This window comes from Pelobates fuscus, chromosome 5 (assembly GCF_036172605.1).
Source record: "Pelobates fuscus isolate aPelFus1 chromosome 5, aPelFus1.pri, whole genome shotgun sequence".
NCBI classification, from domain to species: Eukaryota; Metazoa; Chordata; class Amphibia; order Anura; family Pelobatidae; genus Pelobates; species Pelobates fuscus.
Window position 1 is genome coordinate 63,836,872 of NC_086321.1, and position 72,089 is coordinate 63,908,960.

The 72,089-nt window shown below is 41.1% G+C and overlaps 1 protein-coding gene across 2 annotated transcripts; it reads left to right on the forward strand.

Annotated features, from left to right (window-relative positions):
- Positions 1-2,288: 2,288 nt before the first annotated feature.
- On the forward strand, positions 2,289-45,474 carry ST8SIA3 (ST8 alpha-N-acetyl-neuraminide alpha-2,8-sialyltransferase 3). Of its 2 annotated transcripts, XM_063453933.1 has the most exons (5): positions 2,289-2,359; positions 2,675-2,902; positions 34,078-34,200; positions 35,512-36,069; positions 39,269-45,474. In XM_063453933.1, exons 2-5 carry the CDS (start codon positions 2,724-2,726, stop codon positions 39,549-39,551), a joined length of 1,143 nt encoding a protein of 380 aa, XP_063310003.1. In that variant the 5' UTR covers positions 2,289-2,359; positions 2,675-2,723; the 3' UTR covers positions 39,552-45,474. The 2 variants fall into 2 exon arrangements, with proteins under 2 accessions (XP_063310003.1, XP_063310004.1); XM_063453934.1 differs by lacking the exons at positions 2,289-2,359; positions 2,675-2,902 and adding an exon at positions 33,163-33,304.
- Positions 45,475-72,089: the final 26,615 nt, after the last annotated feature.

Below are 72,089 nucleotides of genomic sequence, written 5' to 3' on the forward strand. Positions count from 1 at the left end.
CACATGTTTGCGTTCCTGACACAATAGTGTTCCTTTAAATATTGGAGACACAAAGATGATTAGGTGACCAGAGGTTCAGTTTCATTCTATTGTCACGCAGAAACTGAAAGGTTCCAATGGTTTTATATGGTTCCACAATTCTTTGGAGACCCCTGCTGTGATGATTGAGTTTATTTCTAAATTCTGAACTGTAGTAAATTAAAGTCTGAATGGCCTTCCCAAATCCTGTGAGTTCCTTTAGTGTAGTGTAAAAAATGATAACGACCAAAACATCACGCTTTTTATGCAAAAAGTGTTGTTGTTTTTTTTTGCACCATTGTGAAGTGACAAATCTGGCAACATTTTGATCTTAAATTAAATTTCTCATTTTTTTTTATTCTTTATTTTTGTTGTCCTTGTTGATAACAGAGGTATCACAGTATACATTAGAGAGATTACAATGAGTTCACGTGACATGTCAGGATAAATGTAAAGATATTTCAGCACATTTTATATTTTATAACAGGCAGATAAGTTGTAGCATTGTGTAAACATGTTGTGTGCATGGGTTAAGTAAGGGAATTAAGTGTTCAGTAAAAAAAGTATAACAGCGCTTGTGACCATAACCAATTAATGCCCCCTGGTGAACTGCTGATCATAATGGAGCATCCAAGTACGCACGAGAGCAAGGTAAAACATAGAAACTTCCCACATTAATTATGACTGGAGGGTAATGGGCCTGGTCTTATGGCTCAGTCTATGGGTCCAACACAGCCTATGCCCTCCAAGGGTAGAGTACAGTCCCGAACCGGAGAGGTGTGCAGCAGGTCATGGAGCCCAGGTGTTAACTGGTGGGACAATTCGGTTCTTAGGACAAGGTATCCCCGCAGAACCTCCAAACTCACAAGTGGTCCAGCCCTTGACCGCATCTGCGTGCGCTTTGGTGCCACCCTGCGTTTAAACAAGGTGTGTTGCTTGCTCCGCCGCCATGATGGGGCCTTCATTTCCCTCAAAGTCGAAGATCCTTGATGGGGATCTTGAGGTGAGTGCTCACTCGGCTGTAATGGGGCAGGATTGTGCAGTCTATGTTCAAGCTGCCGCCAGAAATTATCAAAGTGCCTGCATTTTATTTTTAATTCTAAACAGACAAGAGGATGAAGATAGTAAGAGAGTACAAGGGGGGAGTATAAGACACAGAGAACTGATTGGCCAGGGCTGTGTTTAAATTGTGCTGGCTCTGCCCCTGATCTGCCTCCTTGTCAGTTTTAGCCAATCCTATGGGGAAGCAGGCCACCACTTCTGATAATGTCAGAGGTCAGAGGAAGTTCCCAGGCAGAGGCAGCAGCTTCAGACTTGAATACAAGTAAGATGTTACTATCTTTAGGGAGGAAAAGGGGGTCAAAGGGACTAGATAGTGGTTTTAACACAATAGGGTCAGGAATACATGTTTGTGTTCCTGACCCTATAGTGCTCCTTTAAGTAGTTGTGATGTATATCTAAGGTTGTATTAGTTAAATTGCTGCTTTTAAGTATTATTTTGTATGAATTTATTAAAATGGTGACATGCTATATATAAAGCTATTGTGGACTAATTTTTTTTTTAGCAGTCTCAGCCATCTACTGGATGATTGGGACTGTAATTATATTCTACATAAGTATGTCAGTACATCAGATGTATATTTTAACTCCCACCAATTTCAGCCAAATTCTAGTTCAGCAGGGGCAGGCAACTTCTTGCACAGCTGAGTAAATGTTTCTCTGTTACCATTCTTAGTAATGAGCTACTGCTGGCTGCTAGTTCAGTGTCTGGGGCTAGCATGCTTTGACTGCTGACAGTAAGCACAAAAGTTGTACAAACCTGATACTACCAAGCAGCAAGTGAGATTGACAGCCCAGAGAGGCGTATGTACACACAGAGGCGGAGTGTAACATTTTAAAAAATAAAGACTACAGGGAAAGCGTATTTCCACCATAACCACTGCACTAAGAGAAAGTGGTGATGGTGCTTAAACTGATCTATTTATGTTAATTTGGGGGGGTATTATGAAAATGAATAAATGAATAACCATTTTCACCCCCAAATAATTTTTTAGATTTAATAATTTGATAATGATTTGAACATGTTAATTAGATGGGGCTGCTGTAAAATACAGTTTAGGGTGGAGTTCCACAATGTTGCCTGCGTCTCACAAGCTGTGTTTTTTATGCTGAGAGGAGAGCCTATTCTGCTTCTTGTTTCCCAGAGGCTTTCCTTGCAGAGGAATCTCCTCTCTCTCTCTCTCCCTCTCCCCCTCTCTCTCTCTGAATCTGAGCTGCCTGATGCATATGGATAGTGTGAGCAGAGCTATTAGGCAATGAGGGAATCCTGGAGGATATTCAGGTATTGCTGAGCCCCCTTTTACCTGCAGATTAGAGTCACCTCACTAACACACTCTCCAACCCTGATCTTGTAGCATTATTCCAATAATCACACTTGCCTTGGAGAGAGTGGAAGGGCTGGGAGCTCTGTGTTAGCAATGAGTGGGCATTTCAGCACAGACGTATCACTAACGCAACCAGCTGCCATTTTCACTCTGCAGCACAGCCCTCCATTTTATTCTTAAATCTTCTTTTTGCTCTCCCTCTCCTTCTGTTTCTATGTGGATTATCGTTGATGCCAGCTTGCTCTCTTCCTCTCTCTGTGTCTCCCTGACAGCCTGCTGTGACCTAATTCCTATGTTGCATTGAACTGATTCTCCCCAGGGATGAGAATCTGCAAGATGGTCCGGGTGGCTAGTGTTCTGGGTCTGGTGATGCTCAGTGTGGCTCTCTTAATTTTGTCCCTCATCAGCTATGTGTCTTTGAAGAAAGAGAACATTTTCACCACCCCAAAATATGCCAGCGCCGGGGGCCCCAGAATGTATATGTTCCATGCAGGTTTTAGGTGAGTAATAACAATGTATCAATGTTTCAATGTATCAGAGTAGGAATGTCTGAACAGATCAAGGTATCAGTTTATGAATGTATAAATAGATCAAGGTATCAGTGTATGAATGTCTGAATAGATTAATGTATCAGTGGATGAACTGATCAATGTATCAGTATATGTGTGTGACTAGATCACTGTATCAGGTATCAGTGTATTAATATATCAGTATTTCAAATAATGAGTTAATGAATGTATCAGAGCGTTAATGTATCAGTGTGTGATTGTATCAATGTATTAGAGTATTATTAGTACCGGTGTATGAATGTATCAGAGTATTAATATATCAGTGTATCGATGTGTTTATCCCACTGCTGCTGTGTTCTGATTCTGGCTTGCCTTTCTTAAAGATCATGCTTTGTCATTTTCACTGGGGGAGGTGTGTGTAATTAATTATGCCTGTGCTTATACACTAAAAGTGGTTTTATTATATTTATGGGGTGGGATCAATTCCAGTGACAGGAAGTCTCAGCAAGGCTGAGATTGTACATCATGGTGGCTATCAATTAAATATTCTATAGCCATACAGCTTGCGCAGGCGCACTGCATGCCCAGGGATTACATCGTCCTTAGAGAGAGAGGGGTCTTGCTTTTTCATCTTGTAGTAAACATTTAACAAATATATACTCATGCAAGTTGTCACTTAGTATTGTAGGATTAGATGATGCTGACAGGAGATGGGCAAATACACACACATCTAATGGTTGTTAATTTAAGTAATCAGAAGTTGGGTTTAACCCTTTCTTTGTCAAAAGTGTAAGCTTTTTTTGTTTGTTTGTTTTAAATAAATGTTTCTTTTAATGTCTAAAACACACACACACACATATATATATATATATCCTAAAGATATTACAGTAGTGTAATACACAGCCATAACAAAGGAAGTGACTTTGCATAAACATTCATTAGAGGCTCTTTAACACTGCTTCATGTAAAAGTAAATATTAATATAAAACATGTAAAAAAAAAAAAAATGTAATAGTGCAATTAAATAAATATAAGCAAATCTTCTTTGTTTCTTTTGTTTTTGTTATTTAATTTAATGTATTGGACTTAAGGCAAAAGAAAGAATAAAAGAATTGTGGGTGGGACTTCCTGTCAGTGGAATTGATCCCACCACCAGCAAAGTTCAGTAGGATACAAAATACATAACTAATAACACACGTTATCTTTGAAACAAGGTGCTAATGAAAAAAAAATATTGTGTTAGAAGGAATAAACATAGAGACTGGAGTTGTCCATGGTGCTGAATTGTTTTAGAACATAGAGATAAGGAAACAAGTCTGACAGATGTAAAAAGTACATTTCAATTTTTATTTGAAAATCAGTGAACTGAAAAAGTGTTGGTTTTTTTTTCCAAATTCCAAAATGCTATTTTCTTCATGAATTCATAGGAAAATTTTCAAAAGTGAATAAACATGTTAGACCCCAAGTAAGGGTCACAATAAGTTGTGGTAAGTTTATAACAAAGTTGCTATTGTAAGTCTGAAATAGCCTATTTGGTGATTTTATCCTGCATTTTAGAAAACTGAGAGCTAATTGGTCAGATAAAGTCAAACCCAACATGACTGTTCAACCAGTTCTTGTTAAAAAAAAAAAAAAAAAAAAGTGAAATGTTCTAAAAAATGACATTATACATAACTTAAATTTAATTTGTGTATTAATAAATGTTTCATTAAAAAAACAAGAAGTAAAAATTTGATGACAGCTGTCCTTTAATGTTTTTCTTAAAGGACCACTATAGTGCCAGGAAAACAAACTCGTTCGGGGCTCTCCTCCCTCTTCTTCCGTCATCGGCTGAATGCGCATGCGCGGCAAGAGCCGCGTGCACATTCAACCAGTCCATAGGAAAGCATTCTCAATGCTTTCCTATAGACGCTGGTGTCTTCTCACTGTGAAAATCACAGTGAGAAGCGCGGAAGAGCCTCTAGCGGCTGTCAATGAGAAACTGCTATGTTTACAGCAAAAAGGGTTAAACCTAGCTGGACCTGGCACCCAGACCACTTAAGGTAAAAAAAAAAGCTAAGGTTTCTTTGTTTATGTTTGTTATGCTTTTTTGTTTTTGTGCTAAATAATGTGTTGCCTTCTGCAATTACAGCACAGCATCTCATCACAGCCATTTAACAATACATGCCCTCTAATTAAAACAGAATTTTAAACAGAATTTACAGTGTTTTTGTCAAGTATCTGGCAGACATTACACATTGAGATTTATTTACTAAACATAGGGGTTTAAGCACCAAACTGGGAAAAGTAGAGTAACTGTAAAGTGAAGTAGAAAGTTTAGGCCAGATCTAGCTGGGCCTAGAAATAATAGCTATATAATAGCTTGATTGTGTTGGCCTATAATTTGCAAGTTCCTTGTTACAATACATTTAAGGGGACACTATAGTCTACAGCTTAATTTAGTTGTTCTGGTGTCTATAGCATGTCCCTGCAGGCATTTACATGTAAACCCTGCCTTTTCAGGGAAAAGGGTTTACATTACTGCCTAGTAACACCTCTTGTGACAGTCACTCAGATGACCATTAGAGGTGCTTCCTGGGTCCATGCTGCACAATTTTCACCACTGACGGTCAGCATCTTAATGCTCGGCATGGCGGTGTTGAAGATTTGTCATAGAAATGCATTGACTCAATGCACCTCTACGAGGAGATGCTGATTGGCAAAGCAGTGTTTTGCCCCACATACACAATGGCCTCCCAATACTTTCCTATGGGAAAGCATACTATTGGCTGAGACCATCAAATTTGATGATCTCAGCCAAGGAGGAAAAACGTGAGCGGGGCCAGCCATAAGGTGACCTGCGCATCTCTGAAAAAAGCTAAATAAAATATCTTGTTACCTGGGGCAAGTGGGGGGCGACCACTTAAATGCCACTATTATACCTATAGTGTCAGGAATACATGTTTGTTAAAGTTTAGCCCAAGCTGTAAAAAAATAAATAAATATTCCAATCAGGATTGTCTCACTGTGGTCTTTGGGGATTATTCATATTGCATAACCCCTGTCCAGCTGAACATTATAAGATACATAGTTTATCCCTAAAAAACAGTTCCAATCATTACATAGGATGATTAGGACAGTTCAATAAACTGTATAGATGCTATCAGTAGAGATGTCGCGAACATAACATTTTCCGTTCGCAAACGGCGAACGCGAATTTTTCTGCAAATGTTCGCGAACGGGCGAACCGGGTGAACCGCCATAGACTTCAATAGGCACGCACACGTGTGAAGGAAACTGACGGCTATTATTTCACAGTCAAATTTCTAGTTTTTTTTTTTTTAATGTACACTACTGTTACACCAGATATGAGTTGCACTGGTGTGACACTGTGCCCTGGCAGGCCCTGAAACGCACACGTGTGAAGGAAACTGACTGCTATTGTATTACAGTCAAAGAAAGTTGTTGTTTTTTTTAAATGCAAGCTATTGTGACACCAGATATGAGTGGTGGCACTGGGCAAGTGGGCACAGTATACGCTGTGAGCCTGAAACACACGCTGGCAGGCAGGCAACTGCAATTAGATTACACAGGAAAAAAAAAAAGCAGACTGATGTTCTAGCCCTAAAAAGGGCTTTTTGGGGTGCTGTCCTTACTGCAGAGATCAGATGAGTCCTTCAGGACTGTAGTGGACACTGAATACACTAGCCTAGCTATCGATTTCCCTATTAAATCAGCAGCAGCTACACTGTACCTCCTCTCACTAAGAATGCAGCTTCCGGGGGGCGGGGCCTAGCTGTCATGGAGGAAAGACGCACTTCGTGTGAGCTCCCTCAATATCTCACTTTAAGCAGCTATCAAGAAACGAATTTCACCCCAGAAGGAGATGACCCAGCAATGTTGCTCCTACCTGACCGACCCGACATGCTTAATAGCGGTCAGCAACTCGACAGAGTCTTACTTACCTCCGCGTGGCAAGTGTGGCCTGGTGCTCACCGGGCGGGAGAGGCGGCCGATCTCCCGATCCTGAGATGCCCAGGGGCAGCTACTTCCCGGCAGGAGCTCCGTTACCCCCCCCCCTCGGAACGGTGGGGGTTATCCCGGTCCACCCCTGAGAGGCTGTCTGGAGCTAATGGACGCACAGAGCACAGCCGCCCAGGCTGACATACTCATCTGCGACCCTCCAAATATGGCGGCAGCCTTGTGTCCTCCTGATACCAGCAAAGCATGGCACGATATTGAGTCTAAGCTGGACAGACTCTTTAATCAATTTTGGAAGCAAATAACAAGCAGGAAGCCCCAACAAGCTCCACCACAGCCCCAACAAGCTCCACCACAGCTAAGCGAAGCAGTCCCCATTAAAATCCACCAACGCAAAAGGCGTTGAAGACGGGACCGGAGGCACAAACAAAAATGCAGAGCCTGCCCCACGTCAAGCACTCGCCTCCACCTTACATAGTTACATAGTTACATAGCTGAAAAGAGACTTGCGTCCATCAAGTTCAGCCTTCCTCACATATCCTTTTGCTGTCGATCCAAAAGAAGGCAAAAAACCCAGTCTGAAGCGCTTCCAATTTTGCAACAAACTAGGAAAAAATTCCTTCTTGACCCCAAAATAGCAGTCAGATGTCTCCTTGGATCAAGCAGCTATTACCCCACTAATTAGAAATTGTATCCCTGTATGTTATGTTTTTGCAAGTATTTATCCAATTGCAACTTAAACATCTGTATAGACTCTGACAAAACCACCTCTTCCGGCAATGAATTCCATATCCTTATTGCTCTTACTGTAAAAAAACATTTTCTTTGCCTTAGATGAAATCTCCTTTCTTCAAGCCACCACAATCTCGCACCGGACGTGAAGCACCACCGGGACAGATCCGACCACCCGAAAAAAACAAGCTTCCACCACCTCAAGCCGCGAACCCGGCACTCAGCCAGAGACTTGCCTTTGTTGTTCCAGGTATCAGGGACTCCCAGGGTCTGCACCTGGCGCCCAGAAGGGATTGGATGAGCACAAGAAGTAAACAGCAGCCTTCCAAGCATGTCCCACTATAGCCGATCCTCCACACCATGCCTTTGATCACATGAACTGCTCTCTGCACATTAACTAATCGTAAAGTAGCAAGCGTTTAAACATGTCATTATTTCACCTCCTAAAGAGTTTATTGTCGTAGTTCCTTACATGCCTTTACCTTAACCGTTCATGTATTATGTTATTCACTAGTCTCATCTCATGGGGTGACTCACACTTGATTTATAACTAGTGGTGGAGCTGTTGATATAAATACACATTTGATAACATGCAAGCTACACCCTAAACATGACAGCCATCTTTCACAACAATGTACTGCTATGTACTCATACCCTCAGTGCAACTAGCCATCATATACCACGTTCAGCCTAGCATGCTCAAATATAACACACTTCTGTCTAAAAAAAAAAAAAAGAATGCAGCTTCAGAATTAATCTAAATTGTATGCTGTCTAGGAGGTGGAAGGGTCTGGGAGGGAGGGTCTGCTGCTGATTGGCTGGAATGTGTCTGCTGACTGTGAGGTACAGGGTCAAAGTTTACTCAATGATGACGAATAGGGGGCAGACCGAACATCGCATCGAACGCGAACAAACTATGTTCGCCAGGAACTATTCGCCAGCGAACTGTTCGGGACATCACTAATCTTAATGCTAAATAAAAGCTGCTGTAAAGTATATCTCAGTTTGGGAATGTAGTACACATCCAAAATAAAAACACACATATAGTGCTAGTGCTGCTAATTAAAATGAGTAGTGTGGCTATTGACTGGATGTACCTTTTCAAACTACATTATACATTAACGAAAGGTCCAGCTGGGTCTGCATCCACAACAAACTGGGAGTTTGGTCATATACATATTAGGAGTATCCCATCATACAGCCCTATTGAAGGTTTGCACTCACTCACATTAGGTCCCTCTCTTGCAATCCTTCCTCATTCAAAATCTGCTTACTTTCTCCTAAACAACTGTCCATTATTAAATCTGTTTCAGCTTGCTTCCTTGCCCACTGTGGCCAGTGGTGTAATTTCTGCTTTATGGAAACTAGAATTATTGAAAATTGTCATAAAAGGGACACTATAGTCACCAAAACAAATTTAGCTTAATGAAGCAGTTTTGGTGTATAGACCACGCCCCTGCAGTCTCACTGCTCAATTCTCTGCCATTTAGGAGTTAAATCACTTTGTTTATAAAGCCCTGGCACACTTCCCTGCATGTGACTTACACAGCCTTCCCAAACACTTCTTGTAAAGAGTCATCTAATGTTAATGAACTCCCTTCATTGCAAATTCTGTTTAATTTATAATGTCTTATCGCCTGGTCTGTTAATAGCTCGTTAGACCCTGCAGCAGCCTCCTTTTACATAGTTACATTGGCTGAAAATAGAATGCGTCCATCAAGTACAGCCTTTCTCACATTTGTTTTTTGCTGTTGATCCAAAAGAAGGCAAAACAAAACAATTTGTTCCAAGTACTTCCAATTTTGCAACAAACTAGGAAAAAAAAAATCCTCTTGACCATAGAATGACAGTCAGATTTATCCTTGGATCAAGAAGCTATTACCCTACATTTAAAAAATTATATCATTGAATATTCTGTTTTTGCAAGTATGCATCTAGTTGCTGTTAAAACACCTGCACAGACTCTGATAAAACCATTTCTTCAGGCAGAGAATTCCACATCCTTATTGTTCTCATGGTAAAAAAAAAACCTGTCCTTTGCCTTTGACTAAATCTTCTTTCTTCCAGTCTAAACACATTTCCTCGTGTCCTATGCAAAGTCCTGTTTGTGAATAGATTTCCACACAATGGTTTGTATTGGCAACGGATATATTTGTATAATGTTATCATATCCTCTCTGAGGTGAAGTTTTTCTAAACTAAAGAGATTTAAATTTGTTAACCTTTCCTCATAACTAAAATGCTCCATTCCTTTTATCAATTTTGTAGCCCGCCTCTGCACTTTTTCTAGTGTCATAATATTCTTCTTTAGAACAGGTGCCCAAAATTGCACAGCATATTCAATATGTGGTCTTACCAGCTATTTATGAAGAGGCAAAATGATATTCTCATACCGAGAATTAATGCCCTTTTTCATGCCCTTTTTCTGAATGACATTGCACATTGTTGCATAGTTTGTTGTCTATAACAATTCCCAAGTCCTGTATGTTTATAAAGTTCAATACAAAGCCGGAGAAAAAAAAAATTTAAAGTAAGTTACATATGATTGAATATTAAACCATTTTGTTTTCATGCAAGCTGTGTACGTCACAGCCAGTAGAGGTGTGGCTATGGCTGCATAAGCAGAAACAAAAATTATTTAACTCCTACATTTTTAATTTGAGAATAAAGCTTTAAGTGGATCAGATTTAAAATTATTTGATGAAGGACTTATGTTTTCCCCAAATTCAGGACCCTATACACTTGAGCTGTTTATTGATGCTCATAAATTATAAAAGTTAACCACCAAAAGCCTTTTTTTTTTTTTTTTTTTTTTGAAGAAACACGTTGCCAATTTTTGATCTATAGTGAGGGGAAGAGCAAAGGGCCCTTTTTTATCACTTTTAGTGGATAGGCAGCGTCTTTTAGTCAGGTGATCACAATAGATGAATGGTGTGGTGATATTTTGGTGATCTAGGGGAGACTTAAGGGGAGATGCCCCTGAACCTTTTGAAAACAGTGATCTTGATGGATATATCTCAATTTCCACCCCCATTAAAAAAATTAAAATAAACATATTGAATTATGCAAAATGTTTCAACTTTTTTTTTTTAATTCTTTATTTAATATTGACATATGTAAAATACATGGTTTTGACAGTGAGGCAGATTGATAAAATCACATTGTGTGTGACATATTTGGCATTAATATATGACTGGTATAAAACCTTACCTTGACATGTTGTTTGACATAAAATATACTGTATAGCCATACTTTTTGCCTCGGGATCTTTGTTCAATATGCATAGTCAATAGAATGTTATATTTAACATGAAGAATACGAAAAGAAGAAACTAAACAACTAGAAATTGTGACATTGACATCTGTTGTTAGTATACACCTCTCAGACTTGAGCAAGTGTCTGTTTTGCTGTAGTAGCTGTATTTACCCGGGAGGGAGACAGGGAACGAGAGGCCCCACAAAGAGCTTCATGTGATGAGCTAGATATTGTGTTGTACTTAATTGGCCTGGACCTGATATTGAGAACAGATAACTGTGCTTTTTGTGCCATGCCTCTCACTCTGAGGGTGCCCTCACTCCCCCCAAGTGATCTCACAGGATCTCCAACCAAGGCTCCTTTATGGGCTTTGAGCCGTGACACTGACTGATTCAGAGAAAACATGGGCGGCGGAGCAGTGGCCAGTCCCCAACAGCTCCCAACCCGCCCCTTCATCAACTCCCCCAGCTTTTGAGTATGGGCAGCAAGGGTTAAGTACAAAAGAGTGTAGAAGAAAGAGAAAGTTAAAGAGAGAAATAATGTTTGTCACCACCACCCGCGGCACTGACTCAGAGACGTACGCACTGACTGACCGACGCACGCACTGACTGACCAACATATACACACTGACTGACACACACATTTACTGAAACACACACACTCACTGACACACACACACACTCACATTCACTGACACACACACACTCACTGACAGACACACACACTCACATTCACTGACACACACACTCACTGACAGACACACACACTCACATTCACTGACACACACACTCACTGACAGACACACACACTCACTCACATTCACTGACACACACATTCACTAACACACACTCACAATTATTATAATTTTTTTACAATTTAAATCCACCCAGCCTCCCTACTTTTGGGACAGCTGGGTGGATTTCTCACCTGGGGTCCAGTGGGGCTGCTTGGCAGTGAAGCGGACGTACAGGCAGGCAGGTGGGCGGGCGGCCAGCGAGGGAGCACTTTCCCCTGAGCTCGCTGGCGAGGGAGCTGAGCAGAGAGCTCAGGGGAAAGTGCTCCCTCGCCAGCCACCCGCCCGCATGACCACCTCCCTGCCTGCCTGCCTTGGGGGAGCCCAAAGGTAGCCAGCTCCCATAAATGAGGCAAACAAGGTATTTGCCTAGGCATTTAAGAACAGCGTTTTTATCCGCCCCCTGGAAATTGCCGCCCAAGGCAAATGCCTTGTTCGCCTCGCGGTAGACACACCCCTGTATATTATATTGGTGTAACAGGGGGATGAATAAGCACGATATACGTATTGACAGAGAAACATGTACAGTGGTATAATGTTGTATAACAATTAGACTAGTCTAGGAATCAAATAAGCAATAACACATACATCCATTCGGAGGCATACACCAACTCCCTACTGCATATAAATCTTGTCTGTAGTAGGTTAAACAAAGAGCATAATAAATGCCCTGCTACGGTTTAACACTGGTGGGTGGACTGCCAGGACATTACAATTAGGGCACATGGGATGGAGCATAATGGGGACCAGTGGCGGATCCAGGGGGGGGGCAATGGGGCAATTGCCCCCCCCCGAGATTCTCCCCTGCCGGCTAATGCAGGGCTGACATTGCCCAAGTGCCAGCCCTGCATTGTGCCTGCAGACCGGGAGGGAGATCAGTGATCAGTGATCTCCCTCCCCGGTGCGCAGGCACATTACTGACAGCCGACCGGCAGGGGAGGGAGAGAGGACCCGGGAGCTGTTACCAGCAGCTCCTCCGGGTCCTCCTCTCGCGAGATTTGGAGCGTTGCCGCGGTAACCACGGCAACGCTCCAAATCTCGCGAGAGTGAACTCTAGCCCTGGGACCACCAGGGAATCCCCACTGGGACCACCAGGGAAAGAAAGATGTCCCCCCTCCTCCCAGTAAAGGTAAGAAGGGAGGGGGGACATAAATTCTATATTAATTTTAATTATTAAATGTAAAAAAAAACCACACACACACATTAAACAAAAAAAGCCCCCCCCTCCCCCCTATCCTTCTTCTACACACACATTGCCCCTGCCCCCCATACACACACACACATTGCCCCTGCCCCCCATACACACACACACATTGCCCCTGCCCCCATACACACACACACACATTGCCTCTGCCCCCCATACACACACACACACATTGCCCCTGCCCCCATACACACACACACATTGCCCCTGCCCCCATACACACACACACATTACCTCTGCCCCCCATACACACACACACATTGCCCCTGCCCCCCATACACACACACATTACCCCTGCCCCCCATACACACACACACATTGCCCCTGCCCCCCATACACACACACATTGCCCCTGCCCCCATACACACACACACACACACACACATTGCCCCTGCCCCCCCATACACACACACACATTGCCCCTGCCCACCATAAACACATTGCCCCCACATACACACACTGCCCCCCATAAACACACTGCCCCCACACACATACATTGCCACACACACACACTGTAACTGTCACACACCCATACTGACCCACACACACACTGCACCCCTGACATATACTGCCGCCCTCACGTACACACTGCAACCTTCACACACACACACTGCTAATACACTGTCTCCCTCACACACACACACACTGCACCCCTCACACATTGCACCACTCACACATACCACTGCTCCTCTGCCCTACTACAGCCCCATTTCCCAGAGGACCTCAGGTAAGTTGTCAAACAGTTCTTAAACAGTTTGACTACTTACTCCGGGAGGGGGTCTTGGCATTATTGGCACTATAACCACTACACTGAGCTGTAGTGGTTATTGTGTCTGGATTATTTATTTAAATAATCTACAAGTGCCCCTCCCGAGATCAGGCTCTGGATCCGCCACTGATGGGGACAAAGTAGCTTTGTGTACCACAGGCATCCAGGCTTTGTTTCTGGGTTTACCCTACCCCAACGCTTGCCACGAGTGTCCCATATCTGGACTGAGTCCCAGAGGTCTGTGCTCGGCCCCTCTGTTGGCCACAGACCACTTGAAGAGCCCGTGTGCAGTTCCCACTGCCCCGATCACTCTTGGTACCGGGAGCAGGATCTCGGAAGGCCATGATCACAGGATAGCAGCGTTGAATCACCCTCCGAGGGTGTGGGATAGGCACTGGGATTATCTTCCTCGAGGCCCTCAGCCTGGGAATGCAGGAACTGATCTTGGACCATGCAGGACTCAGAATCGTGGAAGAAGGTAGGGATGTTTTTCCACATTTGTATCGATACGTAGTGACAAACACATTGCGCTTGGCTTTGGGTGGTAAGTGTTGTGGCAGGCTTGCTTCTCTTTGCCTCTCCTCAAGCTTGCACCAAAAAGTCATGAAGATGGCATCTATTCGTGCCAAAGTAGTCTCCATCAGGCCTTGTGGTGTGGTAGGCATTGTGGCATACACCATTTTGGCTCCAGTGAGGGGACAAGATTTACACTGCAGGATCGTGAGCTGGGTGGCAGGACCACCAGTGACAGGTGAGTAGACCCTGGGTGCTAGGGATGGGATAACCCACACTGGCAGAGGGGGGGAGGAATGGGAGCTCTGCTGACGTGCACATGTTTCAGCAGATAAGCCATCAGGGAGATCTACCCTGTCTCCCACACTCACTCCCACAGGTAGGCCGCAATAGTGTTTTAGGCTCAGGTTGCTGGTCAGGAAGCCAATAAGTGTCAGGGTGTAACAGGATTGTATGCTGATCGTCTCCCGCTTAGATATTGTGGAGGTTGTTGAGGTAAATTTAAGATTAAAGCCCTATATTGGGTATCTCTCACAGAGCACACTGTGTATGCGACCAGTCAGTTTGGCCGCCCACCGTTTTTCTTTGTTCTAATGTTGTTGTTGTTCAGTGAAGTATAGTTTGTTTTTTAAAATCTTTTTTTGTTAAAAGATTTACAGTATCGGTATACAGTAGAATACATATATTTTTTATTATTTCATTTTCACTGGTTGTCTTTTTATTGACTTTGCAAATTTAGAACACTTATTTAGAACACTTTGTCATTTAATATTTACTATAATTTATTGTAATTTATTTTGTTGTTATTAATATTATTATTATTGCCATTTATATAGCGCCAACAGATTCCGTAGCGCTTTACAATATTATGAGAGGGGGGATTTAACTATAAATAGGACAGTTACAAGAAAACTTACAGGAACGATAGGTTGAAGAGGACCCTGCTCAAACGAGCTTATAGTCTATAGGAGGTGGGGTATAAAACACATTAGGAGAGGAAATAGCAATCAAATAAGGTGGGAAAGAAGCAGAGCTGCAGGAGAGAGTAGAGTGCTGCCCCGTTAGGAGAGAGCAAGAGACAGGTATGTAAGGTAGAGGTTATTCTGGGAGACCATAAGCTTTGCTAAAGAGATGGGTCTTAAACAACTGAAGACTAGGGGAGAGTCTGATGGCGGTAGGCAGGCTATTGCATAGGAAGGGAGCCGCCCACAAAAAGTCCTGCAAGTGTGAGTTGTCCGTACGAGTGCGAGCAGCGGACAGGAGAAGGTCACGGGCAGAGCGGAGAGACCGAGAAGGGATATTAGAGGGGCTAGAATTGTTCAGTGCTTTTTAGGTATGGGTTAGCACTTTGAATTGACTCCTATAGGATACAGGAAGCCAATGTAAGCACTGACGGAGGGGTGAGGTGTGAGAGAACCGACTAGAGAGCAAAATCAGTCTGGCAGCAGCATTCATTACAGGCTGTAGCGGGGCAATATGGCTTTTCGAAAGACCAATTAGGAGAGGGTTACAATAGTCCATGTGGGAAATTACTAGAGCATGGACAAGTTCCTTGGTAGCATCTTGCGTAACAAAGGGGCGGATGGCGGCTATGTTTTTAAGATAGAATCTACAGGATTTGTCAACATACTGGATGTGAGGCTCAAATGTGAGGCCAGATTCAAGTATGACGCCAAGACATTGAAACATGTACAAGACAAGTATGACGCTTGCAAGGATGGACTTATGTGGATACCACTAACTTGAAGGGAGAGCGAAAGAGGAGGATCAGTATTAGGATGAGGAAAGACAAGTAGCTCAGTTTTAGAGAGATTACGTTTCAGAAAGTGGGGGGACATCCAGTCAGAGATGGAAAAAAGACCAGCAGTGACACGTTGCAGGATGGCAGGGGAGAGGTCTGGGTAGGAGAGATATATCTGGGTATCATCAGCGAACAGGGGCTAGTGGAATCCAAATGAGGTAATAAGTTTTCCAAGAAAGGCAGTATAAAGAAAAAATAGAAGGGGACCAAGGAAAGAGCTTTGGGGGATTCTAACCGAGACAGGACAAGGGGAGGAGGTAAGAGGAGATAAGAAGAAAACCACGAGAGGACACAGTCACAGAGACCGAGTGATTGAAGAGTTTGAAGAAGGAGAGCATGATCAACGGTGTCAAAGGAAGCAGAGATGTCAAGAAGAATTAGTATGGAGCAGTGGCCTTTGGAATTAGCTGTGATTAGGTCATTAGTAACTTTGATAAGAGCATTCTCAGCAGAGTGGAGAGGGTAGAAGCCAGATTGAAGAGGGTCAAGGAGAGAGTTGGAAGTGAGGAAGTGAGACATACGAGTAAAGACAAGTCTTTCCAGAAGCTTTGAGAAAAAAGGGAGCAGGGATATGGGACAATAGAGGGCAGAGGACGGGTCAAGAGATGTTTTTTTCAGGATAGGTACTACAGTGGCATGTTTATGGTCAGTAGGGACAATACCAAAAGAGAGAGCAGTTGAAGATGTGTGATAAAGAAGGCACAAGACAAGGAGAAAGAGATCTGATAAGGTGCGATGGAACAGGATCGAGTGGGCAAGTGGTGGGGCAAGAGGAAAGGGGAAGTGCAGCCACCTCGTGTTCATTAGCCATTGAGAAAGTCTGAAGAGAGTTAAAGGTGTCAAAGAGATGCCTGGGATTGCGGGAGCATGAACTAATGAGAGAGAAAAAGTATGACTGTTTGGCGAGGGCAAAGGCGGCGCTTTATGAACACAATATGAATCTATAATGGAGATAGTCTGCCTGGGTGCGAGACTTCCTCCAGGAGCGTTCAGCACAACGGGAGCATCTTTGCAGGTAGTGTGTTGATTTATTATGCCACGGTTGGGGGCATGTCCTCCTCAAGGTGCATGTTTGAAACTGGGCTGCAGCGTTCGAGGCAGAGGTGAGGGTAGTGTTATATGTGAAGTTGGCCAGTGGAAGGAGAGGGACGGGATGGATAGCAGTTGTGAATCAATATCAGCTGACTGCTGGAGGTCAATAGAATTAAGGTTCCTCCTGAGCTGAGGGGGGTTAGGCTGAGGTTATTGGATGGGGGGGGGGGGGTACTTGAGAGCAAATGATAAGAGGTGGTGATCAGAGAGAGGAAATGGAGTGTTGCAGATATTAGATACTGTACATGCATAAGAATAAGAGGGTATTGCCAGCTACATGGGTGGGAGAATTAGCCCACTGTGATAGCCCAAGAGAGAAAGTAATTGAAAGTAGTTTAGAGGTTGCTGAGGTCAAAGGTGGAATAATGGGAATATTGAAGTCCCCGAGAATTAGGGGTGGAATATTAAAAGAGAGGAAGTAGGGTAGTCAGGCAGCAAAGTGGTCAAGAAAGAGGAGCAGGGAACCAGGGGGGCAATAAATGATGGCAATGTTAGCAGAGAAGGGTTTGAAAAGGCAAATCGAATGAAAAGTGGGGGAGGGGGTAGGTAGAGGTTTGAAGGAGCAGTGAGTTGAGAGGAGAAACCCTACACAACCACCTTTACATTCAGAGTGTCTTGTGGGTAAGTTGAAGACCACCAAAGGATAAAGATGCAGGAGTAGCAGTGTCAGATGGGGAGAGCCATGTTTCTGTTAAGGCTAATAAATCTAGGGAATGAGAGACGAAGAGGTTGTGGACAGCAGTGGATTTTGTAATATTGCAAACAGAGCATTCCAGAGGGCAGTATTGAAGGAGGATTTAGAGGAAGAGTAACATGAGATAGGTATGAGATTGGTGTGGTTCCTTGAGTTAGTATGTGGAGGGTTTGCTGAGATGGGACCGGGGTTTGGAGAGACATCACCAGCTGCTAGGAGCCGAACGATAGAAAGAAAGTGGAGGTGGGAGCAGAATTTGAAAGTTTTGTAGGAGGGTATGTATATAGAGGATTTGGGAAGAGTTGCAGGAAATGGTCTGGAAAGGTATATGTAGAGTGCATGGGATGAATAGAGAGGGGAGGGGACTAAAGTGGAAGTAATGAAGATGGTGTTGCCAGGGATAGGTGTGCAGACGGATAGGGATATTTTAGTAATGAGAGAAGTTAGTGTAAAAGTGAAAAATAGAAGGGAGAACATTATTTAGAGAAAATGTGTACCTCTGCTTAGGCTTTTCTGCAGTGCTTGGTTGCTTGTGAGTACTGGGTGTTGCTAATCAATGCCCAGTCTGGGGCCCAGTCTGAAATATTAGGTCTGGGGTTAGAAAAAAAAAAACATTATGGGTAGGGAAACATGGAGATATTGAGGTAATTAGAGATGAAAAACCAGAGGAGATAACATTTGGGATAAAAAGATATGAAGGATTAGATAGGTGAAAGTCATAAACAGTTAAAGAAGTAACACTAGCTAAACAAACAATTATCAAAAAAGTTATAAAGAATTAACTTAAATAACAAGACTATAAACACACCAACTTAAAAAAAAACAGAAGCTCAGGATGGGAGATATATTAGTTATTAATTAAGTAGTGAGAATATAGGGAGGGAAGTGGAATAGAACACAATTTTAAATGAAGAAATAAAGGAAAACAATAAGTAGTACAGGTAGTAAAAATGTTTTATATATAAACTGTAATTTTAAAAAAAATTGCACCTTCTTACGTTTTTATATTTCATATATTGATGCTATGCTACATTGTCCATTGTTCTACAGAGATAAACCTCACAAAGTAAACAGTGAAAAGTTGGTTGTTGACTTTCTCTTACGTACAAGATAACCCTAGTCTTCACAATATTTGGTCTTCGCCCACGTACAATGGCCAAAGAAAATGATTCCTGACATTGTGTTTCACACGTAATAGGAATGTTGGACATGTTCTTTAATACTCTGATAGTTCTGATATTGATTTTAACAATGTACCACCATTGATTTCAGCAACAATTTAGATTTCTGTCTGTGAGGAGCCGTTTGTTTGACAGAGATAATACTTCTTACAAACTTAATAATGCTTTCCAATACTGATGGGAATTATTTTTTTATGAGAATGGGTAATCTTCATTTAGCCAAACACAGCATAATATACATTATTCCCATTCTAGAATATATTTGCTATATGGATTAAATTAGTGAGGGCCATTTTTGAATATGAGGATTTATAATCTTGTTTGGACGTGTCCATGCTAAGGCTACGGTAGCTCTAAATTATAACACCATATTTATAATATATATCAGAATGATATACTCTTCTGTATTTAGCCTTAATATATATCACACTCCCTAGCCTTACAGAAAATCACATTTTTCTTTTATTTTATTTAATCATAAAAAGGTGTATTCTCAATCCCTCAACAGCAAAACCCAAAGAGAGTTGTAGTATTTTCTAATCAACATGTAGCTAGTCAGCTCAGGAGGAACCTTAACTCTATTGACCTCCAGCAGCTGTCGGCTGACATTGATTCACATTTGCTATCCATCCCTTCCCTCTCCTGTCCCTCACTGGCCATCTCCACATATAACACTACCCTTACATCTGCCTTGAACACTGCAGCCCCACTCCAAACATGCACCACGAGGAGAACACGACCCCAACCTTGGCATAATAAATCAACACGCTATCTGCAGAGTTGCTCCCGCTGTGCTGAACGCTCCTGGAGGAAGTCCCGCACCCAGACAGACTATCTTCACTATAGATTCATGTTGCTTTCGTACAGCGCAGCCCTTGCCCTCGCCAAACAGTCCTACTTTTCCTCTCTCATTAGTTCATGCTCCCGCAATCCCAGACGTCTCTTTGACACTTTTAATTCCCTTCTCCGCCCTGCTGTGGCCACCCCCCAAACTAACCTTACAGCTGATAGCTTTGCATATTACTTTACTGACAAGATTGAACAGCTAAGGAAACAATTCTCCCCTCCTTGCCGTTCTCTTTCTCAACCACACATAAATCATGCTTTCCCTACCCTTCAGACTTTCTCCCCAGCTACTGAACAAGAGGTGGCTGCACTTCTCCATTCCTCTCGCCCCACCACTTGCCCACTTGATCCTGTCCCATCTCACCTCATCAGATCTCTCTCCCCTTGTCTTGTGCCTATCCTAACACACATCTTTAACTACTCTCTCTCTTCTGGCACTGTTCCTGCTGACCTTAAACATGCCACTGTAATACCCATCCTGAAAAAAACATCTCTTGACCCGTCCTCCCCCTCTAACTATCGTCCCATATCCCTGCTCCCTTACTCATCAAAGCTTTTGGAAAGACTTGTCTTTACCCGTGTATCTCATTTCCTTAATTCCAAATCTCTCCTTGACCCTCTTCAGTCTGGCTTCCGCCCTCTCCTCTCTACTGAGACCGCTCTTATCAAAGTGACTAATGACCTAAACTCCATATTAATTCTCCTTGACCTCTCTGCTGCCTTTGACACAGTTGATCATGCTCTCCTCCTTCAAACTCTTCAATCACTCGGTCTCTGTGACTCTGTCCTCTCTTGGTTTTCCTCCTATCTCTCCCAACGCTCATTTAATGTCTCCTTTTCCAAGGATACCTCCTCCCCTCGCCCTGTCTCGGTTGGAGTTCCCCAAGGCTCTGTCCTTGGTCCCCTTCTATTTTCTCTTTATACTGCCTCTCTTGGAAAACTTATTGCCTCTTTTGGATTCAACTACCACCTGTACGCTGATGACACTCAGATATACCTCTCCTCACCGGACCTCTCCCCGGCCGTCCTGCAACGTGTCACTGCTTGCCTCTCTTCCATCTCTGACTGGATGTCGTCACGCTTTCTCAAACTTAACCTCTCTAAAACTGAACTCCTTGTCTTTCCTCCTCCTAATACTGATCCTCCTCTCTCACTCTCCCTTCAAGTCAGTGATATCCACATAAGTCCATCCCTACAAGCTCGCTGTCTTGGCGTCATACTTGACTCTGGTCTCACCTTTGAGTCTCACATCCAGTTTGTTGCCAAGTCCTGTAGGTTCCAACTCAAAAACATAGCCCGCATCCGCCCCTTTCTTACGCAAGATGCTACCAAGGAGCTTGTCCATGCTCTAGTAATTTCCCGAAAAGTGATAACAAATAAACCGTGCTTTTGTAGGCGCTCAGATTTGTAATATAGTGAAGAACCTGGTTCCACTAAGCAGCTCAACACACGTAAAGGTACCTCTAAACTAAACACAGTAACATGCAGAATAGTGTGGTAATGAAAGTAGGAAGGTCACAACAGACAAGACCCAGTGGAGCGCTAATAAAATGAATAAACTCACCCTTTTGATAAGGGATATGTAATATGAGAGAATCTAGAGAAAAAAATATAATGGAAACAATGGTGTAGTATATATGGACTTGTTATTCATAGAGAGAAGAATTATGTTGTAACACACTCACATGGTACAGAGCCTGAAAGAGATAGGCTCAAATCATAAGCGCAGGGGTATTTTAAAGCAAACACCAAGCTTCTTCAGTGGCTTTATAGCAATCCTCAAAGAAAGGGAAAGAAAAGGGGACAATGGACCAAAGTCCTAGTGTATTATCCTCAACCCAGAATGGTACCAGAACAGATACAAATGCTTGCTCACCTTTAAGAGAGCCAATCCAAATTGGGCTCTCAGTGTGATAGATAGTGTGCCTTTAAGAGGGCACTGCTCTTCTTTATAGCAGGAAAGTAGATGCAGGTCATAGGCTCAAATATAAAAAAACGTATTTATTGTAAAACACTTACATAAAATATAAATAAAAAAGTTCCCATAAAATTATGGTGTGGAAATGAGTCCTCTTCCGAGACGCGTTTCGCCTTATGCAAAGGCTTTTTCAATCGGTATCCTGCTTGTGTCTTCCTGCTGTTTAAATACCCAGAGAGTCCTTTCTATTGGTTCCTACTGTCTTCCGGATGGCCAAATATGGTAAGGGGTATTCCGATCAGCTGTTGTGGATTCTCGTAATTCCGGAAGTGACGTATCGCCCTTGCCGCAACGTCACTTCCGTTTCGATCGTAGCCGCCATTTTGGTCATTGGCAAGCTTTAAGCTCGTTCTCATAGCATTAGAATATGAAATACAGTATGTACAAACATAGAAGAAAAGGGAAAAGGGGATCAGTTTAACATCTTGGTTTCATAAGTGTGTGAATAAGACAATAAGCCCAATAAGAATATGCCTAAAAGAAGATAAAATTAATCCATTATATTAAGCAACAGCCTATGTTCGGCTGTGTAAATAGATAGTCATTTCAATCTTATGTCTAGGGTGTTAAATACATAAGTAAATTTCCAGTGACATTGCTGTCTTAAGGGGATACAACAGCCTATGTTAAGCTGTGTAAATAAATTGTCATTTCGATCTTATATATGGGGTGTTGAATACATAAGTAAATTTTCAATGACAATGCTGTCTTAAAGGGATACACAGCCAATTGGGTGTTACTAAAATATAAATATAGATTGCAGGCATATATCATACGTATGGAGTAGCCTGTTCTATTAACTATATATATACATTGCTTAAATGTATACATAGATCTTTAGTAGTGTTATTGTCTTAAAGGGGTACAATATCAATGTAATTATTAGAAAAATGTGCCGATAAATTAAATTACAAGCTGTATATTTCATCATAGTGAGGACCATGTGAAGGCTGAGATGAAAAGGAAAAAGAAAAAACTTATAAAAAATGACAAAGTTCAAAATCATGATTAAGACCTCTAGGATGTAGAGTGTCCAATTCGAATATCCACTTCATCTCAGCCTTACCCATTTTCCTCACCAGATCATCACCTCTCCAGTCTGTGACTACCTTTTGGATGCCCTTAAATTGTATACCTTTTGGATCACTATTATGTGTATTTTTGAAATGAAGTGATACATTGTGTTTAACAAATCCATTTTTTACATTTCTGACATGCTCCTGTATTCTCACCTGCAGAGGGCGTATTGTCCGCCCAATGTATAGGAGGCCACATGGGCACGTCAGCATGTAAATTACTCTTTTGGTGTGACAGGTGATAATGTCCTTTATTTTATAGTTCTTATTGGGATCATTGGGATTTGCAAATTCCCTAATTGCTCTTTTAGGATTGTTGGTGTGCCTGCAGGCCCCCTCAAACCCCACAGCCATAAAACCCTTTGGATTCATTAAAGGGGTTTGAAACTTCTTTAGCTCTAGTGGAATTGTTATTGGAAAGACTATTTCTTAAATTAGATACTCCCCTATAAATAATTTTGGGTTGTTCCGGTAGGAGAGTATTTAGTATCTCGTCATTTTTAAGGATAGGCCAATGTTTATGGATTACTTTTCTAACTTGTTTACTCTGTATGTTGAAATCGCAAATAAAGGCCAATTCACTGTCCGCGGAGGTGGTAGGTTTCACTTTATATTTTAAAAGAGATTCTCTTTCTCTAAGACTTATCTCATCATAAGCGCTATCAAGTAGCTGTTTATCATAACCCTTATCTGAGAAGTCCGTCATAATTTTTTGTGCTTGTTTGTGAAACATAGCGATATCGGTACAGTTGCGTCTTATTCTGAGAAGTTGTGCCTTAGGTGCGTTGAGGAGCCAGGGTGAGTAATGGCAACTGTTGCCTTCGATGTAACTGTTTACATCGACCTTTTTAAAAAAGGTACTGGTCTTAATGGTGTTACTTTCAATAAAAATGTTGAGATCGAGGAATTCGACAGAGTTCTTACTGCTATTTCTGGTAAGCGTAATACCCCAATCATCTAGTAATTTCCCGCATGGATTACTGTAACCCTCTCCTGATTGGTCTCCCCAAAAGCCGTACTGCCCCGCTACAGTCTGTAATGAATGCTGCAGCTAGACTGATTTTCCTATCCAGTCGGTCCTCTCACACTTCGCCCCTCTGCCAGTCCTTACATTGGCTCCCTGTATCCTATAGGAGTCAATTCAAAGTGCTAACCCATACATTTAAAGCACTGAACAATTCCAGCCCCTCTTATATCTCTTCACTGATCCAGAGTTATGCCCCTCCTCGTACCCTCCGCTCTGCCCGCGACCACCTCCTGACCGCTGCTCGCACCCGTACGGCCAACTCACGCTTGCAGGACCTCTCACGGGCGGCTCCTCTCCTATGGAATAACTTGCCTACTGCCATCAGACTCTCCCCTAGTCTTCAATCATTTAAGAAGGGCCTTAAAACCCATCTCTTCAGGAAAGCGTATGGCCTCCCAGAGTAATCTCTCCCTTACATACCTGTCTCTTGCTCTCCTATGGGATAGTGCTTTGCTCTCTCCTCCAGCTCTGCTTCACTCCTACTTGATATTTCCTATCCTAAAGTTTCTAATACCCCACCTCCTATAGACTGTAAGCTCATTTGAGCAGGGTCCTCTTCAACCTATTATTCCTGTAAGTTTTCTTGTAATTGTCTTATTTATTGTTACATCCCCCCTCTCAAAATATTGTAAAGCGCTACGGAATCTGTTGACGCTATATAAATGGCAATAATAATAATATTAATAACAACAAAATAAATTACAATAAATTATAGTAATAATTATAATAATAATAATAACCCCTTGACGACCGATGACGGTTCAGGACCGTCATCAGAAACATCCCCTTGAGGACCGATGACGGTCCTGAACCGTCATAATGGTCTGGGGGTACTTACCTGATCGCCGTCGTTCCCCCGGCGGCGATCAACATTCCTCCCGGTCCAGGGAGACTGCCTGTCTGCCTAGACAGTCTCCCCGCGGCAGATCAGGACCCCCTCGGCCACGTGATCGCTCGATCACATGACCGCAATGGGTGCCTTTGTATCTGCCTGCAGGGGGACTGTCTGTGCTGACAGGCAGTCCCCCTGCATCTGTAAAAAATAAAAAAAGTTAAGTAAAATCAACCAGTGTAAAAAAAAAATATATATATGTGTATATATATATAAGATATATATACACATCTTAGGGCCACCCGATGGGCCCATCGGTGGCCCACACACTTAGGGCCACCCGATGGGCCCCCTCATTCAGGGGCCAGGTCAGCACTATGGGCGTGGTATAGCGCGAACGGGCCCCTTTAAAAAAAAAAAAGCAGCCGCAAGTGCTGCTGGGAGGAAGTGGTCACTTCCTCCCAGCTCACTCCGCTCGGGAGGAGCGCACGCACCAGTGAAGAGGGAGTCGCGCCGACTCCCATTGTCCCCAGCCACCCTCCTGCAAAGAAAAGGTAAGACAGGAGGGTGGCTTTAAAATGAGCTGTGTGTGTGTGTCTGTATGCATGTATGTGTATGTATGTCTGTGTGTGTGTCTGTTTGCATGTATGTGTGTGTATGTATGTCTATATGTATGTATGTGTATGTTTGTCTGTATGTATATGTATGTATGTATGTCTGTATGTATGCATGCATGTATGTCTGTCTGTATGTATGTCTGTATGTCTGTCTGTCTGTATGTCTATGTATGGCTGTCTGTCTGTATGTATGTATGTCTGTCTGTATGTCTATGCATGTATGTCTGTCTATCTGTCTGTATGTATGTGTATGTCTGTATGCATGTCTGTATGTATATCTGTCTGTATGTATGTATGTATGTATGTATGTCTGTATGTCTATGCATGTATGTCTGTCTATCTGTCTGTATGTATGTGTATGTCTGTATGCATGTCTGTATGTATATCTGTCTGTATGTATGTATGTCTGTATACATGTATGTGTATGTATGTCTGTATGTCTGTCTGTGTATGTATGTATGTCTGTGTGTCTGTATGTATGTCTTTCTCTGTATGCATGTATGTCTGTGTGTCTGTATGTCTGTCTGTCTGTCTATGTGTGTCTGTCTGTATGCATGCATGTATGTTTGTCTGTCTGTATGTATGTCTGTCTGTATGTATGTGTATGTCTGTATGTATGTCTGTCTGTATGCATATATGTCTATGTATGTATGTATGTATGTCTATGTATGTCTGTCTGGATGCATGCCTGTCTGCTTGTATGTCTGTATGTATGTATGTCTGTGTGTATGTCTGTATGTATGTATGTCTGTGTGTATGTCTATGTATGTCTGTCTCTCTGACTGCATGCATGCATGTATGTCTATGTATGTATGTCTGTCTGTATGTATGTCTGTGTGTGTATGTCTGTGTATGTCTGTATGTATGTATGTCTGAATGCATGTATGATAAAAACACACAAGTATTGTTATGGCGCTGAATTATAAAACAACAATAATTACTAGTAAGCAGCACTGTATACAATGAAAAAGCTCAATCACCTATACTAAGACGATACAAAAATTAAGTGGGGTGTGCCTTTAAGACCCAAAATATTTTTTAAACAGTGAAGACAATTAGTGCAATATTGTACAAATAAAGTGATTAAGTGCATCAGATGTGCAACACACTTACAAATATAATTATAAGTATACAAAATGTGCAAAAATCTTTTAGTGAAACAATTTTGTGCAATAGAAAACCAATACTTAAATTTCCCAATTATAGAATTTGCTTTAAAACTTCTGTCAGCAATCCAATATGTATCTCAAAAAGAGAAGGGAAAATGCACAATCATAGGATAATATGTTAAAATATAAATATTAAGAAAATATAAACCAAAACACTCACAAGGGTAGAGCAATCAAGTCTGCTCTAAACTATGATGGCTTCTCTTGCAATGATGCAGACTGGAAACTGTGGTGAAGTTGAAATCCTTTATTGACTCTTTTAAAAAAATCGCTATATCTGGCAGGTAAGTCCCTCTTTGGCTTTTTCCTCCTTATGGTAAGTGCTGTGCTATGCAGTCTCTCTTTCGGCGCCGGCTTTACAGAGTCTCTGTGTGCCGAAAAGACTTCCTGGTTCCGGAAGGCGAGGCTTAGCGGCCGTCTAGCGTAATGACGTCAGAGCGTGATGACGCGTTTCGCCGAGGGGTTTGGCTTCATCAGATCAGCTCATTTTAGATTATTATATTTTATATTATGTTTCTTCATCTTTTCAAATATATTATCTTAGCCATTTATATTATGGTTTAATTCATATTTTAATACAAATATTTTCTTGTTTATTATTCAATGTTCATATTTTACACTGGTGTGCATTTCTATGTATTAGGTTGCATAAAGTTGCAAAGGAATATATTGCAACCTTGAATTATGTTCAACATTTTAACAGTTTAGTGAATCTTTCTCTAGCCAGATATGTTGAGTGTCCAATAAATAAGTCATGTAGAACTGACTTATCAGCAAGCCGTTTTTCAGACTTATATGGGTGAATACGCCCCCTTTTTAGGACTTTAGGACTGTGGTGTGATAATGAGCTGATCTGATGAAGCTGAATGCATGTATGTCTGTCTGTATGTATGTCTATGTATGTATATATGTATGTCTGTATGTCATTATATATGTTTATATGTATGTCAGAATGAATGTATGTCTGCATATCATTATGAACATATGTCTGTGTGTATGGATGTCTGTATGCATGTATGTCTGTCAGTATGTCTGTATATATGCATGTATGTCAGTCTGTATGTATGTATGTATGTCTGTATGTCATTATGAATGTATGTCTGTGTATGTCTGTATGCCATTATGAATGTATGTGTGTATGGATGTCAATGTCTGTATGTCTGTCAGTATGTCTGTATGTATGTATGAATGTATGTGTGTATGTATGTATGTATGTCGGTGTCTGTATGTATGTATGTATGTATGTGTCTTTATGTCCTCATGCATGTGTGTCTGTATGTATTTTAGTATGTGTCTGTCTGTCACTATGCATGCCTGTGTGTATGTCTCAGTATGTGTGTGTCAGTATGTATGCCTGTATGCGTGTATATCTGTTTCAGTATGTGTGTCTGTTAGTATGTATCTGTGTCCTTTTGTATCAGTGTGTGTGTTTGTGTCTGTGTGTGTATTCCTGTGGGCGCTATTTGGAGGCGACCCAGTGGGCGGTATTTGGAGGCGGGCCCCAGGGGGCCCAGACCCTGAGCTGGGTTAGGGGCCCCAAAATTTCTGGTGGCGGCCCTCTATGCATGTATTATATCTATTATTATAATATATGTCATACTAAGTGTATTTTTATATTTATATATACATATATTTTTTTTTTTGTCAATCTTTATTTAGAATTTTTCAAATACAAACAAGACATAAAGAAAGGTTCAAGGGATTTGTTATACACATACATCAATGATATAGTCAAGGGTGCGCTCTTTTATCCCGTTAGGGTCTCTTCCAGTAGGTGGCACAATTGTGTGGGATAGCCCCACTCGCTACTTTATCATTTTTATATTTAGTGGTGTAAAACCTTAATTCACATGGCAAACATTTATCACGGGTAGAACAGTATAACCGTATGAACCAAACAGTAATGTCTAGCAGTAAAATCAACTCGGGACAGTGGACCACAGTATTGGCGGCTCTCTGTGTTACCCAATCGTTTGTGTTCCCATCCATCATCTCTAAACTACTCAGTTCGGTCTGTCGTTAATTTTTGATTTCTAATGCCAGAGAGGTAACGTTGCGTGAACACACTTAATGTAACATCATTGTAGTACAAGCTCAATGAGCAAGTGTTATCTTTTTAGCAGGCAATAGTCAGCTGTGCGGGGGGGGGAGTGGGGCTAACCGGTCAGATGGCTTGGTGGTGCAGTGCCGAGGCCGCTTTTGCAACCGCTATTCCTATCAGGGCATGCAATAGAGCTAGTCTCCCTTTGGCATGTCTGTCGAATGGTCAGTGTGGGCTTGTGTTCATACCTTGGGCAGTCTATCTCCACTCTTCGTCAGGGTCTTTGGCGATCTAGGGTTTACTGGGCCCTCATCCTGCCCCCAGGGTAGCATTAGTATGTTTGTTCTGTTTGGGTTCCCCGTCATCCTTCCCCCCGTCGTTGCCAGTGGTATGATCTGTAGGGTCTGGGCTTGCTAACCGTCTGTGGGTTGCGTCTAGCTTAGCGATGTGGGTTGTTGGTGGTGGTCGGCAGTCAGTCCGTCTCTTGTGAGGGTCTAGGGCCCATTATGCCTCCCTGCGGGCGCCAGTGGCCATCATGTCCCTTCAACGGTTAACCTCAGGTACCTATTGCCATCTACTGTTTGGTCTTCCCGAGTCATGGTGTTTGTCCATGGTTCGGAGCTTATCCGGAGAGCCTGGGTGCGGCCCTTCCCGAGCTTTTGCATGGTGACATATGAGAGGCGAGAGCCTCGACTCCGTATGCCTTAAGCCTGTATGTAGCACCTGGGAGCAGTGTGTTCAGGGAGTGTGGAGGAGGGAGGGGATGGGGTGAATAGGGTGGGTGATGGTGGTGTGACAGAAAAAAAAGGGGGGGGGAAGTAGGGAAGGCACAGTCGCCATCGAGGTCGCAGCCCCCCGTATACATATATTAATATAAAAATACATGTATAATTAAATTACACACGTATATATATATATAATTATAATAACTATATATTGTATATATATATATATATATATATTATAAAATATAACTAATAAGTAAATAAAAATAAATTAAAAAATGTAAAAATAATTTGTAATAGTTTAAAAAAATTATATATATATATGTAATTTTATTCTAACGTTAGTTTGATATTAATATATATATATTTATATCAAAATACACTTAGAATGAAATGATATATATGAAATTATATATATATATATGTATAAATAAATAAATACAAATAATACGAAATATACATGTCCATATACATAATTACATAAATAATTTCATAAATATACACGTAGACTTCAAATATATAAATATGTATATATATTTAAATTCTACGTGCATATTTATGTTGTATTTTTACATAATTAAGTAATTTTATTGATTGCAATTTGAGGGACATGTCTGACAACCCAGGCCGAAAGTCCAGAGAATTGAATTTGCTAGCACTGTGTTTAACCCTGTAACTTTCTATGACACCCTAAAACCTGTACATGGGGGGTACTGTTTTACTTGGGAGACTTTGCTGAACACAAATATTAGTCTTTCAAAACAGTAAAACATATCACAGCGATGATATTGTCAGTGAAAGTGACGTATTTTTGAATTTTTCACATACAAACAGCACTTTTACTGATGATATTATTGCTGTGATATGTTTTACTGTTCTGAAACACTAATATTTGTGTTCAGCGAATTCTCCCGAGTATAACAGTACCACACATGTAGAAGTTTTATAGTGTTTTTGAAAGTTACAGGGTCAAATATAAGGCTTGATTTTACTTTTTTTTATGTTTCATTGAAATTTGTCAGATTGGCTATGTTGTCTTTGAGAGCATATGGTAGACCAAGAATGAGAATTACCCCCATCATGGCATACCATTTGCCAAAGAAGACAACTCAAGGTATTGCAAATGGGGTATGTTCGGTCTTTTTTAGTAGCCACTTAGTCTCAAGCACTGGCCAAAGTTAGCGTTTCTTATAATATATAAATATAAATGCTAACTTTGGCCAGTGTTTGTGACTAAGTGGCTACTAAAAAAGACTGGACATACCTCATATTGAATACCCTGGGTTGTCTACTTTAAAAAAAATATGTACATGTGTGCAGTGATTCGGGTATTTATGACAGATAACAGTGTTACAATGTCACTATTGATACATTTAAAAAATATATATATTGAAACAGCAATTTCCTACTTGTACTTATAGCCCTATAACTTGCAAAAAGCTAAGAACATGTTAACACTGGGTGTTTTTAAACTCTGGACAAAATTTTGGAACTATTTAGAAGTTTTTTTTAATTAGTTTTCATAGATAAGTAAAAGATTTTTCAAGTAAAAGTCCAAAAACGTGTTTTTTTTTTAATTTTTCACCATATTTTATTATTATTTTTCAAGTAAAATATATGACATAATACAAATAATGGTATGTAAAGAAAGCCCTTCTTGTCCTGAAAAAAAAACAATATATAACTTGTATGGGAACCGTAAATAAGAGAGAGGAAAATTACAGCTAAACACAAACACCACAAAAGTGTTAAAACCGCTCTGGACCTTAACGTACAAACATCGCAAAAACAGGCCGGTCCTTAAGGGGTTAAAGAGAAATGTAATGTAATATAAAATGTTTTTGCGTGGTTCATGTTTACTGTTCTCTGTGAGGGTTGTCTGATACCAATCTTGTAAAGACTTCAGCAATTATCAGATGCTCAAGATCAGTCATGATTCCTCTGTACATGCATGATGTGGTGTAATCAAATTGTATTTTATATGCATTTCAAAACATTTTTTTACCATATACAGAAAGTGTAACGACTCCACAACTTTTTTGGCCCATCTTTTATTTTATCATGAGCATGTCAAAAAGAGGATAATTGCTAATTTCAATATCTGCGATTTAATTATTTTTTATTAATTTTATTATTTGGAGGGAAATGTTTAGTTGAAAATGAAGTGAGCTACCTAAATACTAGCCACCACTTATGCCAATCATTTTAAGTGGTACTGGGAGGACCTTTACTTTTATACCAATGGTTTCTTACCTGGTCTTAAAGGCATATCAACAGTTTAAGATTTAGGCTACAGAGAAAACTGTAATGTGGCTTGAGGCCTTGGAAGGAAACTACTGCCGAGGCCAGCCCAGAACTATTATTAGTCAATGTTACCATGAGCATAATTTATTTTTCAATTAACCTGGTACAGTCTTCACTAGCATTTATTTCCAGATATTGGGCACTCGTTCATAGAGCAAAAATGTGCATGAACTTTTTTGGATTATGTTATCAGTTAAAACCAAACGAATATGGACAACAGGATATGAGCACCAAGACATGTTTTAAAGGATGCAGTAATGGTGAACATTAGTAATGATGATCTCAGCCAGGAGACTGGCATGCTGGGTAATCAGGTAATTCATTATATTAAATTAGCTTTTTAAGGGTTGGCCCCAACAACAAAATATTTAGGGGAACAACCAAACATTCCTAACATTAGAGTGTTTCTTTCAATTGACTTCAAATTAGACTAGTAATCTTCCAACCTCAGCACATAGCAAAACAGTCACTATTGTTGGTGCAAACTGATACATTTTTAAAAATATTCGAATGGTTTATATGATCAATGATTGCTTCCAATCAGTTTTGCTTTAACACTGCTATTGTACCAAGTATTAGATTTGCATAATTGGTGCTGACAATTTAGACAATTTTACTCCTGTGGATGAAAGTATATAGAACTTATGATTAAATCCTGTGTATATTATTCCTCATATTTAAAGGGATACAAAGCAGTATTCCTGGCACTATCACTCCTGCTGCTTTTCCACTCCCTTGCGCCCCCCACTCTGATAAATAAAGGGTTATGGGTATTTACTTATCTGATCCCAGCACCAATGTCCCTCGGCGCTGGGTTGAAGCTCCGCCCCATCTGACGCCCCACTTTGATCGGGCTCTAGGCAAATGCCGCGCATGCATCGAATCAATGCTTTCCTATGGGGTAAAAACGTGAGGATGTCCAACATCAGATTCCGGAGCATAGGTCAATTTTGCAATGTAAATATTGCAGTTTTTCTTGATCTTCGAAGATCTGTAAAGCCAAGCTTCCGCTTATCAGCATTTACCCTATAAATAAACCTTTAATATTTTGGTATATTCTACCAACTGAAGTTGCACCCTTACTATTTAGTTAGTTTTTAAAGATATATTATATATATCATTTGAGAACACTTTATCTCATTGTGTCCGTCTTATGTTGGTTTTATTGTTTGTTTGTTTTTTTCTTTTATGCTTTCTTGAGTCATTTGCAGACGGATAACCTACTAACTCTAAAACTAAAAACATATTTTTCCTCATCCCATCCATTCCATTCCTATTTTTCAAACACTTCCATATTTTTTATTTTCTTGCTATTATACCAACAAGTCAAGAACAACATCTCAGATTACTTACAACTCTGTCCTCTTCCTCACCCCTCATATTTAATCACTCTATGTCCACCTCATATTTAATCACTCCACAGAATATTGATCAAACCTGTCCATATCCCATTAAACTACTTAAACTTCAATTCCTTTATCATCCTCCATCTTGACTCCTACAATCTACTTATCAGAATTCATGACTTCCGGGCTTATTCAGTTCCACTATATAAAAGCTGCTGTTGCTGGCTTATCTTCTCTACCTATCATTTGTCTTCTGTTGCTTCAGAGACTCATCAAGAGTACTCTTTACCATGACTTACAAAGTCCTCACATCCTTCAATACCCTCTTATATCTCAGCATTTTCTAAAGGTTGGCAATGGAGCATGGGATTTGTAGTTTTAAGACATCTGGGAAACTCACATTCATCAATCTTTTATAACATCCTCTCGTAATTCAAAGGTATTCCAGAATTGCCCCATAACCCTGAAATTTACTTTATTATAAATTATGACTGAGTCCCTATCAGTCATAATTTATGGGTTGTTTTTTTCTTTGCAAAATGACAGGAAGCACAACATTAATTGAGTAATACAATATTTAAATAGTACATTAAGAAAACCGATTAGAGTCATAGCTTGTTTTTAACTATAAGAATGTATGAAAAGTGCAGTGTTACTAAATCCCTACTTGTCTTTTTAGAGAGTTTTACATTAATTCTCCTAACTCAATCCTTATATAATTTGCCATAATATAGAATATTTATTCTTTTCTCATGTTCTTACTGGTATTAAAGGACCACTATAGGCACCCAGACCACTTCAGCTCAATGAAGTGGTCTGGGTGCCAGGTCCATCTAGGGTTAACGCTGCAGCTGCAGCTCTTGCCGCGCATGCGCATTCAGCCGATGACGTCAGAAGGAGGAGGAGAGTCCCCAGCGCCGAGGGAGCCCAGCACTGGAGAAAGGTAAGTGTTTAACCCCTTCCTCCCACTGCAGCCCGGCGGGAGGGGGTCTATGAGGGTGGGAGGGACCTAAAGACTCTATAGAGCCAGGAAAACGAGTTTGTTTTACGATATCGGTTTGTTTTCTTGTGTCACGTTTTGCTATGCCTGTTAGTGGCACTGTGGAATTGATAGTACTACATAACCGAATTCTTAATATAAGTCACATGTGCATTGGATTTTGTGTATATAGTTTATTACATAAATACTGACGTGTATATTTATTTTTTTAGATCTCAATTTGCAATGAAATTTCTGGATCCCTCATTTGTACCAATTACAAATTCATTAACACAGGAGTTACAAGAAAAACCTGCCAAGTGGGTGTTTAACAGGACAGCATTTTCACGACAAAGGTGAGTTTGATGTACATATTTATTTCTGTCATTGTATTCTATCATTTATGTGAAAATTGTAAATAGTGTTTAACCTTTATCCCTTACCTTGAATGTAATATTCAAAAGCATTTAGAAGAAAATGCTCATTTATTGTGACCACAATAAGATATTTCCATATTCAATCTTCTTACATGTTCTCTGCCTCAGTACAATCTCAAACATGTTCCTTCTCAACTGATGTGTTGTGTCCTTTTTACTTGAAATAAATATCATGAGTGTGCAAATCAGAATCATTAATTAACCCCCTAACAATAGTAGTTAACGGACAACTCTAGGCACCCAGACCACTTCAGCTTAATGAAGTGGTCTGGGTGCCTGGTCCAGCTAGGGTTAACCCTTTTTTTTTTTTATAAACATGTCAGTTTCAGAGAAACTGCTATGTTTATACTGAGGGTTAATCCAGCCTCCAGAGCCTCTAGTGGCATTGTAAATGCTTTCTTATGAGACCGGCTGAATGCGCGCGCGGCTCCTGCCGCGCATGCGCATTCAGTCGATGACGTCGCTAGGAAGAAGGAGAGGAGGAGGAAAGCTCCCCGCCGGGCGCTGGAGAAAGGTAAGATTTTAACCCCTTCCTCTCTCCAGAGCCCGGCAGGAGGGGAACCCTGAGGTTGGGGGCACCCTCAGGGCACTATAGTGCCAGGAAAACGAGTATGTTTTCCTGGCACTATGGTGGTCCTTTAACAGTGAGTAATGTTAGGAAGGGATAGGAGGGAAGCTGTTAGAGGTTTTCTGACAGCAAATAAGAATGACCAATATATGGCTGATATTAGGATTAGAAGTTTGGGTTTACAGATATAAAGTTACTGTAGCTATTAGTTTTTGAAAAATAGTTTTTATATCATTGCAATGTTGTTTAAAAGAAGACACACATTTGGTAGACACAGTGAAGGTAATAGAGACTAATTTAAAAATGTAATGGCTAGGCTAAAGTCACAAACTGTACTTTAAAGGAATTTTTGGGGTGTATTCACCAAAATCTATTGAATTGCTAACAGTGGCATGGTTTTTTCCACAGATATAATCAGTATAAACCACTGCTTGAATAAAAATAGATTGGCAGATATAATGAAAAATAAATATTAGCCTGGCTCCTTCGGCTCCTGTGCTGCGGGAATAGTTGGATGTATAGACTTTCTGGATATAGTTATAGATCATCCACCTGCAAGCACGACCTACCTGCATCAACCTTTTTTTAACCTAGGCTAGAGTCAGATTTCATGCAACTATTTTAAACTTTATACTTTATTGATTTATTTAATTTTTTTTCAGGCGAGAAATACTGCAGAATGTTGATGTAATCAGAAATTTCTCTTTGACCAAGAACAGTGTACGGACTGGGCAGCTAATGCACTATGATTATTCCAGCCACAAATATGTTTTTTCTATCAGCAATAACTTCAGATCACTGCTTCCAGAAACATCACCCATAGCGAATAAGCATTATAATATCTGTGCTGTTGTCGGAAACAGTGGCATTCTAACAGAAAGTCAATGTGGAAGTGAAATTGACAAGTCCGACTTTGTCTTTCGTTGTAACTTTGCTCCAACAGAGGCTTTCCAAAAAGACGTTGGAAAGAAAACAAACCTTACCACGTTTAACCCAAGTATCCTAGAAAAGTATTATAACAATCTGTTGACCATACAGGATCGGAACAATTTCTTCTTGAATTTAAAAAAGCTTGATGGGGCCATTTTGTGGATCCCAGCTTTCTTCTTTCATACATCTGCTACGGTTACACGAACATTAGTTGATTTTTTTGTGGAGCACAAAGAGCAGCTGAAGGTTCAGTTAGCTTGGCCTGGTAACATCATGCAACATGTCAACAGGTAAGAGTTACTTTATTTAAAATTTATATTTTTGTTTTCTTCCATTTATTGAATCCATGCCTTGAGTACTCAAGCCACTAGTTCCAAGTCAGATCTGATTTTTGGTGGTTTGCACTTATGTAATACACTCAATAAATATGTTATTGCATGTCTATTTCTAGAATAAAATAAAGAGCATAGGTCAATAATTGAAAGTGATGTCTAGAGATTGATGGAACACTTTTGTCTCCACCTATTCAGTGTATTTTTGCATTTTCAACTTAAAGGGACACTATAGTCACCCAGACCACTTCAGCTCAATGAAGTGGTCTGGGTGACAGGTCCCTCAGGTTTTAACCCTTCAGATGCAAACATAGCAGTTTCAGAGAAACTGCTATGTTTACATTGCAGGGTTAAGCCAACTTCTAGTGGCTGTCCACTAGAGGCGCATCTGCAATGATTGAGGCATATTATTATTGAGAAAAGCTTTCCTACAGACACTTTGAATGCGCGCGCGGCAGTGCCGTGCATGCGCATTCGGCTCCTGTGACGTGGGACGAGGATGCTTACGTTGGCGGGGGAGGAGAGGTAAGGGAGTCCGGCGCCACGGGAGGGGGACCCTAAGGGTGGGGGCACCCTCAGGGCACTATAGTGTCAGGAAAACCGATTTGTTTTCCTGACACTAGAGTGTCCCTTTAAAAAAAATCCACATTTTTTTCTCGTCAATCAATTTGTATTGAGGTTTCATAAATGAGAGATGACAAGGTAAATTGATTCAGTTACCAGGGATTACAGAGGTAGGTGAGTTAGTAATGATAATGAAGACACCATATAGAACCACAGTCAGAGTCCTGATTATCAGTGATTATCAGTGGTTGATTATCAGTGGAAATGCAGGGGAAAAAATATTTTCTACATTAAAGCATAAAAATTAGGTGAACTCAACTCTAGTATTGTCTGCTCATTAATTAACAGAGCAAGGGAACGGGGGTAGCGGTTGGAAAGGGTATTAGTGAGAAGACGCGTTGAGTGAAGAACACTGCACTGTGGGGAACAACTCTCTAACTACAGAGGGGAGTCAACTTGGGTTCGCTAGAATTGAAATTTGAACTCTTTGTCATGTTCCTCAAATCATTCCTGAACAGTTTTTTCAGTGTGGCAGGATACATTATCCTGCCGAAAGATGCCACTGAGTGAATTACAATAAGGACAACCAATAGAATCTGCTGCTTGATTTGGTAATTTAATTTAGGTGTAATAATTGGGGACTTAAATATTTTGGCTATAGGATAGTAACAGAATAAAACTCATAGATCAAGGCTATACAATGCCCAGGTCTTATTCCCTGCATTTCTCTGGTGTCTTTTAGTTCTAAACTATAATTTAAGTTAAGAAGCCAGTTGTCCATACGTGTAGTTTTAATCTGTATAAGAAATGATGTGAACATTTTTAATACCCCACCATCCAAAACAAAGTGACTAAATTGCTTCTGACACATTAATAATCTCAAATGATTTCCCCAGTTCCAAGTTAGCCACTGTCAGATTCTACCTTCACTGATTAAATACGATTTGGCATTTCATCATGATGTGTAACCCCATCCAATCTGATTTGCCAGTTTTTATTACAAGAAGCTATCCGTTATATGTGATAGTGTTCTCACACAGCAGGCCTAATTTCATTGTCCAGACTTTATTGAGTCTTGGTTGCCATGGCTGAATTAACCAGTAATAAAGATTGCCAAATATTTGTTGACAAGGTTGTGAAACATAATATCTTTTGTGTTAATGGCACAATATGAATAAAAAATATTCCTTGGTAAGATACTTCACCCCCCTGAAGCAAATGGTGGTGAGGAACAGCCAGTTTGGTTCAAGGGGGCAAAAATATTAATTGGATTATCCTTGGACACATTGAAGCAATATTGAAGTAATTTCCAATATTTCACAATAAACTCCTGTCCAGAGAACTGTTATAATCTGCTTTCCGAGCGTAAATCAGATGAAGCCCAGAGTTTCTGATTTTAAGCTGTGATAGATCTGTTTAAAGGGGTAATTTGAAGATGAAATGTCACAGTCTTCTCTAGATCCTTTATAGGTATTAAATAAGGTGGGGGGGGAGGGATATGTAGATCTCAGATCAGATTCATAGACATTCAGGATGTCCATGAAAAATTACAGAAGGCTTTCATTTTCAGAAACTACTAATGGAGCCAAATTAGGAACCAAATACTCGTTTCATCTTGTTACTGGGCTGATGACAAATATGGATCAGTTTAGCAACTTACAAAATCTAATTATAAATACATTGTTCAGAAGATGATGATCGAGAGTATTTTATACCTGGTATTTTTACGTTTTATGGGGCCATTTTATAATAATTCTATGTTGAAATAAACAGTGCTGTTTTTATCAATGATTTGCACATATATAATGCTTCTTTGTCATGAAATGTTCATGATCACTCAGTTCCGAAACCATTGGAAATATACATGTACATGGTCACTCCCTTTGATGCATCCTAACTAGTGTGATAGTGATACAGCCAGTCTCAGAACAATAATTCCGATCTAGTCTGACACTGGTTTGGCCAGTCTCTGGTTAATTTCCAACAGACAAAGCAACTCTTAAGGAGTCACTTTCTAGTCTTTTGTGATCAAGAATATCTGTTCACAAATCCTTAGCTATGCCCCTTCTCAGTCTCTCCGCTATGCCCATGACCTTCTCCTGTCCGCTGCACGCACGTGTGTGGTCAACTCACGCTTGCAGGCAGGGGTGGCGCTACCCCTAATGCCCCCCTAATGCTGCAGCCGCCCGAGCGCTATGCAGAGAGCCTCAGGCGGCTGCAGCTTTGCCCGGGTTGGTGCGTCCATGAGGGTGCACCGCCCGGGCGCAGCATGAGGAGAGGGGCTGACAGGAGGGACGCGCTCAGCGCTCCCTCCTGTCACTCCCTCACTGTAGCGTGGCCGAGCCCTGTATGGTCCACGGGTACAGGGAGCAACATTTAATTTAATTATTTACCACCTTGATTTTGCAGTTGGTGGTTATCGGTATTTAATTTAGTAACTCTTTAAATTGCTGCTGTTGGCAATTGAGAGTTCCTTACAATGAGCAAGACCCCTTTTAGAAGACACCAGGTGGAAAGTTGGAATGTTGTACCACAATTAACAATTTACCTGTAATGGATTCTACAATAACTAACATATTTTATGTCTTTGCAGATATTGGAAAAACAAGCACTTATCACCAAAAAGGTTGAGCACAGGTATTTTAATGTACACCCTTGCTTCCTCAGTGTGTGAAGAAATTCACTTGTATGGATTTTGGCCATTTGGATGGGATCCCAACACAGGGAAGGATTTACCGTACCATTATTATGACAAAAAAGGGACCAAATTCACCACCAAGTGGCAGGAGTCCCACCAGCTTCCTGCCGAGTTTAAACTGCTGTATAAAATGCACAGAGAAGGACTCACAAAGTTGACTTTGTCACACTGTGCCTAAGAACAAAAAAAAATGTGAAGTGCCAAGTGTTTTATCAAAGTGCCCAAAATGTAATGGAATATTCGTCAGACATGAACAAAATGTACTTCATGACCTAGAATGTAGATTTTTTTAAATTTATTTTTTGTCCATAGCTGGGTCACATTAGGGTAGATCTCCAGTTGGTGATCAGTAATCGGATCACTAGAAATTCAGTTAGCAGGCAGAGAATCATGGGAACTGTAGTTCATAAATCACACGAGGAAAGTAAGAAATGGAACTCTCTGGAGATAAACAACTTGGTTTATTGTAGCATATTTTGTTTACTTTTTTTGTAAAGAACAGAAAGATTACTAGTTACTCTGAACCTGATCTTGGATTGCAACTCCCATCATCCTCAGAGACAGGTTTAGCATAAGGCAGACTAATCCTAAAGAGTAACTCTTATAAGGATGGATACAGCAGGAGGTAAAGGGGGTGTCGATTAAATGAAGCATAGCCCTTCTGCCACTTGGTTAATTTCATCCACTTTGAGCCATATCTCACCCATTTCTATCGTATCCCATTTACATTCAATCCATACCAATCACACAAAGCATTATCATTCAATTCATATATTTGCTTTATTTAAAACATTTTAGTATGTCTGCCCTCTTTCTGCCAAGAATTACATAGGGTGCAGAGCTCATACTTAGCCAATTACAGGCCAACATTTTGTTTTTTGTTTTTTAGTTTAGTTTTTAGTGTTTCTGTGAGTTTTGTGTTTTTGTGTTTGTTTTAGGGACATGGTTGTCCTAAGAGTCTGTTTGCTAATGGCAATTTATTTACTAAATAGTGAATTGAGTTGAATGGAAAATGTATTTTGACAAATTTAAGCCCAAAAAGCTGTGTTTGCAAAATTCTTCAACTTATCTTTCTGACTAAAATCAATGTTGTAATTCTATTTTAATGGGTTTTATTTCCAGTTTTTGATGATTCACTGTTTAGCAAATAATTCCCCTTTTGGTGACCTAAGTGCCAATAAAATTCAGTTTGAAATACAAATGTTTGTCTATCTTAGCCATTTTGATGTAATATTTGGAACTTTGTGAACAGACCACAAAGATTATTCTCTTATGGCTGATGACAAATAAGATTATTACCATGGTACTTAGCATATTGCTTAGTGACTATAAAATATTTAGAATAAATCTTAATTTTGGACATTGAAACCCTTATGACTTTCATAGATTGATTCAGGGATCCTAATTTTTGTGGGCTAATTTTCAATTAATTATTATTATTATTTTTGCAAATTTCACATTATTATTTATATGTTACTAAGTGGATAATGAGAATGACAAAGTATTTTAGAAATAGATGTTTGGTTTATTGTCTTCTGTTAATATCTATATTTTCAAATGTTTTAGTGAACATTTCAGTCTGATTTTCAAACCTAATTATTGGTGATCTTACCAATAGACAAAGCACTTTTTTTGTAAGCAAGTTAATTTTTCTGGTGTTTTTTTTTTTTGTTGTTTTGTAATGTGGAAAAATATAAAGGGGTTTATTTACTAAGCAGTGAATTGTGGCAAATTGAAAAACAGATTTGCAAGATTTTAGCCAAAATAAAAAAAGATTAGAATGTAGCTGACCTGCAAAATAGTTAACATTTTGCTATTTGGCTTCTATTACTACAAATTCTGTTTTTAATTCACCACAATTCACTATTTAGCAAATACACCCACGTTTCATGATTTTATGCAATCCTTGAAATTGAATCATTGAAAAAAATGGATTTGTTCAATTATGTTAATTTTCAGCATTTGTTTGCATAATGAAAATGTGGTTTTATTTGCTGTAGGACAGACATTGTTGGATTTGGGAAGTATACAATAATGTCATACATACACATACCACAACTAACTAAACTCTGAGATTGTATCTAATGTATCAGAAACAAAGCTAGTTATATTCATAGACTCTATCAGCAAACTTATTTTACTTTATCAGATAACAAAAGGGCATTAGATTTGATACTGACAAATACAGATATTAATTATATTGAAGAGATAACGTATTTTAACACTACTGCAAATGTTATACATTTCGTGAGCAATGACCAGCAGTGTAACCGTTTTAAAAATAAGTATAAATAACACATTTTTGGGGGTGAAAACCTTGAAACTTTTACAAGCACATGGCATTAAAGACTGAAAGACTGTGAGATATGTATGTAACTCTACCAGAGTTATTTAACAAAATTTAAAAATTCAAGATGAATTCAAAATTAATTTTACATTTCAGGCCAAAATAGAAACATTTGAAAAATAGTCAGCTACATCCTCGAAATCTGAAATTCACTTTGGATTCTCATTTTAGTAAATAGCTCTGTTGGTCAGTAATACATCACCCTGGCACTGCACGTTAGGTAATTAACATGCCCCTTGATGTTTGCGAGGTTTTGGATTGCCAGAGCGTCACGGGAAAAGTAATTTGCATAGTATCTGCAGAGCCAAGGTTATCTATCGTTGGCCTAGGAGGTCTTTGGAGAGTTACCATTTGTAAAATGTCTGTTAAAACTGTTAATACTCTGACAGTATGGCTATCAATGTACATTTAATAACATTGTAAGATAAAATGGATTTAATATTTATTTTGTTGTACTAGGGAATGAAGCACTTGAAATGATCAATGAACATAAAATAAGCCCAAGACAGTTCTGGGGCTGTGCCAAATCTGTGTAAAATATTATGGAATGGCATGAATTGATGAGAAGGTTTAACTGTTAAAGCGGGCATAAAGCAGTGTTAGTTCCTGAAATCTATGGGCTAAATATTCCATTAATGGCAAAGCTTCATGTGTTAAAGAATTTACCCACTAAACAGATGTAAAGTGATGAAAAACGTCATGCCAAAATAGTATAACTTATTGGGACTTAAAGGGAATCTCCAGGTGAATGACCTCTTTTAAATGCATGATGGAAAGAAATGCAAACAAACGGCGTATTCACCTGTGAATGTCTTGTATAGTGGAAATGTGTGGCTTCTTAAAAGACCAACAGTGTAGTTTCGATTACCTGATACATTAACTGCATTCATGTTTTTTTATGGATGAACAAAGCAAGTCACAACATAACTCCCCATGTAAAGTTACCAATCAGGACTGGGTTTTTATCTGCAGGAGTTTTACTGAATTGTTATAAGCAGCAGAATGCATGGAGACATAGCAGATTATTCTATAGAATTGTAAAGAGCTGCAAGATATGTTGGTAAAATATGTGAAAAATGCTAATAATAATAATAATAATATTATCGATGTTATCCTATCTGATGGCCTTTGAATGTAAAGGAACATTCCAATCACCATATAGCACGTTGTAGTGTTTATAGCAGGGGTAGGCAACCTGCGGCACTCCAGGCGTTGTGGACTACATCCCCCATAATGCTCTTAAACTCGCAATGCTGGCAAAGCATCATGGGAGGTGTAGTCCACAACATCTGGAGTGCCGAAGGTGGCCTATGCCTGGTTTATAGTGTCAGGAGTGCCCTGGTCCCACCCCCAAAAAAAGTAGTCAAATTGTTTTAGAATCGTTTGACTTCTTTCCTGGTGTCCATTGGGTGCTACTTGTTACCTCTTCTGGAGCCAAAAAAACTCTCTGCCTGACCTAAGTCCACTAATGCAAGGCTTAGCTGATTGGCAAAGTGCAATCAGCTGACACACTTAAAAAATTTGCTTGCATTGCGCTGTTAACTTAGCTCAGGAGAGCTAATGAAAACTCCTAGTAATAGCTTCTAGAAACCCAGAATGACTTGTCAACTTACATAGGGGGTAGAGGAGTCAGGGCACTCCAGACACCATCACCACTAAAATGCATATAGGTGGTTATCTTGCGCTGAGTGTTCCTTTAATCCAGGAACTGCACAATTACAGTGACAAGGCTGTACTACAGATTGTAAGAAAGAATCCTGAATATGTTTAGACCTTATCAGTATCCCGAAAATCTGCTACTCAGTCTTATTTTTCACTGTAAGTAAAACATGAAGATAAAATGTCCAATATGGTGAAAAAGGGTAAATATAATGGGCTTGGCTTACTTTTACAAAATGTGAGCACTCATAGGGGCACTGGTGTTATTTTTAATGTAGTTCCATTGTAATTTAATGTAATGCAGAGCTTACTGGTCACAAGTCCTTATTGCATCATTAAACTGCGAACTGATACAATTTGTCATGTTTTCCTGTGACTTCCAGATTATCCTGGATGTCACAAACCCTTTGTATGACACGCATCTTTATGATGACTTAAACACTTTCCTTTTTGCCATTTTAACACTTATATCAGATATGATTGTAGCTAGATCTCAACTATAAGACGTTTTATTAAGAGTTTTCTAACTTTAGGGGAGGACACTATATGTAACGTACCTCTAGCAGACCAATTTAGCCATGCATTGTACGTGGAAGCTTAGAATAAAAGAAGGATGGGTCCAGGGTAATGACGCGTACTGGAACCAAAAGCTATGAGTTTCTGGTATGTAGTGTACAATATCTCATTCAATGTATCAAAGGTGTAATGTTCTGGCAAGCTGCATAAAATGAACTTTATATCTACTGGTTCCTCATTACAGATCTTCACACTCAAGCTTGCATTTGCAGTAATCCAATGTTTTAAAATTTGTTTAAGACCAATTGTATTCACCAAAGATGCGGTACAATTCAAACCACATGCTAAAGGCAAATGATATCAAAAATGGAAAGAAAAAAAACTAGATGCTTTTTTGATAAATTTTATCAGAAGTGAATTTGGGGCATCTAGGACATGTTGCCATCTCCCTTTCAGCCCGAGTAAGTCCTACACATGTTGTAACGCCAACCATGTTTTTGTCGTCAACAAAAAATATAGGAGACATGTATTACAGTTATGAACATATTTAGATTTATTTGTTTTTAAAAATCTTTGGTATGGAAAAGAAAGACCCATGGGAAAGCATTGGATTGGCAAAAAATCAGCAATTCTGATGATGTCACCAAGGGGGAGGAGCTAGCGCCAGCGGACCCGCGCGACGCCGGAATTAAGCTGAGTTTTATTCCTTTGAAGGGGGCTGAGGGGGGCAAGCCACCTAAATGGTGAGTTAAACACTATAGGGTCAGGAATAAATGTTTGTGTTTCTGACCCCATAGTGTTCCTTTAAGTGTATCTCGTGCCATAGAATTCCCTAGATTGCAACAGTAAATAATGCTGTTTAAAATAATGGTTTGTATAAAAAGAATTGCCTTTTTATTGTGGTGTAAAATATGATAACTTTTTCTTCTTGATGGCTTTTTTTCTTCATTCCTCTGATTACGCAGATGCCAATGGAAAGTGCGTTTTATGTTGTAAGATCTTTATGAGATACCTTGTGTACAAACGTTCAGCACAACAAAGCATCACAACAAAACTATTTTTTTCTGTTGATATTTCATCATCTTTGCGAGTCCACTTTTACAGTTATTCTATGTTTGACATGACAATGTTTTATATGCTAAATATACAATATCATCATTAAAATGTAAACGGCATTTAAAACACAAGTTTATTTGGTATTCATAAACATTTATATGTGTAAGGGCTTCCATAGCATCACATGGCTTTAGAGTATTTGCAGTTTCTCTTCTTGGGGAGGGGGTTGTTTATTTGTAATGCTGTAGGGTACAATTAACCTAAACTTTTCTGATTTCCTGATTGGAAAAACCTTCAGGAAATGCTGTAAAAGAAGTTTCAAAATTGTTTCCGATAGATGTATTTTCAAACATGTTAATTCTGAAAAGTTTTACAAATATATCAGCCAACAATCCAAAATTCTTATTCTTGTTACCAGTAGGACAAACTTGTATTTTAACTATTTTTCCTCTTTTAAAGGCCATATAAAAGTCTAATTTATTTTGAGCGAAAATGCTTGTGTAAATATCTTGTCCAGTCTGAAATATATTTCTTACTGTTTAGAAGTATTCTACATATTTATTGTAATGGCATTTTGTGAATAAAAATTGCAATGATTCAATTTTATTTATTTATTATTATTTTTTTATATATTTTTTTCAGTTTAGCAATCAGTTGATGTACTGTGCCTGCAAGCTTGAATTATGTGCCAAAACACATTAATGAATGCATTGTTTTAATTAAAAAATGTTCCAATGTACGAAAATATATTGTTTTAATACATGAATTAGGCAAATGCTGTTTTCTCTGTCAGACACTATTTTATCATAAATGTAAATTGTAATAATTCTATCTGAAATATAATTTAAATGATTTTACATATAGTACCTTAGGGGCTAGATTCTATTAGATGAGATACGCTTATCTCTGGTAATTATAGTATTTTCACAATGAACTTTAATGAGAGTTATGCTATTCAGTTACTAGAGAAAAGATTATCTCATAAGATTATCTCATCTAATCAATTCTAGCTCTAGCCCTTTTTTGTACCAATAGTCAATATTAAAACTGACCGCTGATTTTTTGTAAAACACGCGGTGGAGTTAGGAATATAAATGTTGTTACCGGTAACAGTTCATATGTAAATTTGAGCTCTGCTTTGTAATCAACGATAGTTGTGGTGTAGGTCTTTCCACGTGATGGCAACACCCCCTTACTATCCCTGCTGTATTTCAAGGCCTGTGATTGTGACTCTTGGACAATTGTGATGATTGCGTAAGCGACAATCACTCCAAATGTGACCCACTGCAGGCCAGAGTAACAGCGTATTCCTGCTCTCCAACCTGACAGGGTAGAAGACTTGGAGGGTGTGTTGAGGGTATTACAATGCTGGACTGCCAGTATTGTAAGATTGAAGGGTTTGTTTGAGGTGCAGAAGCAGGATAATCATTTTTCCTAGTATTAGTATCCAGCAATCTGGCAGCATCTCCAACTGTAAGAGGGTGGTGGTCCATAACCCAATATCTGACCTCTTGAGGGGGAGGCATGCTAATAGAGTGGCTCCAGCAGAAGCAATTGCAATTCCTGTTCTGTTATTGACACTTGATACCATCGCCACTAATTAGAGGTAGCCAGATGTAATTGGTATGCTCATTCCACATATGAGTCACTTTCCTTTATCTGCATGTCTCTATACTTTCTCCTGTAAGTCTCTGGGGTGATGACAACATTTCTAATTCATTCAGGAATCGTCTGGAACAGTTCTAAATGATTCTGTCCAGGTAGTTTGCTGGATAAAAAGGTAACCCAGTCGATTGGGTCCACACTGTGTAGAGAGCACTGCCTCTTGAAATCACTCAGGTCATCCACTGTCTCATTGAACGCCTTGCATGCCTAGAAGGGTAGTTGGCAAGGTCTGCTGGGTTCATATAGTGATTTATCTCCCGGACTTGGAAGAGTTCTCCTAGCCGGAATTGGAGCATAGGTACCCTGAGGTCACTAGAACCATGACAGATGTCTACATACAAGATCAGTGATGGCAGAGAAGATATTTGTGAACTACAGTTCCCAAGACACAACTAACCTTTAAAGTGAATGCATCTTTAATGTACAGAAAGAAACATGCACAGCAAGGAGCTTAGCCAAGTCAGCAGAAGTGCACTGGAATTTATATCTGTAAGCAGTAATTCCACAAAGAAGAATCTTATGTATTCCAGAACTTATTTTCCATTGGCCAGTGATCCAACTGGCAGCACAGCATAAATCTGAGTTTGTGCATAACAAATCAATTTCTATAGATGGGTGATCCAAACTTAAAGACCGATTATCCATTACCCAATACTTCACTAGCAAATCAATAAAAAAAAAAGATTTTGTTTGGTGTGATTGATCTTTGATTTATCATTGCCATTCTAAGTGGTAGACTATCATTGCTTTTCTTCATATCCTAATGATTCGAGGTGTGTGGGCACACGCAATCATTCCGAATTATATGATTAGCATAGATGAGATACAGAGAGACAATGAAGCTGCTGTAACAGCATTGAATTAGTCCAATAACCAAGCAATGCTTATAGGAAAATTAAAGCATATAAAGGGTTTTAGTGATTAACCAAGAGAGCAAGGACTACAGGGTGAGTCAAAAGTCAGACATCACTTAAACCTGTAATCAAAGCCACCCACCATCGGTACAGCTGGTAATTTGTGAAAAGGTCTGGTCATACACACAAGGGTCTTTATAATGCTATGTGGTTGGATTTGGAACTGGGCCACTTTGTGGATCTGTGACAGTAAATGTTGCTTACGAAATGATACAGCCACCCTTATGCCCGGCCACCCTGGGAGAAACTGATGTCCTATCCACTGCACTATCCATCCCCCCATTGTAATTAACACCTACCCACCCAGTGTGATGTGGGGGCAGAAAAAGGCATATCCGCCCGTTCTTTATTCTTAAATAGCCCCAACCCACAACCTACGGTTGGGACTGGGGGGGAGGGGGTACTGGAGTGACACAATTCATTTAAAACCAAATGTCCAAATCTAATAGATTTCTAAATCCACACTTTACAGAGATGTTCCCTAGAAATATTACATTTAAAACGGAACTTTACTGTTAAAATATACAGTATATGTGTCAAATCTTTGACCATCAAAGCAAGGCTGGCGCTACCATAAGGCCAGTGCTCCCCATACTGCCAGTCACTACATGTAACATGGCTGAGTGGCAGCACCTCTAGCCTCTAGCCATGCCTCCCTGTATACCACACACAGCGTGGCTGGTGCCTTAGTGATGAGGTTGGGCTTCATGAATGGGTCACCACCGAGTCAGACAGCATGCTCCCCAAGCACCTGATTGCACAGAGTATGGTAAGTATATAAATGTGACTATATGTATAACTGTATGCCTGCATCTGTATGTCTCTGAATGCTGTATCTCTGTGTTTGTATGACATTGTACCTCTATGTGTAGGTTGGATGACAGTGTGCCTGTATGACTGTTTGTTTGAGCGTGTGTCTCTTATTATTAGTGTGTGCCTGTATATATATATGTATATTGTAACGAACTCTGAAGTGGTAGCTAGGGGTTCGTCAGTTTTTAACCGCATGGCAGAGAGAAAGAGTGATTTTAGCTCGCCGTTCGGTTCTCCGTTTGTCTATTAATCCCAAGTAAGCGAAGCGCTCAGGCGGAAATTCTCCAAAGCAGCAATAGGTTACCCAAACACCAGCCGAAACATGATGAAGGGTACAACAGGAATAATGTTTTATTGATGCCACACTGCAAAAGGACCTCCCACAGTACACAAACATGACAACCAATCACCTTGCTTGATTATAGTTAAACACTCCCTCTCTCCGCCTTTGAGATAATTAGGTAAGCTAAGGGATAACCCAATTATCTCCAGGCAAAGGGAACACCTTTTCCCCAAAACTTAGAACACCCATTTAAGTACATGGTATCCCCACAAATAGCATATACCCTGATAGTCCCGATCTGGGTGACCAACATATTCAAATTTCACCTAGATCTGTTCAGGGGTTTTTGAAAAGTGTGGAAGTCTTAGTTCACTGACCGCACACGAGGCTCCTGCCCAAAACAGTTTCACGAATTCAGTGTGTGCGGTCGGTCAATTTTGAAAATGCATAAAAAAACAAATAAAACCACGAACGGAGCCTCCTGGCTCATAGGAGCGATTGTTCCTCTTGTTCGTGGAAACCTAACTACCGAATGGCACTCTCCTGGCTGTTCGGCAATAAAAGGAAGCAGGCATCCGTATGTTTTCAGCGGTGTTCGGGAAGTTGAGTGTCTGATTTTAGTTCCAGACACTCGACGACCAAGTCCCGCTGCCTCCTTTTGTGCGAACAAGATGGCCGCCGTTTTCTCTGCCACGTGGCATTCGACTATACGAACGGCGGCCACACAGATAGAGCGCTCAATTGACGGTTCCCTTTGTAGTTAATGAGCCAGGAGGGTGGTCGGTGTTCGGTAGTTTAATCTACCGAAGAAATAAAACTTAAAAATAGACCAATGGTGAAAGAAAACCCAGAAAACAAAGTAGGTTTTCTCACACACATATATATATATATATATATATATGTGATTGTGTACCTGAATAACTATATCTGTGTGTGTGTATATGGTTTTCTGTCTGTATGTCTGTGCCTGTGTTGTTGTGCATGTGTCACTTTTTGACTCTATGTATGTGTTCTAATGGCTGAGGAGGAAAGAGACATACAAAGGGACTGGTGGAGGGGGAGGGGTGAAGAATGGGATATACCATGGAGCTAGGAGGAAGAAGTAATGCAGAAAATGGGTAGAAAAGGACCCACAAAGTCCCTGGGGGGGGGAGGGGGTAAGAGACCTACAGGAAGCTTGGGGGGACAGAGACACAGAAAAGTGGCTAGTGGGGAGAAAGATACTGGAACAAATGTATTGGGGTGAAAAAATGTACAAAGGACCTGGGGGAGAAAGAGACAGACACACAAGGGGGCTGAGGGAAGAAAGAGACACACAAAGAGACTGGGGGAGAAAGAGACACTTGTTCAGTGCTTCTCTATGAGGAGATGCTGATTGGCGCAGTGCGGTGTTTTGCTGCACATACGCAATAGCCTCTGCAAGATCAGCAAGACAGATTATCTCAGCCATGGAGGCGGAGCCAGCCACAATGCGGCCACCGTGTAAAGGGAGAAAAGTTACACATCTTTTAACTTCACAGAGAGGGGAGTTAAACAGCTATTTTAACACGATACTGTTGGGAACACGTTTGTATTCCTGACACTATAGTGTTGCTTTAATGACAGCCCTGGGACATCTCAACTTTTTTTTTCCTTCTGAGGTCAATTAAATGAATACAATAGAGTTAGGTAATAATTATTTAAATATAGAGAAAAATGAATGTATCTTCCTGGCTACTTCTTTCAATGTTATCTGTGCATTACAAAGTTCCCTAGAATATATTCTTCGTTACTATGTCCAGTCAGTTCCTTTTGTTTTCTCTCTCCCTACACCCCATTCCAATTCTTTTTTTTATCCTTGTTTTATATAATGGTGCAGTAAAGCAATAACATTTAAAATGCCCAGATGCTCTGTGTAGGTCTGTAACAAACATCACTATTGTTAGGATGAGAACTTAACCTATTTTCCCAAGAACTGATTGGCAGTTTTATTTCTAAAACAATTAGCTAATTTAAAGTATTGTTCATTGATAGTAGATGCTTCTAAACAAGGCTAGAAACATTTAGTCATCACAATATAATCCATTGCTCTTTCAGTCTCCCCACTTCGGCATGACTTTAAATCTCTCATCAGGCACACTTTTAAAGTGCCCATTGATTTTAAAATCCTTATTTAATTCTTCTTAGTTTTTATATTCCTTATATTCTTAATGCTATTAAATCCATGCTCTCCCTAAGACCTCATACCCTTTGTTAATCTGTAGCTGCGTTGTAACACTTGAAAAGTGCGCATAGTAGAGTCACAGGAGCTCCCTTAAAAAATCGTAAGTTTCTGCCTCTAGACATTTTTCATGTAGAAATTGGGAACGTTGGCGATCAAAGTTGAATATGAAAATCAGAGGGCTCTTAGCAGATATGAAGTCTGCCTCGATTCTTATTTATTTCAAGCTTAGATTTTATTTTTTTATTTCCCAAATAAAACATGACTTATTGTTTGTTCTTCAAATCTCTATATGAATATATTGTTTGTATTTTTTTTTCTAAGAAGTCTGATTAAATTACAAAATAAAAAAAATACTTGAGATGATTAAATGTGGTTTACATTATAAAAACAATTCTGCTGTAAGTTCCAAAAGCAAAGCAGGAAAGCTCTGTTGGTCACCATGGTGATTACTCCACTAGTATAAAATCTCAATGACCATGAGTTGTAATTAGAATGTGATACGTTTTCTGCGCATGGATGGAAGCATACATTTGGCACCAACATGGCATTTTCAATGTCTGGGTTTGTTCACTACCCAAGTTTAAATGTAGACCTTTCTTTAGCTTTGAATAAGTCACAGCAGTGCACTTGGCTGCCCAGTCTTTTCTCCTTGATCACTCTCAGCCAATGAACTAAGCCCTGTTTGGAGAGTTAACAGAAGTTCCATCTGAGGAACGTCCGGCTTTTTCTTGTTAATAGTGACGGCAGGAACAGCTTGACTCCTTGAGGGAATAGCTGGCCACTCCTGGCACCATAGCAACTGCAGCAAGCCATAGTGGTTATGGTGCTTGGAGTATTCCTTTAATATTTTCATGTAATGTTCATATCTTTTGGAAAGAGATTAATGTTTTGTCTTTTGTTCATTTTAAGCACGCCATTTACATTCTCAGTCGGTATGCTTTCATTTTTTGAGCCACCGGATTCCTTACTGCATGAATGGTGAAACCCACTGAGTTATTCCCAATTTTCAGCAGGTAATAATGGACAGAACACCTCCCTAAAGTCTGCATACCTCATTTGGGCAAAACTGGGATGTACATGTAGGACTTACACTTCTGAGCTGTATCTGCCACCATTTTAATGACAGCTGCTGAAATAGCTAGGACTATACGGTGGGACTGTTAATCCCACTAATCTAAGTCAGCTCCTATGCATATTCCAGTGCTGCCCTTATAGTAAACCCTTTCCTCTTACCCTAACGCACTATCATCGCACACACACTACACTGCACTAACACTAAACATAACACCACTTACCCTTGCAAAAACGATTAACTCACACACTAACTGAACACTTACATTGATCCTAAAGTGAAAATATCATGGTTTATTATGATGCTTCCAAAACACGTCAGTGGTATTTTCTCATAACACACAGTTCACCATTATGCATCGTGGACCTACAAGCACATATTAGAATGTATTCCACCATTTATTCATATGTGCTATGATTAGAATGGCATGGCTTTAAGAGATCTAGGACCTAGAGACAGCCCTGAAAGACACTGCAAAGAGGCAATCACAAAATGCTAAAAAAAAATAATAATTTAAACAATTATATGGATGTATTTTTTTTACAGTGTGTGTATCTGTTTGTTTTGTTTTTGTAAAAAAAGAATCCTATTCATTAATTCGGTAGAGGTGATAGAGAAGAATCTATTTGTTCATTTTACACAATTAAAAAAAAAAAATTAACTTTCAATAAATATTTCCATCAAGGCACTTCTGTGCTGACACTTTTGTTCCTGTTTTTAGACGAGGTGTTCTCGATTGTGTCCTATTGTCTCTTTTAAGTAAGCCTCTGCTGTGTATACGTTCCATTCTGTTTGGTAGATGAACCATCTGGCTCACTCACAGATGGTTAAAGCACAGTTTATAATTGTACTTTGCAAAACACCTGCCCCAGGATTTAACTCCACATGTTGGCAGGGGAAAAAAATTGCTGACATTGGAATTAATGACACTATCCCAAATTAGTGACACCCACTAGTGGGTGTAAACAGGGTTAAAAGATACACTATGGAACAGGGAATGGTCAGTTATATGCCTTATGCTCGCTTAATGTCATTAACCCGTTAAGGACTAAACTTCTGGAATAAAAGGGAATCATGACATGTCACACATGGCATGTGTCCTTAAGGGGTTAAACACAGTCACCCTAACAGCTAAACATTCTATTATAAACTTTATAAAGGAAAAAAAAAACACCTGTTATGGAGTTTATAGATCTCTTACCCTTCACTCCGAAAGTCTATTCTCACTAACTTGCTAAATCTTTGCATTTTCAGTGCTGGAGATGAGAAAATACAACTCTCTGCAGAAGCAGTGAAAGGAACCGCGTGGAAATCTTTTAAACACATGCAGGGCAATACACTAAAGTGCGAACTGTCGGGAATTCAACGAGAATTCAGAGCAAATTTCTAATTTAAGGTTAAAGTAGCCAAACCATAAAAATTATCCTAGTCAGCTATGCTTCGAGTTTGGCTACTCTGGCCTTAAAAGTGAAATTCACTTTAAATTCATGGCAATTCTCATAAATAACCCCGATATCATTTTGAAAAGAATGGGTTAATTTCTATACTGGTCAATGAAAAAAAAGCCATAGGCGACGGTAATACCAATATCCAATTTATCATTTGATACGAAAAAAACACTCATGCTTTTAATGTCTGCATGAGACGGCAGATAAGAACCATTCGGCCCATACAGTCTACCCAAATCAGCTTGGTATATTAAATTTTTAAGTGCAGACATATGTGGTAGGAAAGGTGTACATTTGAACAGAAAGACAAGATGCATGTCATGACATTATTCCTGCCCATCTTTTTATAATCTGGAAAAAATTGCACATTATGGTGCGGATTATGGAGGGTCAGCAGGTTAACTCGCATTAAGTGGGAGGGAATGAGAGTCCAGAGAGAGAGTGTAGTATATCCTGCAAAAATGAGCACTATGAAGTAATGCGGTGAAGAAGAAAATTAGAATATAACAGTTCTCAGCATGCAGTAAAATAGGGTGTGGGTGGTCTTAGGGCCATCCTAAATATTAGCGTTAAAAGTGGATAGGTGAACTTTCCTGCAGGCTTACGTTTGCTAGCGTCCAGTGTCCTTAAGTGGTCCTGGTGTCGTGGCTCGCTTCTGTCTGGGGTAAAACGGCTGGATGTTGGCAACGTCCCAAGGTGGGGGGTTATGTTTCATGGAGGTAGTTGGGGTATGTCCCTGTACATTCTCTATTGCTGGCAGGTTCAGAGCTTTGAGAAAGCGTCCCGCTTCTGAAGCTTGTGCGAGGTAAAATCTCTTTGCGCCGTGCTGCACCGACAGCTTTCGTCCTGGTCCCCAGCGGTATCTGACTCCATTTTCCCGCAATAACTTCGTGACTGCTTGTACAGATTGTCTCCAGATCATGGTGGGTCTGGAGATATAGTTGAAAAAGGAGAGGTTTGCGCCTTCGAAGTGGAAGGTAGGTGACTCTCGGCTGCTCGACTGTAGGAGCTGTTTGCTCTGGAGTAGCTGGAAGCTCAGGAGCAGGTCTCGTGGTGCTTCGGCTAGGGCTTTAGGAGACTTGGGAATCCTGTAGTAGTGGTCGAGTTGTATAGCTTTTGCCCTGGATTGTGAGAGCATTGCGCTTAAGAGCCTTCTGAGGTAATGTGGGACCTCAGTGTCTAAGATGTCTTCAGGAACTCCGCGGAACCTTAGGTTGCGCTGCCGCTTAGAGTCCTCCAGCCCGGCTATTTTTTCTTCCATGGTAAGGGTAACCTGTTTTAGTCTGTCTATATCAGCAGACTTATTGCTTTGTAGGTCTCTGGTGATGCACCCCTCGTCCTCTAGGGACTGCAATCTGGTGGTTATAGCCCCCATATCTTGGCGGACAAGCGCAATGTCGGTCGAGAAGTAGGCCTTCATTTCAGCCAGCATGTTCTTAATGTCAGCTTTGCTGGCTGGCATGTTCTCCATTTGCTGTATAAGGCAGGTACCTCTGTTTGCTGGGGTCAACTCTGTGTTGGCTGATCTCTGGCCGAGTATGCCACTTTCAGAGTATATCGATTCTATATATAGGATATAGGTATAAGTTCTCCTCCGAGCCAGATTCCGAGTCTCCCCTTGCAGGCGCCATTTTGGCGGTCCGCAGCATTGGCGTGCAACGGAGCAGGGCTCCGATATCTTTGTGGGGGACGCCGTTTCGCTTTTACGGAGTTTAGTTTTCTTCCCCATCGCTTCAGGATTGATTTGGGAGGTTTTGGGGGTGTTGTAAGAGATTTTTATCTGTACTTATTTTCAATTTTAATTTCATTAAAATATTATGTTTTACAATCCACACTGCCTGAGTGGATCGTTTGAAACAGATAGAGGACGGAACAACAGCCACCACACTTGTAGGGAGTGGGATCCCTCACAATTATCCCAGAGGCATTAATATTGAGCCATATCCACCTGGCTCTCTCCTTGTGAGTACCTAATCACGAAACTGCTATTCAGTTACCAATGTACTTTATGATGTTGCACTTGGTGCTTGTCACTACTTTTTTCACAGTGCATTCTACTGTACCCTTGTACATCATTTTATATTCTTTAACCAACAACCAACGATACTCCACCTACTATGTATGTATATGTTATTTGCTTTTTTGTGGGTAGAGAGGTTACCACACAGGTGGTTTGAGTAACTTGGTAATTATTTGGGTTGCACACTTAGACTCTGTATTTAGATTATTCCTATAGGATAGCCTTATGCATATCCCACGCATGCTTAAACTCCTTTACTGTGTTAACCTCTACCACTTCAGCTGGAAGACTATTCCATGCATCCACTACCCTCTCAGTAAAGTAATACTTCCTGATATTATTTGTAAACCTTTGCCACTCTAATTTAAGACTATGTCCTCTTGTTGTGGTAGTTTTTCTTCTTTTAAATATAGTCTCCTCCTTTACTGTGTTGATTCCCTTTATGTATTTAAATGTTTCTATCATATCCCCCTTGTCTCGTCTTTCCTCCGAGCTATACATGTTAAGTTCCTTTAACCTTTGCTGGTAAGTTTTATCCTGCAATCCATGAACCAGTTTAGTAGCCCTTCTCTGAACTCTCTCTAGAGTATCAATATCCTTCTGAAGATACGGTCTCCAGTACTGCGTACAGTACTCCAATTGAGGTCTCACCAGTGTTCTATACAATGGCATGAGCACTTCCCTCTTTCTACTGCTAATACCCAGGGCTCGAGTCCTGCAGGAACGCGTGGGAACGGCGTTCCTGCACTTTTTTTAGTGCAGGAACGCCGTTCCCGTTTATGGTCCTGCAGGTCCTCGCATTTGCCGCCCCCAAATGTCCCCCCTGTCATGGGGGGCCCAAGAGGTGGCCTAATGGCCACCTGATGGACCTCCCCGGCCGGCTCTTGTCTCTCTCTGTCAGACGCGGCGAGGGAGCTGTGTCCTCTCTGCTCCCTCTCGCCGCGCCATTTGCTGATGCAGGGAGCCGGAATATGACGTCATTTCCGGCTCCCGGCATCAGCAGACAGCCCGCGCGGCGAGAGGGAGCAGAGAGGACACAGCTCCCTCGCTGCGTCTGAGAGAGAGAGACAAGAGCCGGCCGCACTGAAGCCCCACTGGACCCCAGGGACAGGTCCACGCCAGCTCTCCAGGTAGGGAGGCTGGGTGGACATTTTAAAATTTTAAAAAAAAAAATACAAATAATTTTTGTGTATGTGTGTGTGTCTGTGAGTGTGTGTGTCTGTGAGTGTGTGTTTGTGTCTGTGAGTGTATGTGTGTCTGGGAGTGTGTATGTGTGTGTGTCTGTGAGTGTATGTGTGTCTGGGAGTGTGTGTGTATGTGTGTGTGTCTGTGAGTGTATGTGTGTGTGTCTGGGAGTGTGTATGTGTGTGTGTCTGGGAGTGTGTGTGTCTGTGAGTGTGTGTGTCTGTGAGTGTGTATGTGTCTGGGAGTGTGTATGTGTCTGTGAGTGTGTGTGTGTATGTGTCTGGGAGTGTATGAGAGTGTGTGTGTGTGTGTGTGTGAGTGTGTATGTGTGTGTGAGTGTGTATGTGTCTGTGAGTGTGTGTGTGTGTGTCTGGGAGTGTGTGTGTGTGTGTATGTCTGGGAGTGTGTATGTGTCTGTGTGTATGTGTCTGTGAGTGTATGTGTGTATGTTTGTGTGTGTGTGTCTGTGAGTGTGTGTGTGCCTGGGAGTGTGTGTGTGTGTGTATGTCTGGGAGTGTGTATGTGTCTGTGAGTGTATGTGTGTATGTTTGTGTGTGTGTGTCTGGGAGTGTGTGTGTGTCTGTGAGTGTGTGTGTGTGTATGTCTGGGAGTGTGTCTGTGTGTATGTGTGTGTGTCTGTGAGTGTATGTATGTGTGTATGTTTGTGTGTGTGTATGTGTCTGGGAGTGTGTGTGTGTCTGTGAGTGGGTGTGTGTATGTGTCTGTGAGTGTATGTGTGTGTGTCTGGGAGTGTATGTGTCTGTGAGTGTATGTGTCTGTGAGTGTATGTGTCTGTGAGTGTATGTGTCTGGGAGTGTGTGTGTCTGGGAGTTTGTGTGTCTGGGAGTGTGTGTGTGTGTGTATGTGTCTGGGAGTGTGTGTGTATGTGTCTGGGAGTGTATGTGTCTGGGAGTGTGTGTGTGTATGTGTCTGGGAGTGTGTATGTGTCTGGGAGTGTGTGTGTGTATGGGAGTGTGTGTGTATGGGAGTGTGTGTGTCTGGGAGTGTGTGTGTCTGGGAGTGTGTGTGTCTGGGAGTGTGTGTGTCTGGGAGTGTGTGTGTCTGGGAGTTTGTGTGTCTGGGAGTGTGTGTGTGTGTGTGTATGTGTCTGGGAGTGTGTATGTGTCTGGGAGTGTGTGTGTGTATGTGTCTGTGAGTGTATGTGTCTGGGAGTGTGTGTGTCTGGGAGTGTGTGTGTCTGGGAGTTTGTGTGTCTGGGAGTGTGTGTGTATGTGTCTGGGAGTGTGTGTGTGTATGTGTCTGGGAGTGTGTGCGTGTGTGTCTGTGAGTGCGTGTGTGTGTGTACCTGTTTGTCTGTGAGTCTGTGTGTGTGTCTGAGTGTATGTGTGTGTGTGTACCTGTGTGTCTGTGAGTCTGTGTGTGTGTCTGTGAGTGTGTGTGTTCGTGTTTATATATGCATGCAAGTTTTGTTTTTTTCTGGTGGTGGGGTGAGGGTGGAACTCGTGTGAGTTCCCACACTTTATTCCCCAGGACTTGACCCCTGCTAATACCTCTCCCTATACAACCAAGCATTCTGCTAGCATTTCCTGCTGCTCTATTACATTGTCTGCCTACCTTTAGAACTCCCATTTGCTCTCACTGACACTGAACCCCAGTTAATGATAGCTATTTTGAAAACTTGTCAAAAAGGTGAATTTTTCAAAAAATGATTGTGATTATAACTGCACCAGGACAATATAAAAGGGTCATTCACTAATGTGTGGATACAAATTGAATTCACTTCAATTCCAGTTTAAGGCCAAAGTAGCCACGCTGGAAGCATTTCAGATTTCGAGAATATTTCCAGTTTGAATTTTACCTTGAATTTAAATTTCACTTTGATATTACCTTGAATTTTCACTAGTGAGTAACCCCGTAAAAGATACACTTAGACTGAATGCATGTGCACTGCCTCTGCAATCGACTGAACAAATTTCCCCAATGGATATATATATATATATATATATATATATATATATATATATTAAAAACACGCTTTTAAAGTAACACTATAACATCAGGAATACAAACATGTATTCCTGACACCATAGTGCTGGATTACCTCATTAGGTCCACAGCCACTCTCTGGGAAGATTAAAGGTATTTTACTTACTTTATCTCCACTGCCACGCCAGTTTCGCCATGGCTGGCCCTGCCTCCATGGCTGAGATTATCAATTTTGATGATATCAGCCAATCCGATGCTTTCTCATAGGAAAGCTTTGGCAGGATATTGCACATGCGCAGCAAACCACTGCGACAATATCCTCATAGAGATATATTGAATCAATTATTAGTGTCCCTTTAAAAATTAAAAACCTAATTGCAAATTTTAGGATAGAATTAACCCAATTACTGCTTGGCTATTAGCTTACATTTTGTTTTTCAATTCACTCCTATAAACTTTCAAGATAAAATATTTATTTGGCATAACAGCCTGATAATAAGTAGTGAGAAATGCTAGTGGGAGTTTATTCTTTCTTTAACCCCTTAAGGACACATGACGTGTGACATGTCATGATTCCATTTTATTCCAGAAGTTTGGTCCTTAAGGGGTTAAGCACAATCATTGTGAGTACCCATTGACTTGGGGATTTCTGTTTTTAACTGTCTCTTTGAAATGAATTATACTGCACTATGGAGCCTCTTTTGCCCTTTTTTTTAGGTTTATCTACTAAAAGTATATATTTTTTTTACTGTAGGATGTATTGAGAGTTTGCTATTTCTACCAAGTCTTTTACATTTTACAATAAGTGGTGATCATTTGTTAAAGCGAAAGAGATATGTTCAGTAAAACAGAGTGTTCAATCTTCTCTGAGTATTCACACACTAAGGAAATCACACAAGCTTTCATTCAAATAACATTGAATTTGGGAGGTGGGGACTTTTATCTGGACTGAAAAAGGTCCAATAGTTAGTTTTAAAGAAAACCTGTCAAAAAAAAAAAAAAATTTTATGATAATATTCCTTTCAGCACATTTTGAAAGGAAATATATTTTTTTAAACTAAGTTCAAAAATTAAGTAAAAAACTATCTTTAGATGTTGTGGACTACATTACCCATAATGCCCTTACAGCCATGACGCTGGCAAAGCAACAGGGGAGATGTAGTCCATAACATCAGTGCTGAAGGGGGGCTTCCCATGTTATAAACTCATATACTACAGGTAGGGATGAGTGATTCTAATTTTTCTACGTATACTTAAAGGGACACTATAGACACCCAGACCACTTCAGTTCATTGCCTGTCTGTTTAATCCTGCAATGGTATTTATTGCAGTTATTGAGAAACTGCAATAATTACCTTGCAGAGTTAACTCCACCTCTAGTGGCTGTCTACTAGCCCCTGTCACCTCACCACAGCCCCTGTCAACCCACCACAGTCCCTGTCAACCCACCACAGCACCTGTCACCTCACCACATCCCCTGTCAACCAACCACAACACCTGTCACCTCACCACAGCCCCTGTCATTGCACCACAGCCCCTGTCAACCCACCACAGCCCCTGTCACCTCGCCACAGCCCCTGTCACTCCACCACAGCCCTGGTCACTCCACCACAGCCCCTGTCAACCAACCACAACCCGTGTCACCTCACCACAGCCCCTGTCACTTCACCACAGCCCCTGTCAACCCACCACAGCCCCTGTTACTCCACCATAGCCCCTGTCACTCCACCACAGCCTCGGTCACTCCACCACAGCCCCTGTCAACCCACTACAGCCCCTGTCAATCCACCACAGCCCCTGTCACCCCACCACAGAAACTGTCAACCCAGTATAGCCCCTGTCACCTCACTGCAGCTGTAGTTACATTGCAACAATGCTTGGTAAGTAAATGAAAATTTAAAATGCATGGTGGTAGTTTGCATTACTAAAAAAAACAGAAAGTACAATTTAGCTCATAGAAAAACAGCTCCAGTGCTTCATGAGCTAAATGATTATTGACATTTCAGCTTACACCAACTGTGGCCTACCACAACCCTCTAAACTGACAACTGTAAATTTACACTTTGCATCTGTGTTCTATTACAATGTCTCCCAACCCAGTTCTCAAGGCGTGCCAAAAGTTCAGGATATAAGCATTTATATCCTCAGTTCTGCTTCATTGTGGATATTAAAATAACCCAGACTATTAGTGTGCGTTAAAGGACCACTCTAGGCAGCCAGACCACTTCAGCTGAATGAAGTGGTCTGGATACCAGGTCCCTCTAGCATCAACCCTTTTTTTTTTTATATAAACATAGCAGTTTCAGAGAAACTGCTATGTTTATAATAGGGTTAATCCAGCCTCCAAATCCTCTAGTGGCTGTCTCACTGACAGCCGCTAGAGGCGCTTGCGTGATTCTCACTGTGAAAATCACAGTGAGAGCACGCAAGCGTCCATAGGAAAGCATTGTAAATGCTTTCCTATGAGACCGGCTGAATTTGCGCGCAGCTCTTGCTGCGCATGCGCATTCAGACAAAAGGGAGGATCGGAGGCGGAGAGGAGGAGGAGAGCTCCCCGCCCGGCGCTGGAATAAAGGTAAGTTTGTACCCTTTACTCTCCCCAGAGCCCGGCGGGAGGGGGTCCCTGAGTGTGGGGGCACCCTCAGGGCACTATAGTGCCAGGAAAACGAGTATGTTTTCCTGGCACTATAGTGGTCCTTTAAGTCCTGGAAGGCAACCACTGGTCTAGTGAGAGGTGATTGCCTGTCCTCTTTCCTCTACTCTTCAAATGAAAACACAGGATCTGTGTTTTATAATACTTGCCAAAGACATTAGATGGTTTACCTGATATTGATTTGTGCCACATGAGATGTGCCTCCACCAGCTCATAAGAAAGTACTGGCATATACTATCTACCCATTATTATTGCCTGTAGAGGTCCTTTAATGTTGTAACTGAAATATAGCCATGCACATTAAATTCTTCCTGGAAAACGATTTCATGAATGTGAAATAAAAGAACAACCATTAAATGTAAAATATGTGAAAAATAGGAAAACCTTCTGAAAAGTGATCCCTCAAAAACACCAACAAATTAGATGCAATAAACAAACAAGTGGAAGAATCACAAACATTTAAAGGGACACTATAGTCACAAAAACAACTTTAGCTTAATTAAGCATTTTGGTGTGTAGATCATGCCTCTGCATTCTCACTGTTCAATTCAATAGATGTTAAATCACTTTGTTTATGCAGCCTTAGGAACACCTCCCTGCATGTGACTCACGCAGCCTTCCTAAACACTTCATGTAAAGAGTCATCTAATGTTTACACTTCATTTCTTGCAAATTCTGTTTAGTTTAGAATGTCTTATCTCCTGTAGGTTAATAGCTTGCTGGAACCTGCAGGAGCCTGATATGTGTGATTAAAGTTCAATTTGCAGAGCAGGAGATAAAAACTTTTATAGTACATGCCATGATTGAAAATGAAGCCATTTTGTTTTCATGCAGGCTGTGTCAGTTACAGCCAATGGAGATGTGGCTATGGTTGCATAAACAGAAACAGAAGTGATTTAACTCGTAAGTGGCAGATGATTAATCAGTGATACTTCAGAGGTATGATCTGTAAACCAAAACTGCTTCCTTAAACTAAAGTTGCTTTGGTGTCTATAGTGCCTTTTTAAAACAACCCCAAAAAAGTGAACTACTAAGTGTAAATAAAATATAAAAAATATACATAAACAATACAACCTGTGATAGGGGGGCGGGGGTGCCTGAACCACATGGCATACGGACGTGTCATGGGCGAGCTCCTGCTTCAGCTTGCATAAAACTCTCTCATAGCCCACTCACGGCACGCCAAAATGCCCTTTCCTGAATCTCACAGACCCGGGCAGCAGAGCAGAGTCCGACGGGGTGCCCCACGATGGGGACAGCCCTGGGATGCCAGTGAGGCCTTGTACGCTCGGAAATCAGGGGAGGCAGCCGATCTCCCGAACCACGAGCTGTGACTTCAAGTCTGTGGGCTAAAGCTTCCCCATCACCCCCCGTTTGGACCGGCGCGGGTCATCCCGGTCCCCACCAGCCTATACTCACCCAGGCAACACAATGCAGCCGCACTCAGCCTGCTCCTCAAACTCAGCGACTCTGACCAAAATGGCAGACGCGCCATGTTCCAGGAAGCCTCCCATGCAGCTTGTACAGCCACGCCATGGTGCTGTAGAGCAGTCCTTGAAGAAACTGGATAAAATCTTCCAAAGATTCTAGGACACCCTTGCTGCAAGACAAGCTCTAAACCTGTCAAACGAAGCAGTATGTAGAGGTGGCAGACAAGGGGAGCCCAAGGCCACTCCGGGCACAGCTACTCCTCAAGCACCGTTTGCTCCTAACAAGTGCCCACCTGGGCCTAGGGTTCAACCCCAAAGCATCTCCCAAACAAGTGGAAGACCACCCGCCACCGGCGGCGATTACCCACCAAGGTCGTCTGCACTCCCCACAATGGGGTGTACTTGTACTCAGTGAGCCCCCATGTCCATGGCTTTGTGATGCAGGCCTCAGCACTGGCCTGGAGCAGGCTTTGGCTCACCACACACAAGACGCCATCCTCAACATATGGAGTGTCAACCAGCGGGAACCCACACATGGCATCGGATGAATGCCTGATTCTCTCCAGGGGGCACCAATGTCTATATAGCAGGGACACTGGACTGTGGGCACAACATCTTGGGGTCTGGGGCCTGGTGGCATTACAGCTAATTCATTCAAATCACACAGTTTAGCACGTTGTACACCTCACATTCTTCCTGTTGCTTTTACATGTATAGCTAGCCTATCACCTTACCTACTTGTTCACTTGCCTAGAGCTAGGTCATGAACATCCGACAAGTTATTAATTATAAAAATTGTGCAAGTATTCTCTTGTGCCCTAATGTTATCTATATGTGTTGTTTAGCTTGCGGAATGCTGTTGGGGCACCTCAAGCATGTTGTACACTTTTGCACTGCAAAAAATATAAAATAAAGAATAAAAAATACAACCTGTGATACCGGTAATGGTAGATGGGATAATAGGTAATATCTAAACTAAAAATAGATATCTGGAAAAAGAATACAAACTCTGCATGTAAAGTAAGAACAGATAAGAGAAAGGGGAGGGGGTGAGAGAGCACTCATAAGAGGCTTGTCTGTCCCACTGGGGTATTCCTGCAAACATGTTCCTTCACTCTTAATCTGTACTCCTCTTGATGTATTCCTCTTGAATAGAAAGAACAAAAATAGTGCAATATTGTATGGTTGAAAAATTTAATTACAAAAGATTGCACTTACGAGAGCATCAAATCAGTGAGCATTTCCCCACTCCAGGAGGAATATAGGCAGAAGAAGGGTATCAGCTGCAAGTGGATATTTCTTTCATACATCACATAGATAAAAACAAATAAAATATAATAATACAAATGCAAGTCACAAATTTAGTCATCCAATGCACCTCGTCCACTTGTGACTCTTCAGGAACAACCATGAATGTACTTTAAACAGTAAGTTCTTCAATTTGTTTTTCATTTTAAACCACTTGATGTGAACATAATATAATTAATGAAATTAATAAATGCAAAAAACATAATGAATAAGAAAACGAGATACGCAGAAGACCAATTTTTTCACAATCATTTATTTGACATTATATTTCACATTAATTTCATATTAACCATTTCCTTCACACGTCAAAGAGAAAGTATCATCAAAATTATATACCCTAAAGTGATGGCTGCCATTTTCTATAGATTATTTTACAATGTTCTATTATTGTGTTTTTTCAATGACACACATCTTGGAAATGTCCTGTGCATGACTCTATTTTTTCTATTTTCTATTTTTCTATTGTTTCATAACAGAATACTGAAGAAGAAACTACAGGGATATTGTTTCATCCACTTCAGGGTATATCGATTTCCTCACCTCTCTTTAGTTCTTTGATACATTGATATTACAATACAAACACCAGCAACTAAATTCTACAGTACTCATTATTTTTTAAACTATTAAAATAAGGGTATGCAGACTTGCAGGAGATCTAGCAGAAAAATATGATGTTTAATGTGTCTTTACTCTGCCACCAAGGGGTGACGTGGCAATATTTTGACGGAACGAGTTTCTAAAAAGTGTTGACGAACATTTTGACTCTCATTTAGAGGGTAAATCTTGCCCGGACACCCATTGGTCGCTGAATATAAGCTCAATGAACACTGTTTGTTCTCCTGCAGGTATATAAACATTCAATATAAAAGTAGGTCTTGTAAATGTTTATAAAATAATAGGAGTTTTAAATGTAAACGCTGTTCTCGCAGATCACAACAATATGTAAACAAAACTTAATTATAAAAGCTATGGAATCAAAAGTAAAAAACAAACTGTGCACTGTCTATTATGGATTATGATACCTGTGGTCCTAGTATTAAAAAGCCCCCACTTAATTTCCTCTCTCATCACAAAGACTTGTTCTGTGGCCTGTTGAGTGGAAAACACGTTGGGTTTCTTCCCTGGCCGGCAGAGTGAGAAAGGAAATCTTTGCTACACACTCTACAGATAGAAAATCAATAATGGCTCAGACAATGCAAAACCAAGTAAAAGCCTCTTTAAGAGTGCACAAGGTCAGACCACTATTAGCGATTTATTTACTAAACCCTAGGTTCGGTGCACCTAACTTTGGCGTGAGATAGTATGTTGGGGCAGAGTCACTTAGCCCCACACTTGACCTAAAAATGCTCTGTGCACATTTAAGTCATGATATAGGTGGTATTTTGATGTTCATTGGATATTTTTAAATAACCGCTTTTTGCTCAGAAACTATGTTTTGCTGATGTTGGTGGCATCCTAGTACTGTATATTAAATATCAAAATAGTACTATTGCCCAACAAATATCGGACTTATTTTATTATTGTCAGAAACATAAAGGACTATGTGGACATGCTAAGACCAGTGGCCATCAGATTTCTACGGAACGAGCATCAGCCTGTTTGAGAAAAACAGATATTTCCTAGCAAATCTAGCAGAACTGTGATTATTTCTCACATGTATTTCAATTCAATTAATATCGGGCAGTGCATGAAACATGTCCCCTACCAGTATGTAAGATCAGCAGGCTGCCATGGTTAACATAAGCTAAAATATGGTAGCTGTGGTTAATTAATTGGTTTCTACATTTAAAGCCTGCTTCCTGCCTGGGAGATCTTTTTCATGCATTGCCGTACAGTTTGTAGAATTATTCTGTATGTCTGAGAAAACATGGCAAATCGTGTTACTGGAATATAGCCATGTAAATTCAATTCTCCAGGACTATACATTTATAGGTGTTGGTTTGAAACCTTACAATGGCCTTGACTTAATATTTTTGGATAAGCTTTTCAAATTATCTAATACTTTAGGATAAACTTTTAAAATTGTTTAATATTTTGTAGAAAAATTTTTTTTTTAATATTTTGCTATTTTTTGATATAGTGGTTTGATATATTTTGATATTTTAAATATAATTTTCAGTTTATCCAAAAATATTAAATCATTTAAAAAGGTTTATCCAAAAATATTAAATTTTGGCCAATGATAGAAGACACTCCCAAAGGACTGTGGTACTCACACATTTGTTGACAATTTGTAAAAAAAACAACAACTTACCAATAATTTATTTGCATGTGTATAAGGGAGACACATGTATTATCGTAGCTCTTTATTAGTATATAGTACTTAATGTGAAATGTAAATACGTTTAATATAGATCTATATGTCAAAACCAAAAACTGACAGAAAAATTGATTAAACCACTTTTGCTCTGCAGATTATATTTAATTATAATTGTACAATGAACAAAATTGACTTGTTTGAATGAAAATGATTCAGTGTTTAGTTTGGTCTAGTTTAGCTCTGTACTGGTTTAAACTTGTCTTATAATATTCTTACAATCATTCAGCCCATCTTGGCTATCACTGCTTGTCAACTGCTTAAACAGAAGGCTAGATTTTTTTTTTTTTTTTTACCTGCCAGGGTGAATTTGGCAATCCATTCATCAAATTATTTCATTATGTCCTAATACTTCTCACCCCTTGGAAAAGATAACAAATGGAAGCAATCTAATTTTGGAGATCCGGAGATACATACAGGAAGAAAAGCTATACTATACAACAATCCCATACAATAAAGTATACTTTTCTATTAAAGTGGTTCTGTCACTTGACATTTTATTTACATAAATCAATTAAAGCAATACAGTCAACAGATAAATAATATATTAAAATGTAACCATATTACAGTAGGTTTAGCCACCATTACCACTTTAAGATCTGACTTTTTTTTCTTTGTGGAGTTGACTGACTGAAGATTGCAGGATTACCTTAAATGGGAATTCCCTACACCTCCATTTTTTGGCTAGGACTCTTTTGACTACCTGTGAGCATGCTTTTATTTTTAGATAGACTATTGAATGGTCCGAACAGCAGGAAAGCCAAAGGACTACCGTTGAGTGTAAAAACCAGGAGAATAGATCCTTGATGGTGTACCAGTAAGGGAAGGCAGTTCTATTGCATATGTATGTAATCTGTAAATATGTATGTAATACTCTATGGCTAAACATACATAGATTGGTTTTAACCTTACAGTTTTTCTTTATTGATTAGATTTAGGGTCAGACCCTAAAAGGAACCTGTCATGGGCAAAACTTTAGCAGTTTTGCTAGCAAATACTTAATTATTATTATTATTTAATAATAGGTTTTTCTCCCATCTGTCTCTCAATTCCTCGGCAGACACTCAATGCAGGGGAGCTAAGAGACAGTGAGTGCATAAGGGAACTTCCACAGGAGGTCCCTCTCCTCTACACCTATTGCAACCACATAGCATGCTGTGTACAGGAACGGAGTCATGTGACGTTACTCCATTCAGACGCCGGCATGCTGGCAAAGAAGGCAGCGTGTTGGCATTATGAAGGAGGTTTGTCCTGTTTGGGGAAGTGTCATTGAGTAGGGCAACTCAAAGAGAAGAGGAGATTGCAGCAGGCAGGTGGAGGATCAAGTAAGTGGTGACAGTTTAGCTTTTAAAAGCCCTTTAACTTACCAGTAATCCAGTGCCAGGACAGTCTCCTCTCAGCCGCCACTTTGCCTCTTCAGAGATCATCATCTTTGATGGTCTTGCTCTAATCCAATACTTTGTATAAATAAGCATTGTGGATTATGAGTGCTTAAGCAGACATTGTAGCTTTCTACCAACCCAATGCTTCTCAAAGAAAAAGCACTTAATCTATTGGATGCTTTCAGGAGCATTATGCTGTGTACATAATGATGCCAAATGTGAAGATCTTCCAGAGAAGAGTCTACAGTGGATGTCAAACTGATAGTCACTTGTCCACAGTGGAATGCACAGCCATGATGGACTGGCCAAACATGAAGTCACCACTGAGACACATAGAAGCGTGTATTGGAACGCACTCCCGCCAAGAATTAATGTTAGATTAAACACTGAAAGACAGGTGTGCATGCTCACTGGAGGACCAACTGGGGAGAAGGAAACGAGGATGGCAACCAGGGCACCGATGATGTATTTTGGACCAGCGCTGTTTAAAGGGACTCTTAGGAGGGAGGTATTTCAAGTTGTATTATCTGTACACTGTTTATTTGGGTACATCTGTATTATTGCTCTTAACTTGCGGTTCCTGATGCAGTTCCTTCAAAGGAACTAAATGCGTAGGACTTGTTGCTTTGATTACCACTATTTGGTTTAATTATCGTGTCCACATGACAGGCGCACAGTCGGATTTGCCGGCATTTGCGCTCACCTTACCCAACCCCCATAAAGACACGGACCCAGGTTATATTGTTGGAAGTATTAGTCCACAGCTTTATTAAATTATAAATCAAATAATTAAGGAATAACAAATGGGGTCATTGCCAACAGACCTTATTAAAGTTAACATCCCCCATGTACATAACATTCCACTGGCAATGACCCCCCAATAATAACAATAGATAACAATCCAAATAACATGTTAATACAGAAACTGGCCGCCCAATATGGTCACGTTTCCACCCGGTTAAATTGTAGGGGTGTACCGAGACACCGCTACCCAACATATCGATTGTAGGGGTGTACCAAGACACCGCTACCCACCATATCACTTGTAGGGGTGTACCAAGACACCGCTACCCACCATATCAATTGTAGGGGTGTACCAAGACACCGCTACCCACCATATCCATTGTAGGGGTGTAAACAGATCGCCCCTTACAACCGGAACGTACCCCATCCACCTTGGAGTACCCAGGGAGCTTGTTTCCTCATCCGATGTGTCTCCCCGTTACACCGCCCCCCACTTCCAATAAATACCGCCATCAATTGTTACGGATCCGTCTGCGACAACGAGCCACCACGACCAGGACCCTAGTATGTCTCCAATGTACCGAAGAACCATCTCGGGCCATACTACCACCACATCTGTGGCCAGCTTCCGTAGCCGGTCCACCACCCCCTGCCTCCACCTTACCAATTCCTCGTCGGGACCATGCCCTTATCCGTCCCGCCCTCGCGGAATACCCGAATGCCATGCACCGTGCCCTACATCCCTTTCCCAAGATTTCTTCAACTAATGTCATCCCACTCACAAACCCCCAAGACAAACCCACCACTCCAGCCCCAGAGGGTAGCCCCGTTGCCTCCTGACCTGTGCCACAGCTTTCTTCAGCGCCCTTCAGATGAGCGAGTGGTACATCTACCATGCCACCAGAACTAAAGTAATTAGCTATCAAACTTAGCACACAACCTCTTGTGTCCCAACCTTTAACCACATAGACCGGCCGTAAACAGGACTTAACCGCACTGACTCCCACCTGCCTGAACGATTCCCTTGATCCTCCCTTAAAAAACCCAGGTGGGACGCCTCTGTCACCGCCATCATCCGATAGAAATGGGCCCCAAAGTGCCCGGGATTCAAAACCCAACGTCGCCAGACCCCTTCGCACAAAACCCCTGCCGGAATCGGACTCATGATGCGTTTGCAAAAAACGGGCATACCCGTGCCCCGGCAAAGAACATAGCTGCCCCAAACCTCCTTTGCCAGTACATCCGTTCCTGTACAACCCACCGAATGCATACCTTAACCGACTGAAGTTCGACAACCGAGTGTAGAACCCCCCAACACCAACCCAAAGGGCCCACACCAGCTCCCTGACCCAAATTGCCCCAAGCCCAGGAGAAGGCCCCCAAAACAAACTTCAACTCGAAAGTAGACAAACACACTATCTTCCGCACGCTCACCCAGCGTTATGTTCCCACGGAAACCAGTCGCCCGGCACGACCCAGGCACAACCCTTCACATGCCCAGCTATCCCTGACGTACGTGACAACTGTCCCACACTACTTCCTAATCGTTCCGTTCAAACCTCGATGCCAAACCGCCTTGTTCCTGTCCGTTGCCGATGTGGCTAACGTTGAACGTACCAGCGGCTCTGGAACCACCGCAAGGTAACCCTTCTCCCCACCTTTGACTGGGACCCACCAGTGACAACCAACCGCCACGTCTCATAGACCAAGCCTTCCCAAGGCAATCCCCGTACCCGGTGCCATAGGATACAGTACCGACCCTCCGAGCCTGGCTTCCCAAGCTGCCACATTGCCTCCCAACCGGCCTGCCCTTCCTCCCGTGCCCCCGGAGGCCGCCCTTCGCAGCTATTCACTTGTACACAAACCCAGGAGTCAGACCCTACCTTCCGCCAACCAGGCACGTGGTGTGCCCGCAACCGATAGCAAAACGGCCTGCACAGTGATATAAAGTGCCGCAATCATTGTACCTCCAGACCCAAGGACTTGGCTCGATGGTGCACCGCATGACCTCCTGTATTGTCTGTGCAGTACGACTTTCCACTCTTCACACTTTCCTCAATGACTCAAAAATTGCCAGCTTCAAATGGTATGACTTACCTTCCCTGCATCCCGCTAACACACCTCGCACCATCTGTCGTCCAGGTATGCCCCGGAACCCATGTTCCCCAGTGATAACCATGACCAACTCAATGCCTCCCGTAAAGGCTCCACAAGTAGCCGTCCCCTTGCGACAGCGAAAAAATCCACCGCCGTGACTAACCCACATGTGGATTTGAGCCTGCCTTATGCGCCTCCACAATTCCTCAGCGTGACCTCCTGGAACCTGTGAACCTTCGCCTTGCCTCTCGTAGCGCCTCCAACCGCCCTTAGGCAATCAACACTCCCTTACCACCAAAACAGTTACTCACCCCGCAAGGATGTGCAGTAGGATTCCCGTGACCGTAACGTAAGTCCACCATGGCCCGGCCCAGCCGGGCCCCACAGCAAGCCAGCTCCCGGCCACTGTACTAATGAACCCTCTCCGGAATCCTCTTTTACCCCCCCATGCCCAACGGAAACCACTTCCAACCTAGGAACCTGACATGGAACATCCCCTTGGCAAGTAGACTTCACCAATAGGCACCTGTACATATGCAACCCAAAAGATGGAAGGGTCGCCAATACCAAAACGCGTCCCGCTCCTCCGAACCAACTCGACAGCAAGGCCGAATGATGCTTGAGGTACAGAACTGGTCCGTGTCCATGCCTGCTTCCCCCATGCCCCTTTCGGGTGCGATAAGATGTGTAGCAACAGAATATGCCCGCCCCCAACAAACCCATCCAACAAATTAGTGCCTATCTAATGGGCGTATTGCCGTAGCCAGCAGCATCTACGTCCTGATAGTCACCAGCGTTGCTCTGATCCGCAAACGTGGGGCTGAAGCCCCAGCGAGTACTCTACATGCCTTAGGTGTTCTTTTCTTGACGCTCCCAATGACACCCTGACTCTCCCATATCCGGAACACTCTTCACTTCCTTAGGAATCGGGCACCATTCCAAATATATCTTACCCCTATCTTCAAGTGACACCCCCCAAAGGCCCCACGCAGGACACGCACATGTTTTGCCGCGCCACATCATTAAACTCGCCGCCCACTAGTGACTGCCCCTTGACCCATCCGCCATCTCCGTTACTGGTGTAACTTCCTCCGGTTCACCGCCCCTTCCCTACGTGTTGTCGCCCCCTCTGACCCGTTCTCTATCTCCCTTCCACCCGATGGGAACAATACCCTTCGGAACCGCTGTGATGAAACCCCTTCTCCTGCCATGGCTTTAAAATTGATGTTAATCAACCCGGTGAATGCCCAGTGTGTGATGCAATTCTTGACTCACCGCCGGGTCCCCCAGCCTCAGAAGGCCATGGAGTGCTGTTTTTTCGTCTGCCTTGTCAGTCTCCGGAGACTCCTGTCGACACCACTCCAGTCCGCCTGGCCCCGCCTCGCGGCCGCAGCTGAAACACTTTGTGACCTGCCGGGAGAAGATAACCTGGGTAGTCACTTGGTGCCTTACCCGCCCTTCATCTCCTCAGCGCTCCTAGGTCAGCTCCTCTCTGCTTCTCCAGCCCACCACAGACTTCCTTGGATGCTGCACCTGTCGCTGCACTGCTCACTCCTCTCTTCCCGCCACCTGTCATTGCTCCAAACCTGCAGACCCTGGAAGCCCCCCCCAGGGGGCTCCCGCTCTCCTTTGTCTCCATGCCCTGCTCTCCCTCCAT

Coding starts and splice junctions, on each gene's coding strand:
- ST8SIA3 (XM_063453933.1), top strand. CDS start 2,724: ATGAGAATCTGCAAGATGGTCCGGGTGGCTAGTGTTCTGGGTCTGGTG. Junction 2,903..34,077: donor ATGTTCCATGCAGGTTTTAG/GTGAGTAATAAC, acceptor TTATTTTTTTAG/ATCTCAATTTGCAATGAAAT. Junction 34,201..35,511: donor ACAGCATTTTCACGACAAAG/GTGAGTTTGATG, acceptor ATTTTTTTTCAG/GCGAGAAATACTGCAGAATG.